The sequence below is a fragment of the Lontra canadensis genome, unplaced genomic scaffold, assembly GCF_010015895.1.
Source record: "Lontra canadensis isolate GAN:19392208 unplaced genomic scaffold, GSC_riverotter_1.0 scaffold82, whole genome shotgun sequence".
NCBI classification, from domain to species: Eukaryota; Metazoa; Chordata; class Mammalia; order Carnivora; family Mustelidae; genus Lontra; species Lontra canadensis.
The window spans coordinates 2,430,948-2,500,189 of record NW_022631076.1 but is presented as its reverse complement, the minus strand read 5'-3'; the positions used below and the strand labels follow the sequence as shown (position 1 = coordinate 2,500,189).

Sequence of the window (69,242 nt, the reverse complement as noted above, 5' to 3'; positions counted from 1 at the left end):
GTTAAGCTAAAGAAAGAGTTAAAGAAAGAGTTAGCACCCCGACCTGAGTTGGTAAAACGGCCTAAGAGAAGGTGAGTAGGTGAATGAACACTTGGGCTGAACAGCCTCGCTTTGCAAATCTTCCAGACGCAGGCCGTCCTGGAGAGGAGACTCATGAGCTCGGGGTACTTTATCAAGCACAGCTTTTCAGGGTGTTTGGAAATGAGGATTGTTCGCCAGCACTCTAATTGACCTCAGCTGTCACAATGGTAAACAAAGAGCTAGAGCTTGGTACCTGGGGATCAACCATCGGGGGTTTATAGATCAATATCCACACCTTGAACTGCTCTTGAAAGCAAATTAAAAGCCAGTGTGGACTGCACAGTGCACAGCTCAAGATGTAGGCAATGATTTGCAAAAATTCTTTAATTGGAGTCGATAGGAAATGTCTCTTGCTTTTTTTTTTTTTTTTTCCCCTTCCATTCCATCTAGCTTGCTAAGTGATTTTATTTTTCTTCCAGACATCACAGATGTTGGTTAGGGGGATGGTGCAACACGGATAATCTAAACTCCTGAACTTTTATTAATTTGTACAAATTGGAACCTATTACCGCAGAGAAAGTGTGTAAATCAACTTAACTATTTCAAGACCTAAGAAGAGAAAACAGTTACTAAAATCCAACTGGTCAAGGGGTGCCAGGATGGCTCAGTTGTTGGGCTTCTGCCTTTGGCTGGGGTCATGATCCCAGGGTCCTGGGATCAAGTCCCGCATCGGGCTCCCTGCTTGGCAGGAAGCCTGATTCTCCCTCTTCCACTCCCCCTGCTTGTGTTCCCTCTCTGCCAAATAAATAAAATATTTTTTAAAAAATCCAACTAGTCTTCAACATTAGTGTTGGTGATGTCACTCAATATCCATATTATAAGGAAGTTATAGTGAGAGAGAAAGTGAGTATTTACACACACACACACACACACACAGAGAGACTGCCTCCTTCCCTCTCCACCTGTAGAAAAAGAAAGAACAAGTTGTTTCCTCTGCATATAGTGAAAAAAAATTAAGAAGAAATGTGAGATTGATTTGCAATGTCTATGGTATGTACTTTGGTATAAAATAAAATACATCTAAATTAAGTTTCTGTCTCCATGGAGTTGGAGATTGTTTTAGGTTTAGAAGAACATAACTTGTCCCTGCTCCTCTCCCTTCGAAAAAAACTTCCTTAGGACCTCTCGAAAGTCAGGCTTGGCTTACTACTTCTGTTTAAATACATATGCAGACTTTTGAATGAATATAAACATCTTCATTACATCTGTTTTCCTCTTTTTTTCCCCTAGCCACGTCCACTGTGGTTTCAGGCTTCTCGGTGCCAAGTTGTGGGCAATCATTTTCTAGTCAGTTAAAAGGCCTTTAGGTTAAGCAGTAATTCAGACTATAATAGTCTGTGGTGGTTTCCCAATACAATCCTGCGGAAGGAAAGAAAACACATCAGTTCTCTGAAAGTTGGCTTCTCTTTTCCAGAGTTCAAGTGCATTTTGGGTGCCTTAAACCATGAAGAGCCCAGAATTATACAATTGGGCAGAAAATTAGATCAACTTTTTTTTTATATATATTGTTCATATTTTGCAAAACAAATATATGCCCCTTTCTAAGCTGAAAAGTACGAAAATGAATTGATACATCAGTGTGTTTGGGTTGAAAATGTCGAAGTTTCCTGAGTCTGTTTAAATGTACAAAGAAAAGTCAAGATCACCACCATCAACTCACTCCTATAAAAATCCTTAAATGGAAACTTCTCTTCCTCACCAACTTCTCTAATTGAATATTCATTTCATTTTGGGGTGGGGGGGTTCAGGGAAGAGGATTAAGACTTCCAGAAATGGTCATGTGGCTGTTTAATAGCATTCAGAAAACTGCATTCATTTAACCAAACAAGTAACCAAGCACGGTAGGTGCTATGGGAAATGTTAGGTACCGTGGAGTTAACTACTAGACTGTCTTAGTACTATGGGCAACTCAAAGCCATTTAAAGAGACAAGATTAACACAAATGCAAAGACTGGAACATGAAGAAAGATGATATTTCATTAGGTCCTACACTGTGACACGCTGATTATGAGGAAGAAAATAAGAGTTTAACCTTATAAAAATTCAAGATCTTGGATCTAGAATCCTAATTCATCGTTCTTGTCTCGTACCTGGCTGAGAATGAATGGAAAGCAAGGCTGCAAGGCAGAACGTAGACAGGCTTGACACCATGGGCCCTAGAGCATCTGCACTCTGTCAGATTTTTCCAGTTCTCTAAGCCTCAGTATTTTGACCCATAAAACCTAGATCATAATCCCTACCGCAGAGTGTAGTGAGGATTAAGTAACTCAGCTAAAACCCATAGAATGGAGCTCATCCCAGAAAGTGAAGGAAGTGGTAGCTATTATTATTAAAGTAAGTGGTCATTATTACAACCTGAATCAACCCTTCTCATCACTTGGCCTAAAGTGACTTGGGCGAGGAACACTTTGTCTGCCGAGGCACGGCTGTGGGTTTCTGGTGTGGGTGGCAAGACACAGACTTTCAGCCTCCTCTGCTCCCAAATTATTTCTGTTTGGGATGTTACACACTGAGCTTTCCAGGTAGAACTTCCCCGCTTTTCAGATTCCTCTCTCGACACCAGATCCAGCAGCTCTCTCCAATCCTTCTCTCTTGAACACGCCATCGATCTTTGAAAGAAGAATAATTTCCTACAGCTGAATGGGATGTCTGACTTCTCCAAGAGCTTGTATGCCTTGTCTCATTTTATTCCTATAAATCCTGGGGAGAGAGTTAAGACTAGTATTAGTCTTTTCAGGTGTAAAGTAGGAATAGTGAGGGATGGAGAGTTTATACAACTGGCCTAAAGTCGCATAGTGAGATGCTCACAGAACCCTGATGACAACCCGGGGTCTCCTATCCACAGTTCTGTGTGATTTCCACTAGAATGGTGCCCCCAGAGCTTACCGCAGCTTTTCATCATTTCCCCTTAAGATCCTAGCCTTTGGGGGTGCCTGGGTGACTCAGTGGGTTAAAGCCTCTGCCTTCGGCTTGGGTTGTGGTCTCAGGGTCCTGGGATCGAGCCCCACATGGGACTCTCTGCTCAGCGGTGAGCCTGCTTCCCCCACCCCTCTCTCTCTGCCTTCCTCTCCTCCTACTTGTGATCTCTGTCTGTCAAATAAATAAATAAAATCTTAAAAAAAAAAAAAGAAAGAAAGAATTGGAGCCATACTTTAAAAAAAAAAAAAAAAAAGATCCTAGCCTGTGTTGTACAGAACATGACGAAATGGTCTGCCTTCGTTCCTATATTCCCTCAATAAGGGTTTACTGAGTGCCAACTATGTGCCAAGCACACGTCCAGGTGCCAAGCACTGGAGGACACAAAACAGACAATGATTTCTGTCTCGTGAAGTCTACACTCTGCTGGGAGAGACTGACAGTCAATGAGGAAAATTCTTGGTTTCTTAGATTGATAAGGAGAGAAATCAAGCAGGGAAGAGGGGTGGAAAATGGAAGAAATTGATGTGGGGGGTTGTCGTGAGGAGAGGGGCATTGCAATTGCCGATGGGGCAGCCAGGAAGAGAGCAAAGGAGAAGACAGCATTTGAGTAAACACTGAAGCAGGTTAGGGGCTGGGCTTTGAGCTACTCGGGAGAAGAGGGTTCTGGAGAGTAGAAGACCAGCACAAAAGACTCAGATTTGGAGCTTTTCCTGGAATGACTGAGAAACAACAGTTTGGCCATGACTCAGCCCAGTTAGCTGAACAATGTGAAGAAAGGAGTGGGAGGTAGAGTCCTAGGAGGAAGGGGGCAGGCAGGGGCAGGAGCCGAACTGGGGAGGTGGGGGGATTGCCGCTTGTGAATCACAGCCAGAACTTCACTTTTGCTCAAGTAAATGTGGGCCCAGCACAGGGTTTGCAACAGTGAAGTGTTAAACCACGTTACCAGGTGCTCCATTGAGCGTAGACTCGAGGGGGATGGGCAGGGTGGGAGCAGGGAGACAGGGAGGGACCGTTTCTGTAATCCAGGTGCAAGATGCTGGTGCTCCAAGGCGTGCCCTCACCTCACACCTGTCCCACGGGGAACCATGGTTAGCTCCGACAGTGCTGGTAATGAAGTCAAGGCCAAGGAATCATGGGAGTGTCTTTCGGGCCAGTATTACCAACCTGAGCCTCCAGACCTCTAGAGGTCCTCAACTGGCTCCTACGTTTCAATACTCCTAAGGGAAATCATCTGGAAGGTCGCTTGGGCTGGCACACTGGGAGTTTCTTTGCAATGAGCTGGGCTGGCATCACCCTGGCTCTCCATGCTGATCAGAATAGCAATGCCTGTCTCTAACTCCTCTTTTTGGTAGGAAAATAAATGAGTATTTAACAAACGGGGTTTGTTTCGTAGACATAATTTTTCAAAGCATGGGGTCCACTATAGACGGTGGGTAATACGTTCATTTCTCGGTGATAAAACAGAAAGAACCACTAGGGAGCTGATGGCAAGAGATCCCCTTTCCACCTCACACAGGCCTCTCTGTTTCTCTGTTCTTTTTTTTTTTTTTTTTAAGATTTTTATTTATTTATTTGACAGAGAGATCACAAGTAGGCAGAGAGAGAGGGAAGCCGACTCTCCGCAGAGCAGAGAGCCTGCTCTCTGGGGCTCGATCCCAGGACCTTGGGATCATGACCTGAGCCGAAGGCAGAGGCTTTACCCCACTGAGCCACCCAGGTGCCCCTGTTTCTCTGTTCTTGATTCCCGGGACAGGTCGGGTGAGGGCGCATGCCTGGGTCCACCTGAATGTGGGGTCTGCCTTTCCAGCACACACCCTCTGGGAACGAGACAGCATGATTGAGGAACAGTGTGTTGCCCATCAGAGCAAGTGACTCTGGGCCTCAGTTTCCTCATCAGTGGAATTAAGAGATTGAGCTAAATGATGCCAGGGGTTCCCCTCTGCTCTCAGTGTATGTGATGCAGTGATGCGGTGATGCTGTGCTGCGGTGCTGCTGTGTGTGGCCTCTGTCCATGGGGAATGGAAGAGAAAGGATTTCATTGAACATCTGGTCCAGAATCTTCATGAACAGTCCTGCACTCAACTCTTTAGTGCACCTAGAAAATGTGAGCATGGGTAAATCTTCTTCAATCTTGGCATAAGAAGGATATTTTAAATCCATCTTCCAGGCTAACTGTGTGATGTGTGACCAAGCCCTCAGTTCAGAAATATGTTCATAAAACCTGCCTTTTACTGAATGACTTTCTGGGACAATCAAGTCATATTCCCAAACTATATCGGGATCAGACGCTACGCCTCAAGGTCTTGGGTGGGCAAGTCATAGATCAGCTGTGATTTGTTTTGCTTTGTTTTTAATAGCCAAGAATTTGTGGAAATACTCTGTTTTGTTTTCTGCCAATCCCTAGAGCTGAAGTGATAACACTTCAAGGGCCAGCCATACTCTGGGGTGTATGGTCTTGGCAGAAAAGACAACTGTTAGGAGGTCATACTAGGGCCCTTTCCCTCCCCTGCAGGCCCGCGGACACTTTCCAACCTCCCCTCCCCAGACTGACTTTTATTCCATTAGCACAGCCTTGAGGCCACTATTCCCTAAGAAGATGCAGTACATTCAGGAGATTGTCACTGAAGTTACTCCCAGGTTTGCTTTTTGAAGACGGAGTCGGGTCAGCTTTGGCTAGGAGGAGCAAGTGGAGCACGTTTTCTTGGGAGAGAAGAGATGGGGCCTTGGGACGGAGAGGAGTCAGGAGGCAGAGGTTGGAAATAATAGAGTCCAATGGCACCTTCTTGCCAGTTGTTCCCAGGCAGTCCCATTGTAATGTCCTGTGTGGCTTCAAGAACCCAATTTTTCCTGGTTAAGTAAACTCAAATACACATTTGTACTTACCTAAGGATACATTTTCAGCGCTTTCCTTGCTGCCTTCTTAGCTGTGAAATGATGGACATCTATACCCAGGATGGTCCCTGGGTATAGAACTGTGGCTCTTAGAGACTCTTACAAGTCTCCGAGTCCAAATCTCCACCTAAAACAGAAATTCTTTCTGGCCCAACTAGGGCCACTCTGTTGGTGCTTAAATCTTTCCAGTGACAAGGCACACCACTGTTTCATCGAGCACTGGGTTCAAATGATGGGCTATTTTTTATTTAGAAAGTTCTTCCTCAAACTTCCACCCATCCACTTGTCTCCCTCCAGAATGACTCTGATTAGTGGATCTCAAAGTCTACATTCAAACATCCTCAGCCTGATCATCAAGGTACCCCCTTTATCATTCCTTTCCCTGATCCAATTTTACCAAAATTCCTAGGAAGTCTTGGTGACTGCACATGTGACAAGCCCATGTCTATTTCAAAAGGAAAGGAAGACTGGGGATCCTAAGTAAACTGTCGCCCAGCATAGCTTGGATACTCCATGGGGCAGACAACATTCTCCCTAGAGATACTCCCAATGCGCTACTAGATGTGCTTCCCAGCATTTGATAACTGATCGCATTTTCTAAGTTTCCAACGTCTTACTTAACATTAATCCACAATGAGTATTTTGACACAAACCCCAAAGGAAATTACTTCCTATCCAAATTAAGTACAAAATTGGGTAAAACTTGTAAAGGTTCTGGAACAGACTGTACTCCGGAAGACTGTCTATTACATTTCACTGGGCTCTTCATGACATCTAGTGGTGAAGGCTGGAAGAGCTTACAGTACTCGAACAGCTACTGAGAACATGGGAGTGGAAATAGTAATCTTATTTAATATCTGCTCTTTGGATCCTTTGAGAAACTGTGAACTGAATTCGTTTTTCACTGTGATGATATCCTCTTCCTTACTTTAGGCAATCTTACGGCTTTATCCCTTTTACATCCGAGCTTACTTTGAAATCAATCAAGTCTCTTTTTTCAGAGAGATCAGAGAAACACACTATCAGCATAAATAACTATATTTTGATCTGAAAGCATACTACAAAAATGTTCTGTGTCAATGTATTCATCTTCAAATGTGGTTTTAAGACTTTGGATTCCTGTGAAATCGGAGTCATTTAGAGCTAACCTTGAATATATTGTTATTCACAATTAGAAGTAGATAAATTTCACAGGCAGAGAAGCTGACAAGTCTTTAAGACTTCACACTCGGTTTTGCAGGAAGAGCCGAAGTTAATTAGAAGTGATTATACATACATTGCATGTGTGTGTGTGTGTGTGTGTGTTGTTGTTGTTGCACACAGACACTACAAAGGCCTTGGGAAGGTTGCATTTTTTTACGTTTTAAAAATAAACATAATCTCCTTCCCATGTGTTGCCGTAAGCCCAGTAAATCTAGGCAGCTCAGCGGGCTTGTACAAGGTCATTTCCTGTCAGGACTCCAAGGGGGAGCAGGAAGCAACCTCGTGCATCAGATGCTGGCGCTCTAATCCCCGCTCAGCCCTGGCTTCCCGGGCGTGGGGGCCAGGTCATGCCAGAGACGACACACGGGCAGACTGAGGCTTTGACACGAGCACCATCAGCGTCGGAACTGTGGCGCTCTACCTACAGGGCCCCTCGCGAGACAGAAATATAGTCTCACCCTGGCAATAAAGACAAAATGTCAACGAACTCTACTCACTTCTTGGTTCTGGTAAACAGAAAAGTCATCGTGAAAAAGATCTATCTAATCACTCCCTCAAAATCAAAGAGGATTTACGTATTCTAGTTTCTATTGAATTTAAATATATATTAAATATAGTTTCAATTCAATGTAAGTATTTAATTTAGTGACAAAGCCTTTCACTGGTCAGCTCTTCCAGACATTTGGGGTGTCCTGTCTGTAGTTGTTCACCTAGGGGCTAGTTGCTGGATCCCTTGGGTAGATGGGACTGGTGCCTGGGTCAGCAGGTGGGAGGTCTGGTGCGTGGGACCACAGGACAGGACTAGAGCCTGGGTTCACTAGGTCGGGCCTGGTGCTTGAGCCTCCAATGGAGAGCCTGGGACCTGGGTATATGGGGGTAGACTTGAATCCTGGGTCCACAGGAATCAAGCAGGCACTGGGGGCCTTTGGGATAGGCCCCATCTGGGGGGGGGGGGTAGTCTGATACTGGAATGGACCTAGACCCTGGTTTCACTCAAGCAGGGCTGGAAGCTGGGGCCATAGGGTCACAGGCGCTAGCCTGGTGCTGGGATAACTCTGGAGCCTGGGGCTGTGGGCATTGGCCAAATAACTGGGGCCTCAGCAGCCAGTCTGGATTTGGGTCTGCATGGGCTGTTTTGGCACTGGGATGGCCCAGGAACCTGGGTCCATGGGTGCTGGCCTGGTGCTGGGGCAGCAGGTCTATAGTTTGGGTCCATGGGGCCAGACTGGTACTGGGTGGCCTGGGAATATGAGCAGGCCACTCTGGAGTTCACATGCTCACTGCGTTCTCCTTCTACTACAAGGAGGGCATCTGTCTCCATGCTGGGCTGCCCAGGCTTGAGGGAGGCAGGATGAGAGCAGCATCCATTCTCCCTTCGTTCCTCAGTGCGTCTTCTCTTATGTCTGTACTTCACACAGTGCTAGCATCCCTCACCTGGAACCCCTGGCTCTTGTGAAGGTGTTTTTGAATGTGGAAACTTGTTCAGATTGACATGGTCGGGGAATGATGAGCACTGGGAATTCCTATGCCATCATTTTGCTAATGTCACTCTAGCTCCTATAAGGAACACTTACAACTCAATAATAAAAATACAAATAACCTAATTTTTTAAACGGGCAGAGGATCTTGTACTAAAGTTATTATATCAGTGAACTGCCTAATAAGCACATTAAAAGATGCTGGACCTCATTAGTCATCAAAGAAATGCAAATCAAAACCATAATGAGACATCACTTCATAACCACTAGGATTATTCAAATCAAAAAGTCATCTAAAAACAAGTTCTGGTGAGGATATGAAGGAACAAGAACGCTCATACACTACTTGTGGGGGTGTAAAATGAGGTAGCCACTTGGGAAGAGTCTGGAGTCAAATGGTTAAACAGAAATATCGTTAGAATCAGTGATTCCAAACCTAGGAATGAAAACCAGGAGAATGAAAATACCTAACCAAGAGAATGAAAATATATGTGTATATAAAACTTATATATGAATTAAAACAAAAAAAAAAAACCCAAACTTATATATGAATATTTACAGCAGCATGTTTATAACAGCCAACAATGGAATAACCCAAATGTCCATCAGCTAATGAATACATAAATGAATGTGTTACATTCATACAATAGAGTATTATTCAGCCATATAACGAATAGGAGACTTTAACGCCCCACTTACACTGACGGGCAAATCATCCAAACAGAAAATCAACAAGGAAACAGTGGCTTTGAATGACACACTGGACCAGCTGAACTTAACAGACACATTCAGAACGTTTCATCCTAAAACGTCAGAATACATGTTCTTTTCATGGGCACAGCGAACTCTCCAGAATAGATCACTTATTAGGCCATAAAACAAGCCTCAACAAATTCAAAAATCAAAGTCATACCATGCATCTTTTTGAACCACAACTCTATGAAACTAGAAATAAACTATAAGAAAAATTCTGGAAAGAGCACAAATTCATGGAGGTTAAATAATATTCTACTAAACAATGAATGTGTCAACTAAGAAATCAAAGAAGAAATCAAAAATTACATGGAAACAAATGAAAATGAAAGCACAATGACCCAAAATCTTTGGGATGCAGCAAAAGTGGTTCTAAGAGGCAAGTTTATAGCAATATAGGCCTACTTCAAAAAGCAAGAAAAATCTCAGATAAACAACTTAAACTTATACCTAAAGGAGGTAGAAAAAGAATGAGCAAAACCCAAAACCATCAAAAGGAAGGAATAATAAATATTAGAGCAGAAATAAATAAAATAGAAACTTAAAAAAATAGAATAGATCAATGACACCAAGAGCTGCTTCTTTAAAGATTTTTTAAGTTTAATTTAAAGAGAGAGAGAGCGCGCGCTCACAAGTGAGGGGGAGGAGCAGAGGGAGAAAGAGAATCTCGCAAGTGCAGTGCTGAGCATAGAACCCAACTTGGGGCATGATCTCATGATCCTGAGATCATGACTTGAGTCAAAATTAAGAGTTGATGCTTAACCAACTGAGCCAACCAAGCACCCCAGGAGCTGGTGCTCTAAAAACATCAACAAAATGGATAAACCTCTAACCAGACTCATAAAAATAAATAAATAAGGGAGAGAGAGAGAAGGAGAGAGAAATGACCCAAATTAATAAAATCACTAATGAAAGAAGAAAAATAACAACTGACACCACAGAAATACAAACAATTCTGACAGAATAAGATGAAAACCTACATGCCCTAAATTGGACAACTTAGAAGAAATGGATGAGTTCCTAGAAACATACAACCTACCAAAGCTACAGCAGGAAGAAATAGAAAATTTGAATAGACCTGTTATCAGCAGCGAAATTGAATCAGTAGTCAAAGAACCAAGATGCCCTTCAAGGGACGAATGGATAAGGGAGATGTGGTCCATATACACTACGAAGTATTATGCCTCCATCAGAAAGGATGAATACCCAATTTTTGTAGCAACATGGACAGGACTGGAAGAGATTATGCTGAGTGAAATAAGTCAAGCAGAGAGAGTCAATTATCATATGGTTTCACTTATTTGTGGAGCATAACAAATAACATGGAGGACATGAGGAGATGGAGAGGAGAAGGGAGTTGAGGGAAATTGGAAGGGGAGGTGAACCATGAGAGACTATGGACTCTGAAAAACAATCTGAGGGTTTTGAAGGGGTGGGGAGTGGGAGGTTGGGGGAGCCAGGTGGTGGGTATTAAGGAGGGCACATATTGCATGGAGCACTGGGTGTGGTGCAAAAACAATGAACTCTGTTACGCTGAAAAGAAATAAAAAGATAAAAATAAAAATAAAAAAAATTTTTAAACTCCGCAAAAAGATAAATGTAGGACAAGATGGCTTCACAGGCAAATTCTACCAACCATTTATTTAAAGAAGTTAATACCTTCTTCTGAAACTATTTCAAAAAATAGGAAGAAATCTTCCAAATTCATTCTATGAGGCCAGTATCACCCTGATACCAAAACCAGATAAGACACCACACAAAAAAAGAGAACTACAAGCCAATATCTCTCATAAATATAGAAGTAAAAATCCTCAACAAAATATTAGCAAACCAGATTCAACAATACATTTTTTTTAAATCATACACCATAATCAATCAAGTGGGATTTATTCCTGGGGTGCAAGTGTGGTTCAGTATTCACAAAACAATCAATATGATACATCACATCAATAAGAGAAAGGATAAAAACCAAATGATCATTTCAGTTGATGCAGAAAAAGCATTTGAAAAAGTACAGCATCCGTTCATGATAAAAAACCTCTGTAAAGTAGGTCTAAAGAGAACATACCTCAACATAATAAAGGCCTTATGTGAAAACCCACAGTCAACATCATACTCAAAGATGAAAAACCAAGAGCTTTTCCCCTAAGGTCAGGAATAAGACAGGGGTGTCCACTCTTACGAATTTTATTCAACATAGGACTGAAAGTCCTAGCCTAAAGTTGCAGGATACAAAATCAATGTACAGAAATCTGTTGCATTCCTACACACTAATAATGAAGCAGCAGAAAGTGAAATTAAGAAAACAATCCCATTTGCAATTGCACCATGACCAATAAGATATCTAGGAAAAAACTTAACCAAAGAGGTGAAAGATCTATACTCTGAGAACTACGAAAGCTGATGAAAAAAATTGAAGACAACAAAAAGAAATGGAAAAATACTCCATGCTCATGAGTTGGAAGAACAAATATTGTTAAGATGTCTATACTACAAAGCAAGCTACATATTTAATGCAATCCCTATCAAACTTTCAACAACATTGGGGAGCCTGGGTGGCTCAGTGGGTTAAGCCTCTGCCTTCGGCTCAGGTCATGATCCCAGGGTCCTGGGATCGAGCCCCACATCGGGCTCTCTGCTCAGCAGGGAGCCTCTTCCCCCTCTCTCTCTGCCTGCCTCTCTGCCTACTTGTGATCTCTGTCTGTCAAATAAATAAATAAAATCTTTTTTAAAAAATCAACAACATTTTTCACAGAACTAGAACAAATAATCCTAAAATTTGTATGGAACTACAAAAGATCTCAAATAGCCAAAGCAATCTGAGGAAAAAAAAAAAAAAAAGCCAAAAGTGGAAGTATCACAATTTCAGACTTCAAGTTATATTACAAAGTGGTAGTAATTAAAACAGTATGGTATTGGCATAAAATAGATACATAGATCAATAAAACAGAATAGAGAATCCAGAAATAAAGTCACAATTATATGGTCAGTTAATCTTTGATGGAGGAATGAATATACAATGGTAAAAAGACAGTTTCTTCAACAAATGGTATTGGTAAAACTGAACAGCTACATGCAGATAAAACGGGACCACTTTCTTCCACCATGAACAAAAATAAACTCAAAATGGATTAAAGACCTAAATGTGAAAACTGAAACCATAAAAATCTTTGAAGAGAGCACAGGCAGTAACTTCTCTGACATTGGCCATAGCAATATTTTTCTAGGGGAATAAAAGCAAAATTAAACTATTGGGGTTATATCAAAATAAAAAGTATCTGCACAGCAAAGAAAACAACTGACAAAACTTAAAGGCAGTCTACTAAATGGGAGAAGAGATTTGCAAATGACTTATTGAGTAAAAGGTTAATATCCAAAATATATAAAGAATTACTATAATTCAATATCCAAAAAATAAACAACCCAATTAAAAAATGGGCAGAAGACATGAACAACCATCTCTCCAAAGAAGACATACAGATGGCCAACAGATACATGAAAAGATGCTCAACATCACTCATTAGCAGGGAAATCCAATTCAAAACTACATGGAGATATTACCCCCACCTGTTAGAATGGCTCAAATCAAAAACACAAGAAACAAGTGTTGGTGAGGTTGTAGAGGAAAAGTAAACCTCATGTACAGCTAGTAGGAGTGCAAGCTGGTGCAGCTGCTGTGGAAGACAGGATGGAGGTTCCTCTAAAGGTAAAAATAGAAATACCATATGATCCAGTAATCACACTACTGACTATGTACCCCAAAATTACAAAAACACTAATTCAAACGGATACTGCACCCCTATGTTTAATGCAGCATAACTTACTATAGGCAAACTGCATAGGCAGCCCAAGTGTCCATCAATAGATGAATGGATAAAGAAGACGTGGTGTGTGTGTGTGTGTGTGTGTGTGTGTGTGTGTGTGTGTGTGATGGAATATTATTCAGCCATTAAAAAGAATGAAATCATGCATTTTGCAACAACATAGGTAGAGCTAGAGAGTATAATGTTAAAATAAGTCAGTCAGAGAAAGAAAATACTATATTATCTCAGTCACATGTATGAACTTAAAAACAAATGAACAAGGGGGGGAAAAAGAGAGAGAGATGAAACAAGAAACAGACTCTTAACTCTAGGGAACCAGCTGATGGTCATCAGAGGGAAATGGGTGGGAGGATGGATGAAAGAGGTAATGGGGATTAAAGAGTATACTTATCATGATGAGGAAAATAAAATTTAAATTTAAATTTAAAAAGAATGTTAAAAAATACTGATACATATGGATGCACTTTGAAAATACATTAAGTGAAAGAAGTCACAAAGGCCACATATCATGTGATTCCATTTATATGAAATATCCAGAATAAGAAAACCTACAGAGACAGAAAGGAAATCAGTAGTTATGTAAGAGTAGGGGTAATGGAGGGATGGGAGGTTGACAGCTAAAGGGAATGGGGTGATCTCAAAAAGTGTCTCCTATGCTAATCCATTCTATCACTAAGTGGTATCTATCTTTCTTATTTGAATATTTACATTTTCTTGCAATGTTTTTTAAAGATTTATTTATTTATGTGGCGGGGAGGGCAGAGGAAGAGAGAGTCCTGAGGCAGATTCCCTGCTGAGCATGGAGCCGGCACGGGGCTTGATTCCAGAGACGCTGAGATCATGACTTGAGCTGAAATCAAGAGTCAGACACTTAGACACTCAGGTACCCCTGTAATATTTTAAAACTTTATTTTTTCACTTTTATCTTTTTATCTTTTATTTCTCACTTTTATCAACCTAAATAATGGTTAAAACATAGCTAGTATAGAGGGACCTGACTTTAAATTCAAAATTATTTTTTACTATGGATTACACGATCTCAGGCACAGTCTATAAATAAAATTGCATTCATTTGAAACTTCTCCTAGTTGTAATGACACCATAGGTGATTCAGATTAGCTGTCCACTGGTGATGACTAAATATGCTAAACAAAATGTTTAGAATCTTCTTGAAAACATCCAAGAGTTTAGCCAGAATCAACAAGGCAAAATCATTTTCCCTGACAGCATTTGCCAATCCTGGGGAAGAAGTTACGAAACTGAGTTGCATTTCTGCACCCTCTGTATGAAGCTTGGGGCGTATCAGGGATAATAACAATAAGAAAGCATCCAAAGACCTGAGCAGGAACCTGGGGGCATGAAATAGAAATAAACCTACCCTAGGTGTCAAAAAAACACATTTATCCCTAGGTATCCAAAAACTACATTTATAAAAAACACATTTACCAAAAATGTATTATCATTATTATATTACCTTAATTATATACATACTTTATATATACAATTATATATAAATTGTGTTAAATAATTAAACATTAAAATGTTTGTATTATAGTATGTCTTATAATACATATACAGGGCCACAGTCAAGTTTCAACAGATTTCAGTAGCTAAATCATATAAAATATGTTTTCTGACTTCAATGCAATTAAGCTAGAAATCAAAAACAAACATCTAGAAAAACCTCCCATGTATTTGGAAATTAACAGATATTCTAAGCAGTTTTATGGGTCAAAGAGAAAAACAGAAAACATTTTGGCCTAGACAACAGATCTTGTGGAATGCAGTTAAACCAGTTCTTAGAAATACATAGCTTTAAAGCATATATTTTTAAAATAAAGCTGAAGGGGCTCCTGGGTGGCTCAGTCAGTTAGGCATCTGACTCTTGGTTTCTGCACAGATCATAATCTGGGGGTCATGAGATCAAGCCCCACCTTGGGCTCCACACTGGGCGTGGAGTTGCTTAAGATTCTCTCTCTCCCCCTCTCACACTCACTCACTTGCTCTAAATAAATAAAAAATAAATAAAGCTGAAAGTTAAGGAGCTAAATCTCCACTACAAAAAGCAGGATAAAAAAGGTAAAATGAAGGTAAAGAAATCTACAAGAAAGGAAACAATAAAGATAAAAATATGAATTAATGAATCAGGAAAAAAACAGGTAAAATGCAGCAATTCAATAAAACTAGTTATTTCATTAACACATCTAATAAAACTGAGAAATCTTTAGGTAGACTATGAACAACCCAAATTTTGATCAACAAGTAAATGAATAAATAAATTTTGATATATACAGTGAAATACTATTCAGCATTAAAAATATACTGTAAGTATACATAACATGAATGAATCTAACAATAGGTTGAATGAAAGATGTCATGCCTTCTGCAAACAAGAAACAGACTCTTATCAGGCACTGAATTGGCAGACACCTTGATCTTGGGCTTCCAGAGCTCAATAACTGTAAAAAATACATTCCTGTTGCTGATAAAACTAACAAACAAACAAAAAAAGACAGAAAGTCAGGGAAAAAGGGAGGTCATACTGTATAATTTTATTGACGTGAAAGTCTAAAAAATACAGACTCGTGTATTGTGACAGAAAGTTGATTGGTGGATGGCTGAGGTGGAGGGTAACAGGGGTTACAAAGAGCACAAAGAAAATATTGGGTGTGATGAATATGTTCACTGTATTGTGGTTATGGTTTCACAGGTGTATACATGTGCTAAAACACATCAGACTGTACACTGTGTATAATTTACTGTGTCATTTATAACCGAAGTTATTTAAAAGATCATTAAAAGAATAAACACATGAGTAAAAATGAAAAGAAACATCACTCCACAGAAACAGACTCAGGACTGCAGATAAATGAATCACCAGACACAAAATTGTTTTTTTATTAACATAGATGTATTATTTGTCCCAGGGAACAGGTCTGTGAATCATCAAGTTTACACACTTCACAGCACTCACCATAGCGCATACCCTCCCCAGTGTCCATAACCCAACCATCCTATCCCTCCCTGCCCCCCACCCCAGCATCCCTCAGTTTGTTTCCTGAGATTAAGAGTCTCTTATGGTTTGTCTCCCTCCCGATCCCATCTTGTTTCATTTTTTCCCTCCCTACCCCCACAACCCCCCACTCTGCCTCTCAAATTCCTCATATCAGAGAGATCATATCATTGTCTTTCTCTGATTGACTTCTTTCACTCAACATAATACCCTCTGGTTCCATGCATGTCATTGCAAATGGCAAGATTTCATTTCTTTTGATGGCTGCATAGTATTCCATTGTATATATATACCACATCTTCTTTATCCACTCATCTGTTGACGGACATCTAGGCACTTTCCATAGTTTGGTTATTGCGAACATCGCTGCTATAAACATTCGGGTGCACGTGTCCCTTCGGATCACTACATTTGTATCTTTAGGGTAAATACCCAGTAGTGCAATTGCTGGGTCATGTGGTGAAATTTTAGAAAAGCCACCAAAAGCACTAATGAGATAACACAAAATAAAGGATACCCTGGCTGACAATACTAGATTATCACAGTCAAATACCTCCAAGAAGAACTGACTGAGGCTTCCACCTGGTAACCGAGTCTAAGTGACTGATTAAAACAACAAATGGGCAAATCAGCCAGGACCTAACCCTATAATTAGGCTGGACACAGGAATTGAAGTTTGAATTTCTTTAAACTGAGAAACAGATAAGCCAAGACACTCTAAATGGGCACTACACGGGAGTTAAGAGGAATTTAAAAACAGAGTACACAGATTCCAACCATCATCATGGAAGGGAGGAACAGAAAACAAATCTTTCTCTCTTTTTTTAAGATTTTATTTATCTGACAGAGCACAAGGAGGGGGCGTGGCAGGCAGAGGGAGAGGGGGAAGCAGGCTCCCTGTTGAGCAGAGAGCCCGATGCCAGGCTCAATCCCAGGAACCTGAGATCACAACCTGAGCTGAAGGCAGTGGCTTAAACCACTGAGCCACCCAGGCGCCCCCGAAAACAAATCTTGACATACAGCTGGTATTTCCCTCAAGACTTTAGCCAAATTATGAAGCCAAGTGGAACTAGAGATAAGAAGTTAGAGAATTTCTGAAAGCAGAGTGCTCTTTATTCTCACAGTGTTCCCAGCGTAAGAATTAAGTTTCAAATCTTTCAGGGGGCGAGGTCTCGGTGAATACATTGGGCTGCCTTCACTCAGCTTACTGGATAAATAAGCCCAAGGGTAGAGTAATCTGCCCACTGTGTCTTCCTAGTGGAGGAAACTGTAAACTCACGGTGGAGGATGACAGCATCATCCAGAGGCTTTACTAACTGTTCATACACAATGTCTAAGATGTAATAGGTGTTAAATAAATACTAATAAAATAGTGGATCAGGTCTGTCAAGAGATAGGACCAAAGGACTGAAATCCAAGAGAAAAAAGATAAACAATAGAAACATACTGACAAAAGGATCAGATTTTGGAGTTAGCAGAAAAGGACTTTAAAATCAATTTAATTTCTATAGGAGAGGGAAAAAATGAAAATGGTTTTAATGAGATGGGGAAAAAATAGAGAAAATCACCAGTGATTTGGCATCTTTTGAGAAAAATCTAATAGTTATTCTAGGGATAAAAAATATATATACTGAAGAACTTGATAGGTTTAATGTAAGATCAGGATACCAGCAGAAAGGATAAGACAATTAGAAGAGGTATCAGTAGAAATTATGTAGACTGCAGTGCAGAAAGTAAAAAGATGAATATAGAAGAAATGGCAAGAAACAGTGAAAAAGACTAGTATACATGAAAACTGGACTTCAAGCACATGAGAGAGAAAATGGAACAGAAGCAATATTTGAAGAGATAACGGCAATGTTTACAACTGTTAAAAAACATTAGGTGGGGGAGCCTGGGTCGCTCAGTCCTTAGGGTCTGCCTTTGGCTCAGGTCATGTTCCCAGGGTCCTGGGATAGGAGGGAAGCCGGCTTCTCCCTCTGCCACTCCCTCTGCTTGTGTTCCCTCTCTTACTGTCTCTCTCTCTGTCAAATAAAATAAAATCTTAAAAACAAAAAAAAAAATTAGGTAGAAGTTATAGTGTCATATTATGGGGTTTATAACTTGTAAATACAATGTGACAACATTACCCCCCAAATAATGGAAGTAAAGAGAACTAGAAGGCTTCAAACTTGCTGTATTTTGTGAAATAGTATATTAAATCTAAGTGAAATATTAAGGATACATAATGCGATCCCTAGAGTAGCCACTAAAGAGGAAATTTAAATTGAATTATGAGATTTTTGATTAACACATAAAAAAGCAAGTAAAAATTGCAAAAGAACTAAACACAGATGGGACAACTAGACAACAAATATTAAAATGGTAGACCCAAGTAAGTCATAGCAATCATTAATCCGAATGTAAATAGGGGGAGCCTGAGTGGCTCAGCTGATTAAGCAAATACCTTCAGCTCAGGTCATGATCCTGAAGTCCCGGTATCGAGTCCTGCATCAGGCTCTCTGCTCAGCAGGGAGTCGGCTTCTCCCTCTGACCCTCCCCCCTTCTCATGCTCTTTCTCTCTATTCTCTCTCTCTCTTTCTCTTTCAAATAATTAAGATCTAAATAAATAGATAGATAAGTAAATAGATAAATGTAAATCTAAATTCTAATTAAAAGGTAGGGATTATCAGCCTGGATTTTAAAAGACTCAACTAAATGCTTTCTACAAGAAACATATAAATATAGACACAGATCACTGAAAGTTAAGAAGTTAAAAGTTAGTCTATTCAAACAATCAGACGAAAACTGTAGTGACTATAACTTCAGACAAAATAAACCTCAAGACAAGGAGAATTACCAGAGATATAAAGAAACATTTATGATTAAAGGGTCAATTCATCAGAAAGATACAAGATATATGTGCTTAAGTCAAACATACATAGTTGGGGGCGCCTGGGTGGCTCAGTGGGTTAAGCCTCTGCCTTCAGCTCAGGTCATGATCCCAGAGTCCTGGGATCAAGCCCCACATCGGGCTCTCTGCTCAGTGGAGAGCCTGCTTCCTCCTCTCTCTCTGCCTGCCTCTCTGCCTACTTGTGATCTCTGTCTGTCAAATAAATAAATAAAATATTTAAAAAAAAAAAAAAAAAAACATACATAGTTGGAGTCTGTAATACTATTCCCTCAGTAATTAATAAAATAACAAACAATAAAATTAATAAGGATGTAGATGAGCAACATTACCAACCATCTTGACTTCACTGATATTTATAAAAAATACCAAACTCACAACTGCAGAATATACATTTTTAAGTGTACAAGGAATATTCATCAAAATAATTATGCTGAGAAAAAAAGATAATTATGCTGGGACAGAAAACAGGTCTCAAAAAATTCCAAATGATTGAAATCTTAGAGTATGTCCTCATAAAAGTAGAAGAGTATAGAATAAACTCCGTTGGGGCACCTGGGTGACTCAGTCAGTTAAGAGACTGCCTTTGGCTCAGGTCATGATCCTGGAGTTCCCAGATTGAGCTCCATGTCAGGCTCCCTGCTCACTGGGGAGCCGTCTTTTACTTCTCCCTCTGCCCCTCCCACCTTGCTTGTGCTATGTCTCCCAAATAAATAAATAAAATATTTTAAAAATGAAATAAAATCCTTGGTTAAGTATAGACACAAAAATCCTCGGCAAACTAATTTAGCTAATTTAATTCAGCAATATATGAAAATAATAATATAGCAAGACCAAGTACAGTTAATCCATAGGAAACAAGGTTGGTTTAACATTTGAAAATCCATTTAGATTATTCGCCATATTAACAGAATAAAGAAGAAAACACACATAATCATCTCAATAGATGCAGAAAAAGTATTTGGCAAGATTTATCACCCATTCATGGTTTTTCTTTTAATTCAAGCAAATTAGAAATAGAAAGCAACTCCATTAATTTAATAACGGACATTGTTCAAAAATCTACAACTAATACTAATAGTGAACACTAAATGCCATCCCCTTAGGACCAAGAACTAAGCAAGGATGTTTACACTCTCTACTTCTATTCAACATTGTACTAAAATCCTGAGACTGTGCAATAAGGCAAAAAAAGAAATAAAAGATATAAAGTCTGGAAAGGATAGTTGAAATGGACTCTATTTGCATACATTTATTTACATGGAAAGCCATAAGAAATCCATTAAAAATTACTAATACTGATAAATAGTTCATGAAAGTGCCAAGACTACAGGGTCAATATACAAAAATTAACTGTTTTACTATACAGTAGTAACAAACAACTGGAAAAAAAAATGTTTAGGAGGAGGAGTTAAGACAGCAGAGGAATAGGGGGACCCTAAGCTTGCCTTGTACCTCGAAACCAGCTAGATAAATGTCAAATCATTCTGAACACCAAGAAAATTAAATGCTTAAAATTTCATTTGCAATAATGTCAACAAACATCAAATAGCTGAGACTAAATCTAACAAAAGAAGGGCCCCTATATGGAAAACTATAAAGCATTGGCTTGAGAAATTAAAGATCGAAATAAATGGAGATTATGTGTGTATGTAATATATGTATATATATATATACACACACTATTCACGAATTGGGAGACTCAAAATTGTTAGGATGTTCTTTTCTAAGCAATCCAACCATAAAGCTATATATATTTTTTTTAAAGAAATTGATGAGTTGGGGCGCCTGGGTGGCTCAGTGGGTTAAAGCCTCTGCCTTCGGCTCAGGTCGTGATCTCAGAGTCCTGGGATTGAGCCCCACATCGGGCTCTCTGCTCAGCAGGGAGCCTGCTTCCTCCTCTCTCTCTGCCTGCCTCTCTGCCTACTTGTAATCTCTGCCTGTCAAATAAATAAATAAAATCTTAAAAAAAAATTAAAATAAAAAAAAAGAAATTGATGAGCTGATTCTAAAGTGAAAATGCGAAGGTTCCAGAATAACAACAACAAATCTTTATTAAGAAGAAAGTTGGAGAAATTATACTACCCGATTTCAAGGCATACTACAAAGCTCAAGTAATCAAGACAATGTTATTCACATAACAATAGACAAACAGATCTATGGAATGGAATGGAGAGTCTAGAAATAGGTTCATTATTTTCAACAAGAATGATAGAGTTTTATGTCCAAAAATACAGTTAATTCCTGAAATGGCATACATATATTAAAGTCCCAATAAAAATGGCATTAGGAGGGGCACCTGGGTGGCTCAGTGGGTTAAAGCCTCTGCCTTTGGCTCAGGTCATAATCCCAGGGTTCTGGGATAGAGCCTCACATTGGGCTCTCTACTTAGCAGGGGGCCTGCTTCCTCCTCTCTCACTCTCTCTGCCTACTTGTGATCTCTGTCAATTAACTAAATAAAAAATCTTAAAAAAATTTTTTAAATGGCATTAGGATACTCTTAAACCAAGTATGTTGGACCAAAGTTCTTAGCATTTCCCAGATTCAATGGATTCCATATTTTGATAAGTAAGCAACAAAGCATCAAAGCTTCCTCTTACATAAATTGTGGATTAAGAATTTCTAACATCCAGAAAAAAAAGAAAAAAAAAACTTTTTAAGTAAACTAAAATGTGAACACCCAAACATCTTCCCCTTGCAGTTGCAAGATTCAGTCAAAAAATCAGATGAAGTCACACCTATTTACTTCTACGCAAGCCTGTCCCAGTGGTTTGATTGGCCTATCCACTTATCCCCAGGTTCCCTGCCATTGTCCTTTCTGAAGTTGATACCCATCTTTAAAATGAAAATGTCCTCTGCAGTGAAAGCTGAACCCATGCAGAAGCATTCCTAATGCTGTCAGTGTGCTGATTCCTTTGAGAGAATTATATGGCCAGGGAAATGAAACCGCGACACTATTTTTACTACCTTTGGTCTCAGGAAGACTATAAGGATCTAACGAAGAAATTGTGTATCACTCAAAAACTCTGAACAGGGATATCAACAACTTGTGCATTCAATACTACCCTATAAAATTACAAAGCTTAATTACTAAGGAAACTAAATGACCCATTCAGGATTCTGATAGGAATTATCTTTGTGAAATAAGTAACTTTTAAGATAATAAAAGCAGTCATCAAAGAATGTTCTAGAATGACAGATGGGACAAAATTTATAATTACAAACAAAACACAGGAAAAAAGGCACCTGATTATAAGGAAGTACTAAAGCCTTTAATGACAACTTCAAAACAGTGTTTCATATTCTTTTATGGAATGTTGCCATCAATCTCCACGCCTTGCTAATTGTCATGTAAAACTGTGTTCAACGGTAGACTATGAAAGCTTCTAAATTTCTTTGCCAGGAGCGTTTCAGAATCATTCTATCTGCTGATGCCCCCTTCAACCATTGGATTACTCATAAAATCAATGATTCTAATAATTAAGCACTACAAAATTTTTCCACAACTTGATGGACTGACAATTGGTTAGGTCTACTAATTTCAATATTTCTACACATGGTAATAATGACTATTCTCTCTTGAATTCATTTAACATTCACTACACCAAGTCCTCCTGTTTCTTCTTCTACATTCCTGATGAATATTCTGCTTTTCAGGCTCCTCTTTTGTTAATTCCTTAGCATTAATTCATATTCCCTAGCATTGTTCCTTAGTTTCCTTCTTCCCCTTTATATTCTCTAGATACTCCCATTCATATACCTATTTTCATTTTCATCACCTAAGTGACCCCTAGTTCCCTATTTCTAGCCCTGGGTTCTAAAAACCACATTCCTGCCTGAGTACTTATGACACATCTCCACCAGACAGCCAAAAAAGCATTTCAGATACACTGCTCAAGGGAAAACCAATTCATCATCCCCTCCCGACTTGCTGCCTTTCCTTGGAACCGAGATTTTTACAGCCAGTTGCAAAAATGACACGCCCGTGAGTCAGTGTGGGCTCCTCTCTACTACCTTCCTCCTCCCATAAACTGAGAATAGTCCATCTCTTTCACACAGCGGAAAGAGCTCCCAGTCATGGTCTCTACTTGCTCTTCCGTCTTCATCTTCTCCTTCACCTCCCTAAGAAATATTTTATTTAAATGTCATTCTAATATGTTAATAAAAAATAAAAAATTTTTAAAAAGTCATTCTATGCACACACCACGTACTTTTCTTTTACTACTGTTAAATTCTCTTCCTTACTAAACTGCAAATTCTATAGTCTCTCAGACCTCAAGCATCTATCTTCTTGGAATCTGAGTATTTGTTTAATATTGTGTTTATTGATGATAGAGATCTAATAACAGTTTGGTACTAAGGAAAAATCCTTGCATTACTGCTCATAAGCTAGTACAGCAAATAAGACTACAAATAATTACAATGTTGTTTGCCAAGTACCAGGATGAAATAACCACAGGGCCCTATGGGAGCAGAGGAGGCATACAATCATGTGCTACCACTATCAGTTTTGCTTGGACTGGGTCTCGTAGCTAAGTAGGAATTTGTCAGGTGAACCAGTTAGGTCAGAGGAAGGCATTAGATATCAAGGTACATTCTGGGAACTGCCAGTGCTGGAAATGAAGGGGTAAGGTATAAGGCTGGAGGGAATCACATTATGAAGACCTCAAAAAAGGCGAGATAACTGGCAGCCATAAGGAGGGCACATTACAGAGGCCGGGTCAGAGGCAAGGAGACAATTTGGAGACTACTGCATTATGCCTTGCAAGAAATGATAGCCTTTAAAAAGCAGTGGCAGTGAGATGGGATAGCAGGGTACAGAAGAAATACTTATCCTTGCTGCAGTAACAAAGTAACACATTTAATCTGCATCATAAGCCTAAGAGGTGATGTTCCTATTTTTATACAAGAGGACTCAAACTCCTCATATGTTACTTGCTCAAAATGACACAGCTTACAAGCAGAAGAGCAGAGATTCAAACTTCAAAGATCATGCTCCAAAGTGGCATAATGTGCCAATATCTCAAATGCACGTCCAAGTATACATCAACAAATGTTTTTACAACTAATTCTGGCCTGTTCGACTTACCAGAATTAATTCCTAAATAAACTTCCTCTTCCCATAGAGAAGCATAGCAAGTGTAGAGGAAGGAGACAGACTCTAGCAGGTTTAAGGTTACATATGGTAAGATTATTATTCCAGGCTGTCTACAACTTTAGTAATATATCAAATTCTAAAGTTATTTTATGGACAAATTTATTTACACATTCTCCCAATTAGTAATTCTGCATGGGCCACAAGGTCTAAACATAATCTTATTAGCCTGTAAAACGTCCATTCTGCCACTTATAGTGCTGGGCATGTTAAAAAACAAAGTATTGATCTAAAAATAAAGTGAAAATGTTTAAAATGACATCACAATTCTTAAGCAATATAGGCTTCACTGGGTGGTGAAAGATTTTAAAACTCATTTGCCTAACAATCATGTTATATGTTATAGAGCACACGTGTTTGGAAAACTTTAAAAAATGCAGAATAAACCTTTAATAATTGTAAGTAAATGCATGGTTCCTTCAAGGTTTCCCTTCAGTGATCAGTGAATGGATTTCTTATTCTAAGTTACTTTTCTTTAAAAAAAAAAAAAATTATCGGGCGCCTGGGTGTCTCTGTGGGTTAAGCCTCTGCCTTCAGCTCAGGTCGTAATCTCGGGGTCCTGGGATCGGGCCCCGCATTGGGCTGCTTGGTGAGCTTCCCCCTCTCTCTCTCTGCCTACTTGTGATCTCTCTCTGTTAAATAAAAATAAAATTTTAAAAAATTATCTAAGGTAAGACCAATTCCATATATATCCTACACACAAAACCAGTCTGCCACTTTGAAGTATGCATATTAATACAAGCAACATGGAAGCCCTGAAGTTCTTTCATTCTCTAACGTTTAAAAGGAGAGGGTTTAGTTGCCTAACTCACTCAATTCCAATGCTTTCTTTTTATTTCATAATTGAAGATTTACTTTAGACATTAAGGGGAACATGGGATGATCTTAACAATTTTAGGTAAAAAGCCCTCCACCCTCCATATCCAGTGAATTTTTTTTTTTTTTCAGTTTTTTCAGGTGAATTAATAGCAGCCATGAATTAAATACTGAGGCCCAATGTGCAATACCCACCCTGCCTAGGGAACGCTGCAGAAAACAGAGTATCCATCTTCAAGTGGCAGACTGTTTTCAATTCACGTGGCAACTCCAATGGATGACATAGCTCCCTCCAATACGAGATTGGGGGATAATTTGGCCAAAACAGATCATAAAGGTCTGCCAGCAGCATGAAAGAGCATGTGTTACTCTTGTTCTCAGCCTTATGTTGCAAGACTCAAATACTTTTGTTTCTACTATGGGTTATTTCATTACTGTTTCAAATCAGATAATGCATTCTGATGAGAAATATAACAAAAAATGTAAATCAAGGGAAAAGTTTTGTGGGGTGTTTTTTTTCCCATGTCTGACAAAACAAATAATAAACCTAATATTAGTTTTCTAGAAAACACTATCTCAGGGATAGTTTTGGTTAAAATATCTAGGGTTACATTTTCCAGATGCTTTTTTTAAAAAAATCTGGAAAATTCAGTGCATATATGTGTGTGTGTGTGTGTGTGTGTGTACACACACATACATATACTGTTTTAGGAGAAAACAGCATTTCAGCTTGGTTTAAGTAATATCAACTACATATGTTTATTTGTAAAATTTCCCATAGCGAAACATGTTATAGTTACCTATAAACATTCATTTTTCACTACTTACAATTTGAATAATCATGGAATGTTTGGATAATGCAACCAGCTGTTATAGAAAAGTCACATAAACAATATAAATCTGATACCCAATCCTTTACACATATGAAATTACTTTCACTGGGTTTTCAAACTGTCGAGTAGAAATAGGATGAGGTTAGCAATACTTAAGATGAGGCACTTTAACAATTACCCAAAAAGGTTAACTGTACAAAAGTGTAAAACAAAACTCTTGATATTAATTGTATGCCTAATTTCAGACATAATTAATCTGAGATGGTCTATATTAAGGAATGTTATGAACTTTTATTTCTTGCCCTTCCCCCTCCATTTCACCCAAGGCAAGTAACTATGAAATACATAAGTATATAGACATCATCACAGACCAGTTAATGTGCTTACATAGAGAAGAACTAAACACCATGTAATGACACAGGGCATTTTAGAAAGTGACTATTTCAACACAAAAACTTCTGCATAATTTTTTCCATAAATGCATATAAATACGTTGGTCTCCCAAAGGTAAAAATGCTATCTCAACCACATTCCTATACAAAAATGCCCTCAAAGGTATTAACTGAATCAAAATTAATAGTCTATGTACTCTTTTCAAACACTGAATTTTTAATATTCAGAGAAATTTAAATTAAATTTTAATTTTAAAGAGAAATTAAAAAATTAAATTTACCAATACTTTCTAGATTAGTTTTAAGATTAAGAAGAGTAGTAAGGAACACATGTTTTGTTTTGCTAGCCTTTTGTGAAACACCTTTCAAACACACAATTTGGCAAATTTGTTTTTAACTTTAAATCACGTTCTCTATATATTACACTGCATCTTTTGGTAGCTAAGGTAATAAATACTTGATTAAAAATATTAAGTCCTGTTGCTGCATGAATTCACAGTAATGTCTTTTCCCCCATGGTCAGATTTCAACAGTAAGGATAATGGCTAACTCAAATTTTTAAAGGTCATCCAGAGAGGATTAAAATCTGTGGTCCCATTAACAGTTTTAAGTGAGAACAGTTAAATCTCATTAAACTTGTTTATTTCTGGTAGGTTATAATTTGAGTAATTTCTATAGCCCGCATACCCAAATGTTTAATAAACATGAATTAGTACTCATTTTAACATACTTAGCTGTTCCAAGTCCGTTTATCAAAATCACTTGCTCTATGTATGTGTATGAGCACAGCACACACACTCCTTAATTCCTTAAGACAGTCTTGCTCCCCTAAAGAGAAAAACTGGCTTTCAATCAACATGCTACCAGATTAGATTAAGTCTCTTCGAAAGTCAAAAGTGGGCCAATTTTCAGATAAATGAAAAGAGAAAATACTTATTTAGAATGACAAAAATTAAGCTTGGCAAAAGTAGTGACTTTTATTTACAATTGCATGTATCAAGATTACAATAAAAACACTAGTGATACCATCCGAACAAAAGCAATGATTTATTGGTAATGGCAATGAATGGAATATTGACAGTCTCTGACGAGAATCAAGCAATTATCCAGGAGCTGTAGATCTGATTGCAATATGGTCTTCCAGTGTCTTTTGTACCTTAGTGGCTTTCTCCTTTTTTGCCAACTACCTAGAAAACAAAAATAATTTTACATGTACATCTTATTGATTTAGAAATATGCATTATTTTCCAAAATAATATTACTAATTGGTAATCACCTTTAAAACCTGGTATTAATTTTCATCCCCCTTTTTTTTTTTTTTTTTTGGCATGCAGTATATTTTCACTGTTGAAGCAAACTGTGACCTTCCCTTTCCTCCCAGCCTCAAGGAATTAAAAATAAAACACATGCAGGCTATTTTTGGTTTCCCACACTATTTAAAGGAAAAGCAATGCAATTTTTCAAAACAAGGTTGACAGTTTAGAGAAGTTAATAAAAGGATGATGCTATATGAGTGAAATATATTTGGAAAACTATTTTTAGGCAATTAGAAATCAAATGTCGATCACAAAATACTCTAGAATCAAGAGTATGCTAAACTTATGTCTAAATGCCCAAGATGACAGGTTTCTAGACTTTTCTCTCAATATGCAGATATGCAATGAAAAGAGATTAAAAATGACTAATTTTGCCTAGCTACTATTTTTAAAAAACCCTGGCTGCTACAAATGTACTATAAAAAACATAAAGAATAAATCTTGTTTCTGTCAATGATTAGAAAAATTCTCCATCAGCGGATTTTAAAACTGTCCTAGTTGGTATAAATGTGACAACATAAAAATATAAGAATAAACCTGGTTTCTACCAACAGTGCTAGAAAACAAATTCTCTATGGGAAGATTCTAGAATTATGTTTTAAGCAAATAATTTACTTAAAACCTGAAGCTTATCATTAGATAATATAGTCTCACAGCAGAAATGCCTCTAAAGAAATCTACTTGCAAGCTACTGAAGATGTATTTGTATACAAAAAGATTTCTATGGGGTGCTTGGATGGCTGTCAGGTAAGCATCTGCCTTCAGCTCAAGTCATGATCCCAGGGTCCTGGGATCAAGCCTCACATCAGGCTCCCTGCTCAGTGGGAAGCCTGCTTCTCCCTCTCCCTGCTCTCCCCATGCTTGTGTATGCACGTTGCGTACTCTCTCTGTCAAATTAAAAAAAAAACAAAAACAAAAAATCTTAAAAAAGATTTCTATGTTTATAAATGTAATTTTCATATTTTAGCTGATTCTGCTCCAAACGGTAGTGTGAATCAAGCAAAACTCATGAAGGTCTTCAGTACATGTCTGGTCAAAAACAGAACGTGGCTGGGTCAATGCCATTCATGAGAGAAGATTATAAAAACCCTTCCACTTAATTCCCAATCATATGATGTCAGACATGCCATTTTCCTGACCTTGAGGAAAACCAGTTCCATTACTTTAAAAGAGCTCCTCTCCAATCTACGAAAACCGTATGTTAGAAAGCCCAAAAAGCCAGAAAGATACTAAAGAGATAGTCTCATAAAATAAGTGGATAAGAGTAAAAAAAAATCAGGGTTTAAGAGCCAAGGGGGGGCCTTCTTAAGAAAGGAAGGAAGGTGGCAATATTTGTATCACAAATGAATTTAAGCAGATAAACACTGAAAGCATTATTGATCATTATTATCACTTGGGAACACACAAAACACAGAGCTATTAGATTAAGCAAAAGAAAACAAAAACAACTGATATTAAAAATTAAAATTTTAGCAGATGTGATACAGAAGACACAAATCTGCATACTGTTTCACAGGTTGATAACTCTCAACTTGCCAATGTGTATTCTCTGTAAAAAAGAAGAAATTCAGCATTCCGATATGGATTTTTCTCATCCCAAACATGAAGTATTTTATTCATTTTTAAGTGTATATTACACCTCAAACAATCATCTAGGTACATCAAAATTAGGTGTCAAAAAATATTTATTCAGTGAAGAGTCCATTGATCTTCTATGTTAAGAATTTAGACCAGCCTAACACATTCAGTCCTTCTTTCAATGCCTTGAGCTCACTTGAGTAGACAAAGCAGTGGACGTGCCCATTAATTAATCAGCAAAGACTTTGGAGCTGTAGTTCCATTGAGAAAAGAAAATCCATGTCTTCTAACTAAAGCTTATTCAATATATTACACTAGTTCTAGTATAAAAGAAGTTGTTCGTATCTAAAATGATTCTATAGTTCCCAAAAAATAAAATTTAAACTTTAGATTGGATTAAAACATCCAACAACTAGTTAAGTCTGAAAGCATTTACAACATTTTATTGCAATATGATTCCTCAAAATGGTAGTACAATAATGAAATATGAGAAAGTAAAAAAAAATAAAATAAAAGTCAGGGGAGCAACATGGTATGATAATAAAATTAAAGCACTTAGTTGCAAGCCCAAAATAAAAAGCAATCAATACATAAGGCCAAATGAGACACATGGCTAGAGTAAGATCTGAAGAGATGGCTGAGGAAATCTAGGTTACAAGGCTGATCCAGATGACAGAAGCTGAAGAAATCTTGCACCAACAATGGCGAGAACATGGGAAGGGTGAGAGCAGACAGGTGCTAGATGAGCAGAGAAGCAAGGAGGGGAGTAGAGTGAGATAAGGTCAATCTTTATATTACTTCATTTTTAAAAAATCTTCTGTTTTTAGTTCATTTGAGTTGCATTAAAAAAGCTGAAAAATAAACAGACAGAAATGTTACAAAAATAGCTGATACGGTGAATGGCCAGTTTAGAAAAGTCTCTTTTTATTACAGTGATAGAAAATCTGCTCTGCTTTTCACATGCACCTCATTCCCTAAGAAGCAGAAGCCCCTTCGATTTTGCTCATTTCTGTGACCTTACATGTTATTATTTTTGTATTAAAATAAAGTAATACGTGTATAGAGCATATTTTAGCAAAGAAAATATCTACTTCCAATTAAGATGGCAAGCTTTTCATGCTGCAACACAAAGAATCCAGTTACAACAACAAATAGCTGAAGTGTATATTATAATCTGTGCACAATGCCTATAAAACCAAAAACAGACAAGTGGGAAGTATGTTCTAGTCTACCAAATCTTAAAAGTACAACCTTTAAAGTTGTAATAGCATGCAAGGAGGTCTAAGATTTCTATCCACATCCAAGATTCATTAGCATTACCTTAGCTTCTGTCACCTTAGTGACATAAGGAGAAGATCAATGACACTCTGAAAACTAAAATTATCTAGAAACAACTCAAACAATATAAAATGTGAACTGAAAGTGCAACACAATTCTATCATTCTCTAAACCATTTTTTATAGCTTTCTTCATTACAGAAAGAGGTATCAAAATGTTCCTCTTTCTGCTGATAAAATACATGCTAAATCTATTCTGAAATTTTAAATTCTAATGACTGTGTAATTCCTTTGAAATTCAGACTAACTAAATAAAGTCCTACACCTTCCCATTTTCATGCCCAAGTTCCTATTTTCTACCTGGAGTGCCCCCCTACTATCTTTTCCTCCACTGCTATCCATTTCTACTCTCAAAGTTTATTTAGTTCAAGACCCTCCCTCCTCCACAAAACATTCTTGTCCTCTCCCAACCATTCTTGGGAAGGAGATATCACTGACCTAGGAAAGTATGAGAATGCCCTGTAAAGGAAGAGACTTGACCTAAGGTTTGATTCATTTTGATCAACTTTCCAAAGTTTTTATGTTACCCTATAAGATAAACTTGCTATACACAGAGATTATGATCACACCTAGCACAGTACTACAGCGACAAGTACCATACCATGTATTTATTATTTCCTTTTCTAGAAACCAAACTCATTTATAATTTTTAGTAAGCAACTATCTATACAAAATCTAAAGTGGCCAATTTCAGTTAAACAATAAATATTTTTTTATTGCAGGTTTCCTACACCAATGTTGTTAACTTAGCAAAATGCAAAAAGGACTGAAATATTAGCTTGCTTTTGAGGAACAATTCAATGAATGACAAGTCTCATTCAGAAACTAGTATAAGGAAATGCAATGTAGTATTAACATACATGAGATCAGTCAACCAATTAAAATTTATCAGACATTAAAAGCAAGGGACTAACACCAAGAAAGGAGTCCATGATAGTATGAAATTATTCTCAAAGTAGTTCTCAGTGTGGTCTAGCTAGGGGGTCCCTGACACCCATTCAGGGAGCATTCAAAACTATTTTCATAATAATGCTAAATTGTTATTTGCCTTCTTAATCTCATTGTCTCACAGGTGTACAATGGAGTTTTCCAGAGGCTACATAACCTATGATATCAAACCAGATTGAATGTAGAAGCAGGCATGAGAATGAGAGGGTTCTATTAAGCTAGACAGTAGAATAATTTGTAGGGCATAAAACAATGCTCTTCTTGTTAAATTGGTTTTTATTTTGGAAAATATGTATTTTAATTTAAAAATATTATCTGTGTTAATATATAAGGAGTTTATAAGTAATTTTTATATTTTTCAGTTTCATTTCTTAAAAAGTAAATATTAGATAAATATAGCCTACATTAACAAAAGCTCTTTTTGGTCCTCAATAATATTTAATAATATAAAAGGGTCCTGAGACCAAAATGTTTGAGAACTATTGCTCTACAATAATGTTAAGATTAAAAAAAAGTATTTAGTTAAATGAATGCACAGCCAAATTACAAAAACACAAATACTCCCGAGCAAGAAAAGTCTAATATCTTTGCTATCCTAAAGACAGTCCAGAAAAAGTAGTTTGGTAAGTCAAAAGAGCAAGAGAGGAGCTAGGAGAGAACACATGTGAGAGAGGGAGGATGTTAAAACCGAAGAGCTGGAGAGAGATTCTTAGATGGATGATAACTGACATACATTAGAAAAACTGACTGAATGGCAGGCTGGTAAGAAGACAGTCAAAATGGAGCAGTGGTTACTTAAAGAGAAAAATGGAAATCAAACAGCAGGAGCAAAGGTGAGAAGCAGGGAACTTGAGCTGAATTAATGGTATACAGTTTATAGGAGATCATATGAAGGAATGAAGCTAAAAACAAACTATGCAAGGCAGTTAAAGCCAAATCCAATGACATTTAATTCCAACAAGCGATATAACAAAGCAGGCAGCCAAAATGTCTTTGGTGCTCACAATTTTCCCAGTACAGCATATCTCATATCATAAAAATGGAGATGTTTAATCTCTGCTTCTTCTGACCTTCTTATCTGTCTTACATATGGCAAACATTTGACATGACAGATCTAAGCACGTTATTGTCCTACAGTTCCCAAAAGTTAATTATGAGACAGGAAGAAACAGTTGTTGAAAACCGACCAGTTAAATAAAATATCTATGGTCAAGGTTATCAATTTTGTAAAAACCAGTATACAATTTTATAAGCTCATCCACTGATATGCAATTTTACAAATTTTTCTGTAATTGAATTAAAATAAGATCTGTAGAAACCACCAAAAAGAATAAGAGTTTTCAGGATGCTCCATGGCTTCATCTCCCCACCAAACAGAGGTCTAAATTGTTCAGCTGGGTGCCTCTTCCTCCAGGCACTGGCAGGCCTAGGGAAACTTTCTCCCATATAATCACCTCTTTATCATCACCTCCCGTTCTAGACTGTCAAAGGCAGCCACAGAAACATGGCCACAGTTACCTTTCCCCTGCTGCTGCACACTCAATCTGTGCCCCGTAACTAGGTTCTGTACTGAGAAAGCTCCTGGACGCACTTCGTGATCTGTGGTTGTTAATACGTTATGTCTCCCTAAGGAAGTGTGACCAAGTAGCAGTTGTTCCATGAATGGACAAAATGTTCTCAGTCCTAAGAGTCTCATATATCTTAATCTCCCGCAATCCTTAGGACTGTGTCCACAAAACAAAACAAAAATGTACATATACAGGTGCGCCTGGGTGGCTCAGTGGGTTAAGCCTCTGCCTTCGGCTCAGGTCATGGTCTCAGGGTCCTGGGATCGAGCCCCGCATCGGGCTCTCTGCTTAGCGGGGTTCCTGCGTCCCCCTCTCTTTGCTTGCCTCTCTGCCTACTCTGTCAAATAAATAAATAAAATCTTTTTAAAAATGTACATATACATACATATGAAATCTGCCTGTTCACTGATAATTTATTTACTTGTGCCAAGTGGTCTTTCAGGACACAGACATGGTTTAAAGGCATCTCAGTGTAGTAAAACTGAACCCATTCTTTTTGATTAAAACTATTCAAGTGTTTTAAATGTTTTCATCGGAAACAATAATAATCAGAATCTTGGTATCAGCAAAATTCTTAAACATTCACTAATGATTTTAACTTACTCCTATTTTGACATTCCTAACTACTTTCTATAACCAAACAATTATTTAGTTAGTTTAAAATACTTTCCTTTTATTATAGGTATACTATACTTTCATTATAGATAAGGATTTTTTTTTAACTGAGGTATGGTTGACATACAATGTTATATTGGTTTCAGGTGTACAACACAGTGATTCAATACTTCTGTACATTTTATACTATGCTCACTTATTTGGATACCATTTGGATACCATTATTAATGGATATCATTTATTTACAGACACCATTATTTGGCTACCATTATCTGGTATCTTATTTGGATACCATTTATTAATAGACTCTGTATCAGGATTTATTTTTACTAGAAATTATCTTTTAGTTGGATATCTAAAAATGTGATTAGGAGAACCCACTGTTAATTTTAGGTTAACCTAAAATTTCGTGACATGGTTACGATTTTGATCTTTATGAAATTACTTCTTTAAAATTATATTTTTACTTCCCCTAGAAATTACTTCTTTAAAATTTTATTTTTACTTCCCCTAAATACCATTTAAAACAAACTTACTCGTTTGAAGTCATTCATATTTGTTGCCTGGACTGGAGTACCAATAAAAGTAAAATATGAAATTCTTGTTGTTTCTTCTTCACCTTGATTGGACTGAACAAATATCTACACCCCCCCCACCAAAAAGAAAAAAAGAATTACATTAATAATTGTATCCTTTTTTCACAAACATGTTTAACTGATATTGTTAGATTATTAATGAAAATACCTTTCATTTTTTGTAAGGATTAACCCAAACCACATTTTGACTAGTGCTCCTATAGGGCTATTAATTCCACTGTTTGCCCTGCTACCCTCATCCTCTCCAGGATATCATGGCAAGACACCCAAATACACAAGTTCCAGATAATTCAGTGTGAGGGTGTGGAGAAGTCACGATTAAATTCTTTACATAGAGTGTTCAAAGAGTATGAAATTATTATAGTGGGCAAACCACTGCTGAAACTTTATTAAAATTGGTTTTTGACTGAAGAAAGTTTCTACAGTTGCTTCTTTCTGATACTAATTCAAATTCCTAAAATATTAAAAGAAAAAAATAGTATTAGAAATCAGCTCCTAACGGGGCGCCTGGGTGGCTCAGTGGGTTGGGCCTCTGCCTTCGGCTCAGGTCATGATCCCAGGGTCCTGGGATCGAGCCCCGCATCGGGCTCTCTGCTCAGCAGCGAGCCTGCTTCCCTTCCTCTCTCTCTCTCTGCCTGCCTCTCTGCCTACTTCTGATCTCTGTCTATCAAATAAATAAATAGAATCTTTAAAAAAAAAAAAAAAAAAAAAAAAAAGAAATAAACCCCTAGGGGCGCCTGGGTGGCTCTGTGGGTTAAGCCTCTGCCTTCGGCTCAGGTCATGATCTCAGGGTCCTGGGATCGAGCCCCGCATCGGGCTCTCTGCTCAACACAGAGCCTGCTTCTCTCTCTCTCTCTCTCTCTGCCTGCCTCTCTGCCTACTTGTGATCTCCCTGTCAAATAAATAAATAAAATCTTTAAGAAAAAAAAAAAAGAAAGAAATCAGCTCCTGAAACTATACTATAGCCTACATTCTTTTTAGGCTTGACTCTCTATACTTTCTATGTAAAAACTCCCCTCAGCATGTAAGTAGACAGCAGCTTTACTCACAGATTCTTTTTCAATATACTAGATTACTACATGCTTTAAAAAAATAAATAAGAATAAAACACAATACTCTAGATACTGTCTACTTAAGAACACCGCCTCTCTTGATTTAGACAACATACTTTCATTCTCTGATGGCATTAATCGGTTTTTGTTGTTTTTATAGGTAAGCACAGATTCATCTCAAACTGAATTTATCGATTAAAACTTCCAAGTCTGGAGACACCTGGGTGGCTCAGTGGGTCAAGCGTCTGCTTTCGGCTCAGGTCATAATCCCAAGGTCCAGGGATGGAGCCCCGCACTGGGCTCCTTGCTCAGCGGGGAGCCTGCTTTTCCCTCTGCCTGTTGCTCCCCCTGCTTGTACTTTCTCTCCCCATCCCTCTCTCTGACAAATAAATAAATAACATCTTTTAAAAAAAAAAAAAAAAAAAGAACAAAAAAACTTCCAAGTCTACAACAGGTAGACTATGAAACCAATTCTCCATTTATCTATAATGCCCTCTGAAAATTAGCACATCAGTTTATATTTATGGCTTTTAAAATTCACCTACTTTCTTTGATTACACTTTCTGATCAAAACTGTCATGGCACGCTTTCTATGACTTAAGTCACTGACTAAAAGTTTGACTGAGATAAGACACAGCACATACAGACTAGAGCCTATCACAAGAGAACTATGGACAGTGATTCTCAATGACAGAGGAGATTATATCAAGATGTTTGGATTGAAAGGGTTTTTCCAATAAATACCTTGCTTCCATTACTAAGTAAAGCAACTGGCATTAATTGAGAATATGCTACAAATGTAAGTCAGGAAAATATCTGATAACTAGTATTCTAGTTTAATACAACCATTTTCGTCCATTTCATTTGGGTAGAGTATTTCAAATACTGAAGTCTCAATTATAATCCTTCATCTTATTACTAAGTATATCCTGTGAAAAATCCATTGAAAACCTCTGAAAATACACTAGCATTCTTTACAAAAACCAGAATCATTTCATTAAAACAAGGAAATCACAGGGCGCCTGAGTGGCTCAGTCGGTTGAGCAGCTGTGTTTAGCTCAGGTCATGATCCTAAGGTCCTGGGATCCAGCCCTCAATGCAACTCTCTGCTCAGTGGGGAGCCTTCTTATCCCTTTCCCTCCGCCACTCCCCCTGCTTGTGCTCTCTTGCTCATGCTTGCTCCATCCAATTGCTCTCTCTCTCAAGCAAAATAAAATCTTTAATAAATAAATATATAAGTAACAAGGAAATCACATTAGTTTAGCATGACTTGTTTGTTCACAGTGATTCTGTGCTTATTCCCATTTTTTCTTCTAGCTATTCCACTATTCTATTCTAACTCTCCTACTCCCTCTCTGAAAGACTGGGTTGGGAGGGGTGAACAGGAGGAGGGGGTGTTTGGAATACACATGCTGGGTTTCATTATTAAAACTAACAAAAGCAATTTAAGCTGCTAAGCAGCAGCTAACTTCTTTATGTAAATTAAGATAATGTAAAAGTAGTTTTTTAAAAAGTCATTTTTACTGAGATCATGACCACAACACTATTAAAAACCATACACTTTAGAAGAGTAAACTGGATTTCACAATTGTAACATTACTCATCACCTGGGATGAGGATAATGTACAAATATCTTCAGTTTAACTATAAATATTCTAGAATAAACTTTTAACAGAAGATGCCAAATATGTATAAAGTATGTAAACTGACAAATTCACAATTTTTTAAAAAACCAACTTGTCCTTTCTCTTTAGTGCACATAAATTAAAGAAGAAAATTTAATTAATTCATTATACATTTTTACTCAAAGTCAGGTGGACAAAAACCTACTTTCTTAAAAAATTTTATTTATTTACTTGACAAACAGAGATCATAAGTAGGCAGAGAGGCAGGCAGACAGAAGAGGAAGCAGGCTCCCCGCTGAGCAGAGAGCCCGATGTGGGGCTCCATCCCAGGGTGCTGGGAGCCTGCTTCCTCCTCTCTGTCTGCCTGCCTCTCTGCCTACTTGTGATTTCTCTCTCTGTTAAATAACTAAATAAAATACTTTTTAAAATAAATAAATAAATAAAATAAAATCACCTAGGATACTAAAGGTATCCTAGCATGAACTGCTACCCACAAACTCATTAAATACAGTTGAAATACTACTTACAGTTACACTGTTAACATTCTGAAACTTAACATAACGAAGTGGGACAATGCCATCTTCTTTAATATCATCCTCTGTTAGTTCCAGAGCTTGAGTTGGTTCACTTCTTTCTGCTTCTTCAAAATCCATAGACCGGGGTAGATTGATAAAAATTTTTACATATTTAGGACCCTGACCTATAAAATGGTAGAATAAAATTAAGTGTTAAATCAGACTTGCAATACTTTCCTCCCTTCACCATTACATTCACACTATACAACCAGTCACACTCCCAAATATATGCACAGACCTACCTAAATCTTTAGGAACTTTTGGAAATTCGGAGTATTTTCATAGCCATTCTTTTTTTATAGACATTTTTTTAATGCCTGCCAGCAGTATGCTAAGTTCTATGAATACTAGATTGAAACACATATGTACATTTGCAAACACGCATACACACACAGACTTCTTGCCCTCAACTGTAAAAGCCACATTATGATAAATGTAATACTACTAGTGAGGAGGTACAGGGAAGGCGGCAATGCAGTCTGATAAGGTACAGGTTACCATCTGAGCTGGGTCTTGCACTGTCAACAACTGGTCCATTTGTTATTAAGGAGAAACGCATTACCGGAGACAACATTTAGCTAAAAGAAAATTAATTATACAAATTGCCAGGGCACCTGGGTAGCTCAGTTGGTTAAGCATCTGCCTTCAACTCAAGTTATGATCCCAGGGTCCTGGGATCAAGCCTCACAAGGGGCTCTCTGCTCAGCGGGGAGCCTGCTTCTCCCTCTCCCTCTGCCCCTCACCCCCAGCTTACACTCCCTCTCTGGTTCACTGTCTCTTAAATAAATAAATAAAATATTTTAAAAAAAATTACACAAATTGCCACATTTCACCTTAGGAATTAAGATGTGCTAAGCTGTTACATCACATTTAGAGAATGCCTTAGTCCCTTTAAACTTCAGGGTACAATCCAAAACCTATATTTGGTGGCTAAGTAAGGAATCTTTAAGATATTCATATTGCTTATTCATCTCTGTAGCAACTGCTTTTACAGAATTCTTGTATTTTCACAATAAAGATGCAATTTTATTAATGAAAAATATTAATACATACAAATTTAAAACAGCAAAATGAGAAGGGAATGCTACCTAATAAATAGCGTGCTTGCAGTTTCTTCCAATCAATTAAAAAGAAAAATCCTACTCCTCACTACCTGCCAACACACAACCAAAAAAAAAAATCAATAAAGACAGGAAAAAAAGGAGGGAGATGAATAAGGAAAAGTCCCTTATTTATTTATTTATTTATTTATTTAAGATTTTATTTATTTATTTGACAGACAGAGATCACAAGCAGGCAGAGAGGCAGGCAGAGAGAGAGGGAGAAGCAGGCTCCCTGCTGAGCAGAGAGCCCGATTCGGAGCTTGATCCCAGGACCCTAGGATCATGACCCAAGCGGAAGGCAGTGGCTTTAACCCACTGAGCCACCCAGGCGCCCAGAAAATCCCTTATTTAATAGAAAGAGAAATACCAAGTCTGGAAAATCCTGTTTACAGCATCATAATATTTATAAAGAAGTTGTAAAACTAGTAATAGTGAACATATAGGAAAATTCAGAACCTTTTTTATCATCTATTAACAACGGAGTGTGAAATAAATCCCTCCCAGTTCTGATCCTGAAACATGGCTACTTCAAACCTGGAGTCTTATAATTAGAATTGGAAGAAAGAGTTTCTTTGTTTTTAGATTACGAGATTAAACTTTTAGAAATAAGATAAAATTTTCTTTTTCTGTTCCTTTTGGTTCCTAGTAATATCACATTATTTGCACATTCATTTATCTCCTTGCTTTGTTCCAGAAACAATTTCACTCTTTCCAAAACAAGGAATATCTACCTCTATTATTTAATAAAAAGTTTTACAAATGAGCTTAACAGATCCACAGAGCAGGAAGTTAAAGAAAAGCTGTTCATTACTCACCATTATCTGGCCCTTGAAATTTCATTGAATAAAGCTTAACAGGTTGATTAAACGCCACAGTAATAAGCAGCTGTGAAGAAAATAAAAAATCTCATTTTAAAAGGTCTCTTGAACACCTTGAATACACACAACAGCTATTTAGACTTAAAACTGTTATTCAGGGGCGCCTGGGTGGCTCAGTGGGTTAAGCCTTTACCTTTGGCTCAGGTCATGACCTCAGAGTCATGGGATCAAGCCCCGCATCAGGCTCCCTGCTCAGCAGGGAGCCTGCTTCCCCCCACCCCCACCCGCCTCTCTCTCTGCCTGCCTCTCTGCCTACCTGTGATCTCTGTCAAGTAAATAAATAAAATCTTAGGAAAAAAAAAAAAAAACTGTTATTCAAATATTTAAAATAATTCAAAGACAGAAAATATTCAATTCATAAAACCAATGTAATATAAAAAATCAGTAAGTTGACAATAACTTGACTAGACTGACATTTGAGAAATACAATCATCTATTATTCATATAAGGAATGACAACAAAATTTAATGGAATAAATTAAATTAAATTAAATTAAAAATTGGCATGGGGGGGCACCTGGCTGGCTTAGTCAGTAGAGCATGCAACACTTTATCTAGAAGCTGTGAGGTAGAACCCATCACTGGCTATAGAGCCTACTAAAATAAGGTGTGTGGGGGCAGGGGGAAATGCATATGAACCTAATGTCTTGTGACCTGTGAACTGACAAGCAATTTGTCTTCCAAAAAATCAAACAAAATCCAAATTAAAATTCAAACTATATATTTTAGCATATAAGCTTAACATTTTATAGAATGGTTTGTCAAGCATCTACCCACATCATTTGACAATCTGAAGACAATGCACAGAGTATGTGAAGAAACTAGCCCTCAAATGCACTCTATTTGGTCCAAAACTCAAGAGAATAAGAATTGTAATAGCTCTATAGTAACCTCCAAACCTCAATCCTAAACTTATTGGACTTAACTGAATTTAGAAGGCCACATAAGGGAACTAGGATATGAAATGCTGTCAGGTTGCCCTCTCTCTCTCTCTCTCTCTCTCTGAAACCTTGAATCATTTGCTCTATCTTCTTTCTAGGGGAAATCATGTCTGATGTACCTATCTATGTTTCTACCTTAGAAGGAAGATTTCCCCATCAGGAAAACTTCCGGGAGGCTATGGTCAGTTCTGCTGATATGCATCATCACATTCCATTCAGGGCACCATTTACAAGGAACACAACTGTGAACAATATTCTTAAAACTATTCAGTAAAGTAGTCATGATTAGAGTAAAAATGGAATTTGGATTTATGATTTCAGGATCACTGTGATCTGTTTGCCTGAGAAAATACCCAGACTATTTCCTTTGGTTATATAATTACTTTTTATACTTCACTTGCAATAGTGTGTCAAAAAATAATAAGCATGACATGTTTACAGAAACTTGAACCACAGGAGAAAAGAATGGAAAGCTAGAAACAAATCAAGTCAGTAAGAATATGATACCTTCTTCCTAAAGTCTGCGAAGAAGAATCATTTACCTCCTTTAAGAAAAAGAAGCATGATCAGATTATATTTTTTTTAAAGATTTTATTTATTTGAGAGAGAGAGCAAGCATACACATTTTTAGATACGAACTAAAAGACAATTTCTAATAAAAATAAATCCTGATACAGAGTCTATTAATAAATGGTATCCAAATAAGAAGGGGCAGAGGGAAAGGAGAAGCAGACTCCCTATTGAGCAGGGAGCCTGATGCTGGGATGGATCCCAGGACCCTGGGATCATGACCTGACCTGAAGGCAGACGCTTAATGGAGTGAGACACCCAAGTGCCCCAGACTTAAGCTTTAGAAGAGTAACTTTTGTGAACATGTGGAAGATGAACTGGAATGGGGACAAAGCAAAGACAGTGGATTAGAAAGTAAGTTAAAGAAAGTCAGAGTCAAGATGAAGATAATGATGGCTTCATTAAGGCAGGACTATACTTCCCTGTGACAACAATGCGGGGAAGTACAATACAGGTTTACCTCTGGGAGTGAGGAACACACACATGGGAGGACTCATCTAGTTAGTCTCTATTTCTCAGGTACAAATTCAGTTGGGTGAGTAAAAAACATGGAAGACAGGTCAAAAATGAACATAAGGACTTAAGCATAGTGAAGGCTCAACTCAGTAGTGGAACCAATCCAAAACTCTGAGGTTCTGTGTAATACACCTGGCAGCTTGCAGAGAACAGAGAAAGAAGGTGGGTCTGCACCATCAAAGAAACTGAAACTTACAAAAAGGAAAGGAAGTGGTCATGTGGGAAGGAGGAACATAAAACCATGGATGGAAACATGATAAAGAACCCAGAGCGGGCATAAATATTGATGACCCCAAGAAGCTTTAATTTAAATATCAATTACCTGTTCATCACAATCAGATTCCAAGAAGGTCATATCTTTTCGTAAACAGTTGTCAAATCCATGCTCATCACTTTCATTAAGACATTCACAGCCAGCTTTGTTAATAAAAGGCATTAAATCCATCTGAAAAAAATTAAATCAAGACTTCAGGCAAAGTATTTGAATTTGGTATAACAATCTAACAAATGTAAATATTGTAAATATGTGATTCTCTCTAGGCAATTTTAATGAAAACTTCTCTTATAAAACAGTTACTAAAATTTTTATGATAATCCTTTCATTTGAATTTCTGACTGAGATCTACTACTATTAAAGCTAAATCTAGGCTTAGCCCACTTGATAAGGTATCAAAAGTCTTTAACGAAAAGATTATAAAACGTTGACTTGTACTTTTTTAGTACCAGTGTTTCACAGAGCTAAATATGCAAATTAAAATATCCATAAGATCCAAGAAAAGCCTGCCTCCCTCTTCTAGTGGTCATGTACTCTTAAACCTATATTCATAAAGAGTTTACATATAAGATGAATAACAAATAAGGATTAAAACATTTGTTATTATGGAAAATTTCAAGCATATATAAATAAATAATACAGTGAACCTCACGTCCTCAACGCCCAGCTACAATAATCAACTCATGGCCACTCTTGTTTCTTCTTTACCCTGCAAGCAGTCCCCACCCTCCTGTTTTCAAATAAATCTTAGGCGTTTCTTCATTTCTTTCATGAACATTTCATTGTGTTCATGAACATTTCTAAGAGATAAGGACTCTTAAAAAGTCCTCTGGGATGCCTGGGTGGCTCAGTTGGTTAAACATCTGCCTTCAGCTCAGGTATGATCCCAGGGCCCTAGGACCAAGCCCCACATCAGGATCCTTGCTCAGTGGGAAGCCTGCTTCTCCATTGCTTGTGATGCATATGCACGCTCTCTCTCTCTAGCTGACAAATAAATAAATAAAATCTTTTAAAAAATCCTAAATATTGGGGCACCTGGGTGGCTCAGTGGGTTAAAGCCTCTGCCTTTGGCTCAGGTCATGATCCCAGGGTCCTGGGATCGAGCCCCCCATTGGGCTCTCTGCTCAGCAGGGAGCCTGCTTCCCTTCTTCTCTCTCTGCCTGCCTCTGCCTACTTGTGTTCTCTGTCAAATAAATGAAATCTTTAAAAAATAAATAAATAAATAAATAAAATCTTAAATATTATCACAACTAAAACAATGAGTAATACTTTATTATTAGCAAATATCCATGTCTGAATTTCTTCAGTTGTCTAGTAAATGTTTTACAGTTGAACTATTAGAATAAGGATCCAAAATCCATACACTGTAGTTGGTTAATGTAGCTCAAATCTCCTTTAATCTATGGTCATGTAGCACCCACAGATTTCTAATATTCTAGATTTTGCTGGCTGATTGCTTTCATGTGGTTGTCATTTAACATTTCCTTTTTTCCTATGCGTTATATGCGTTGGACTATGCGTTAATAGTCCAACACAACGCCAGAGATGTGACAGTGGTCATCCCTATGTTGTTTCTGACTTTAGTAAGAGTGCCTCTAGTGCTCCCCCGTTAAGATATTACTGATTGCTTTAGGAATAAATGTACATTGAATTCTGTTAAATGCCTTTTCTGCATATTAGGAGATCATAATCTTTCTCTTCTAGGTCACTGGATTTTGTTTACTAACATTGTAAGAGCTTTACAACAATTGTTCCTAATTGGAACTGGTCGGTAGCTTTTGTTATACAACACTGTCTGGGGACTAATGGCATTATATCTGACCTAACTACACACTGACATATTCTAGAAATATGCAATTGGAAATAAATATCACTACCTATGTAATCAACTTGCCAATAATGAGGAAAGAATAACAGAAAAACAATCAGATAAATCCAGATTGTGGGACAGTCTATAAGACAGATGGTCCAACCTGCGCTGTACAATAAGATAGATAGCCATTAGTCACATGTGGAGATTTAAAACTGATTAAAAGTAAATAAAATTTAAAATTCAGTTCCTCAGTTGCACTAGTCATGTAACAAATGCACAATAGCCACATGTACCTACTAGCTACTGGCTACCATATTTGACTGGTATCAGTTTAAACTTCCAAAAAAAGGCTGTCATGAATGGAAAAAAAAAAAAAAAAAAAAAAAAAAAAAAAGACACGTCTCCAGAACACTAAAGAAAAACAACTTAAATGTAATGCATGATCTTTGACTTAATCCTAGACAGGGCAAAAATAGCTATAAAGACTATTCTGGAGGGGTGCCTGGGTGGCTCAGTTGGGTAAGCATCTGTCTCTGGCTCAGGTCAGGATCCTGGGGTTCTGGGATTAAGCCCTACATCAGGCTCTCTGCTCAGGCAGGAGTCTGCTTCTCCCTCTCCCTCTGCCCCTCCATCCGCTTGTGCTCTCTTTCAAATAAATAATAAAATCTTAAAAAAAAAATATTCTGGAGATAATTAAGAAAATGTGAATGTAGGCTTTAAGTATAAGAGATATTATACCATTTGTTAAACTTCTTAGGCGTGATAATGGTATCATGGTTATGTAAATGAATGTTCTTGCTCCTAGAAGCTATAGGCTAATAAAATATTTAGAGATGAACCATCACGATGTCTAAAGTTTACTTTTAAATGATTCTGTAGAAGGTAAAAGTGGATAAATACATATCAAGAAAGCAAAAACAGCAAAATATTTACAACTGATGAACACAGGTAAATGGTTATGTGTGTTTGCTGTACTACTGCTCTGTCAATTGTTTTGTTTAATAAATTTCACCTTTCTTTTTTAGAGGGGGAAAATCTAACATAAGACACACGGGAAGTTAGGAAAACCTTTCTATGCCTCTAGTTTGGGTTAACGAAAGATCTTACTACACAAGTTGGGGTCACTTAAGGTTTCATTTCATTTGATGAATGATGACAAAATCTGTAGACCAAAATCTACAGTTCAGAGGTCTGAATACTAAAATACACATATAAACCTCAAGATTCAGAACATATGCAAATCCAACTTCAATTCCAGAGTGCCCAGAACTCAAACTTCTGGGGGAGAGGAAGACTTGATATTGATGGCGCTCTCATTGCCACTCAGAGCCACACTAGGTACTCTTAGCAAATATGGGAGAGAAAAGAGAACATTTTAAACTTTCCCCATGCTTCAATCAATGCTTTAAAAACTAAAAGTCATTACATTCACAAAAATACTGTCTTACTTCTGAATAAGAACTATTATGATTCTTAATGTTTTGAGTATCACATCTACATTTATTGCAATATTTCAAATCCCTCTAAGAGATAGGAGTACCTCTCTTACTCTGGCTTCAATCAAATTAGGAGTTCCAAAACTAGCATGTATAAACTCAGTAACTTGTACAACTTCTTAGTGTTAAGACATAACTAAAGTCTTTAAAACCAAAATTTTATTTTAAAATTGTCAATACATTTTTGTAATACTAATACTTAGATCTACTTAAGGCTTTCATTCATTGACTTACTCCCATTTAGTTTCTATTTGTCTTGTGAGAATAATGACATTCTTAGAAACACATTACCAAAATCTTAAATATTTAATAATCTTGTAGACATATAGTTCAAAACTTTTAATGTCTTGACTGACACCTGATGGAAAAAATGAAAATGTTTTTAGTAGCCTTTCACACTGTATGCATAACATCTGCATGAAAACTAAATTTTTTTAATTTCTTAAAACTTCATTTTTTCCTGCTTATCTCCTACCTGAGGTCATAACACTGATAATCACACTTAGCTGATGTGTAAAGAAGTATCCCTCTAGCTAAGCAGCAGGACTGTTGCACTCCTAAGACCTTTTCATGCAAAAACCCTTAGTAAATACAGGAAAAAAAAATACAAAGATGTAAACACAACAGTTTACAAGTCAAATAATTTCCAAAGTTTTCCAAAAGGTGTCACAACCCTGACTTATACAACTTGCTCATACTTTCTAACTGCATATTACAATTTCAAATTATTACATAACAGTTGTTTTAAATAGACATTAATTGTCTCCCTCACTTAATTAATGCCAGTATGACATGTTAAACACACTTTTTGAAGACACAACCCTCAATGCCCCACACACAAAAAGACTTTCTCATATGTATCTGACTGGAGTAGGAGAGTCTCCTTATTCAGCAGGAATTTAAGGGACTTTACGTAAAGAACGTGTAGTCCATGACATCGATCTGCTTTTCTGTACTTGATACACATTCTTTCATACATCAGCTTTAACTAGAGGTAATCATTATTTTTTAAAAAGTTCATTTTTTATCTGCAACTACAATTAACTTTATAACAAGAAAAATTAGGAAAGATATATACAAATATATATTTTAGTATGCAGGATTAACCAATTTGTATAATGAGTCAGTTACCATGAATTATTCTGAATTTTGGTCTTCCTGAATAGCTCTTATGATATAGATGCTGAATTATAGCCATTTGTATTATGCAATTTTCAAACACTTTTAAGTTCCTAAGTCTTCAAGTTTTTAGTTGAATAATAATTTACTCTTAAAACTCAGAAAAACATATGTTTTCACATATGACCCGAAAACAAAATAAGTAGGCTTTTTTTTTTTTTTTTTTTAGCAGAAAGAAAGAGGTGCCAGAAAAGAAGGGATACATTAAAAAGGAGAGAGAAAACTATAAGAAGCGGCAGGAAAAGGAGTCCAGCATATAAAGATCACACATTAAAATTGACATGTCATTTTACTCAATTGTCAAAACCTGAAAAATTTTTCCAACGCACATTTCTTCACATTTTTGGGGGAAAAAAATATATATGTATAATTTTAAAATTACATATAAATAAATCATACATTATATGTAATAAAATGAAAATTAAATGTATATATAAAAAATATATACATTAAAAATGATTAAATGTTTAAAACCGGCTATTAAGACAATTCAGAAAGTAGGTTTAAAAAAGAAAACAAGTAGTGAAAAGAATTATTTAAGAAAAATTGTTTCTCATGAGGACTTAAGATTATAATGCATACAAGAGAAGCAATACCCAATAGTCAGCTAATGAAATTACTTCTAAAGATCTTATTTGAAAGTATTCTTAACTAGCAAAAGATAACAGTCAATATCATTTTAACCAAATAATGAGAAGAGATGTATCATGATTTCACTTTTAAGTCTACCTACATAGCCTTTTGGAATATCTGTGTCCTCATTGCTTCCAGGGTCATTTTCTAAGTGCTGCTTGATTTTTTCTTCTAATCCAACAGCATCTGCTCCTTGATACTGATCAATTCTCACTTTGTTTCGAAAAAACAGAAATGTAGGTGTTGCTGATATATTGTTGGTGGCAGCTGTTCCCTAGAATTGGCAAGTTAGATACTGTTAATGATTAAAATTTACCTTAAACCACTTTGAATATTCATTCTACATCTCTATAGAAGTTAAATATCCAAGCATGAACAAAACCACATAAAATAATTTATTCCCAATTGTTATTTAAGAAAAAACAGACCTACTACTGAGGGCACAACTACATTACCTTCAAATTCCCAATGAAGAACAACATGCATTTTGATCAATTTTAGTGTTAAACACTTAACCCCCTCTAGTAGAACAATTAGCTTCCAATACAGAAATTATGCTTTATACCACCAGGCAGAGTTTTCATAAGTACATGCTGTTTCTTAAATGGAGAAGCCCAAAAGGGTATTGATATGTCAATGCTACTAGGAAAAAAATACAGATCTGAACAACAGTAGCCCATCTCTCCATGCAAATGAAGTAACTGTACTTAACTCTACTCATAGAAATGGCTTCTGACCTCCCATCAAATAAACTGCAACAACTACCTTTTAAAAATCTGTTCCTACTGCACTATATTATAAAACTAAGTACTGAGTGGAAATGAGCTAATTAACCACTGACGCATGACTTAAACTTTTCATAAGTGTAAAGGAAATAGTAAAGCAAATATATTGTCACCTTGCATATTCAAATACTATGAAGAGATATCACTATATTGTTTAAAGAAAAAAAAAGCATAAAGTTTACATAGAGATGCCTTCTCTAAACCTCAAAAAAATTTTTAAAAAAGACAAAAAACATGATTGACATTTTAGAACAGTATTGTCCAAAAAAAATATAAGACATAAATGTGGGCTATACATGTGATTTTAAGTTGCCAGTATCCCAGCATTTTAAGTAGCCAATATAAAAAAGTACAGAGAAACAACTGAAATCAATTTTAATAATGTTTTAGTAAATCCAATAATCGCATTTTCAACACACTGTAAAAAAGCTAGTGACATATTTTACATTTTTTTATACTAAGCCTTCAAAATCCTATGTGTATTTTACACTTACAGCACTTCTCAATTTCGATTTGCCACATTTCAAGTGTGTAGTAACCACATGCTGCTAGTGGCTATCATACTGGAAATAAAGCTCCAGAACAGAGCTCCAGAGAGACAGTGAATACTGAAATAAGGGCCAGTAATGGGAGTACAGCAGTATGCAACAGAAGTACTAAGCAATATTACAGGGTTTAAACCAAACCCAAACTACTTACTACAAACTATTTTAACATTTACAAATTCTTTTCACACTCAGAAATGTATCAAAGACAAAACCTCACCAAAAAGAGGATCCACACAGCTATTCCTTAGTAAGAACCAAAAACGACATTTTCAGTGTTGAAAGGAACCTTGAAAAATTTTTCCCATTAATTCCTCTCTACTTCACATATGCAAACACAGAACTGTCACAGAGCCATTCCAACTAAGTAATCAGGGCGATCTCCCAACAACACTGAGGCTCAGTGGACGGTAATTAACACTTTCAGGTTTCTGCTGAGTATGCAGCTTTGAAGCTATGATTACAAACTAACCCAATCAATCCAACTCTAACTACAATCAAGAATTCTCTGCCATGGCTTTCAAATCGAACAATGCCTCAGCGATAAAAGATACTATCCTCAATTTGCAAAAGATAAACAAAAAAGGTAAAAAAAGGACTTCCAGAGGACTGATTTAGTTCAATAGCTTATTAGTTTTGAGTCAGAAAGATATTAACAAACCCAGAAGCAATTAATATTGAATTACCCTTTTAAACTAATGCAGCCACAATAACATTTATAGTAATTCATGTCCATATAACATTTCCCCATCTTCAAAGAAGTACTATGTGCATAAAGAGAGAAACAAAGGACATTAACAATGTTGAATTTCAAACCAATGAAAATTTTTTTTAAAGGACTCCTTTCCCTTACCTGACACTGATGTACATCAACTTCCAAGAAAACTGCCTGTGGATACTTATTACTCATAGAACTGAATGCCGGGGCAATCCTTAAACATGGTCCACACCTGTGAGAAAGGTAAAAAACATGCTTCGTAAAAAACAAAAAGAAAAACAAAACAAAAAACCCACAAAAAACTGTATTAATTTATACTCTGAAGAATTTGTTAAAATATGAAATTAAACAAAATCTCATCATCTTAGCTTTGTTCTAGTCTCTTCCACGAGATTATTTAGATATACTTGCATCAATACCACACTGTCTTAATGACTACAGATTTATACTAAGTTTTAAAGTCTAATAATGTTAAGTCTTCTGTTTTCTCACTGAGAAAAATTAAAGATGGAAATAAATAAAAGGAGGAATATACTATGCTTATAAACTGGAAAACTCAACAGTGTCAACCTGTCAATTCTCCTAAATTTGACCCTTAGAATCAATGGAAAATCCCAGTAAGTTTTATTGCCCAAGTTAACAAGTTTAAATTCTAAAATTTATAGGGAAATACCAAAGATAACCCAAGCCATTCTGAGGTTCAAAGCTGAGAAAATTACACTACTGAGTATTAAGAACAACCACAAAGCTTTGTAAATTAAGAGTGTACAGTATCAGTTCCTACAGAGTACCTGATTTATCAAACATTTGACAGAGCACTGCAGCGGGGAAAGGATGGTCTTTTCAATAAATAGGGCTGTGTCAAGAGGATACTCACATGGGAAGATAAATGAATCTTGGCCCCCATACCTCATACCATATACAAAACCAATTCTAGATGGAATTGTTTTTGTCATAGTAATGGATGACAGATCTAGATATGAAAGGTAAAACAATAACAGTTTTAAGAAAAAAATAAAAAGGATATTTTCAAAACTCTGGAGTAAGCAAAGATTTCTTAAAACACAAAAAATGGGGGCACCTGGATGGCCCAGTGGGTTAAAGCCTCTGACTTCAGCTCAGGTCATGATCTCAGGGTCCTGGGATCAAGCCCTGCGTCAGGCTCCCTGCTTAGCAGGGAGCCTGTTTCCCCCTCTCTCTCTGCCTGCCTCTCTGCCTACTTGTGATCTCTGTCAAATAAATAAATAAAATCTTTTAAAAAAAAAAGGGGGAATAATTGATATATTGGAATATACTTAATAAATTGGAAGATATCAAGACCTTGTGTTCATCGAGACACCATTTAGAGAGTGAAAAGACCCCACAGAGTGGTAAAAAAAAAAAAAAAATCTGTGAAACATCGAAAGGCTTATACTGCTAATATGTAAAGAATTCATACAAATCAGTAAGAACAAGACTGACACCCAAAAGGAAACTGGGTAAACTCTTAAACCAGTACATGACAAATGAGGTTATCCTAACAGTCAATAAATATGAAAAGATATCTGACTTCATCTGTCACTAGGGAAGCTTGGGAAATGCAAATTAAAAAAACCTCCACCGAAATAGCTAAAACAAAAAAAGGTATAATAGAGCATTACCAAGAATATGGAGCAATTGAACTGTTTAGTGACTATGCAAACTTTAGGGGTATAACCACTTTAGGGGTAAAGAAAAGAAACTGTCAGTATCTGCTAAACAAAGACCTATGCCTACCTCATATGCATGTCTAAAGTATAGAAACAACAGAAACATCTACATATGTTTGCTTTAGGGCATTTGAAAAAAATATTGATAGTAGTAATATTTCTAATAACCAAAAGTGGAGACTACTTAAATTTCTATCAACACAGAATGAGTAAATTAATTGCAGCTACTCATACTGTGGAATACTATAATGTCATGCAAAAACACAGATTAATTCACAAATAATACTGAGAAAAGTAGTACATCATATGATTCCATTTATACACAGTTCAAATACAGACAAAACAAATCAATGGTACTATAAATAAGGACAAAGGTTACCTTTCTGAGAGTTAAAGACGGGAGAGGGTCATGGGAGATATCAAAAGGCTAGTTATGCTCTGTCTGTCCAGAAGCTCATTACATGGGCATGTGTGTTCAGTTTGCAAAAATTAATTAAGCCATACATTTATAATTGTGTATTATGTTGTATCTCAATAAAAATTTAGACAAAAACCTTAGCAACAGCAGACAGGAGCACAAGGAAAAGCAAATTCTGAATCACAAAATGTTCAAACTCACAAATGTTCATCCCCAAGCTGTGATTATCTCTCCAGTCTTCAAAATTTTTTTTTTAAGATTTTATTTATTTGACAGACAGAGATCAGAAATAGGCAGAGAAGCAGGCAGAGCTAGAGAGGAGGAAACAGGCTCCCTGCTGAGCGGAGAGCCCGATGTGGGGCTCGATCCCAGGACCCTGGGATCATGACCCGAGCTGAAGGCAGAGGCTTCAACCCACTGAGCCACCCAGGCGCCCTCCAGTCTTCAAATTTTAATCAGTATATTCATCCCATGCCATCTTTAAACCTAACACCAAAAAAGCTAACAAAATAAGCAATTAAGTTCTTTAATATTAAGCTTGGTGCTTCTGAAAGTAGATTTTTGGATCTTCTCCTCAAAGAAGTTCGGAGACCAAATTATAAAGAAAAAACATTTACAGTCACTAAACCTATGTTTGTTAAATAAAATACTTTTCCTTCTCAGTAAGTCTTAAACATTACGGATGGGAATACCAACTGTTAGATCCTTTTTTAAGGGCCATTAATCATGATTTGTCAATTTTAAATGAACACAACCCAAGATTCAATAATCTCATTTCTATACATCCATATTACCTTAAGATTAACTCATTTTCGCAGTATAAATAACAAAGTTCAATGCAATGTTTATAATGATAAAAAAATGAGAAACAATCTAAATGGCAATCAACAGAAAAATAGTTTAATATAGTATGACACATACATACCAGGGAATAAGGTTAATCTGTAAATCTGTACTGTTTACAAAGATGTGTATATATATATATACACATTAGGTGTGTCACACAATAATCAGTTAATTACTTCTGCAAAGTAGGACTGGAAAAGGAAGAGAGTTTAGGGGAGACTTTTTAAATTACTCATAATTCTGTATCTTTTTTTTTTTTTTAGGATGAACAGGTACCTTTATTTTAAAATATTAAATAACTTGAGACTACAGAATTAAACACTAACAGCATTTAAATGGGTGTCCCAAAAGAAACACAGCTATCTATGCTACACCACAACACACTCATTCCTGGAAAAAAATCTCCCTTACGCAAAAGCATGCATTCAAAATAACACTTATGGGAAAATTGGACTGAGGCAAACCATTTAAATCGATATAACTTTGTAAAAATATCCCTAAGAAAAAGGAGTAAAGTACTCAGGAAATACTTAGACAGTTGGGCAGGTGGCTCAGACCTAGAGGCTACCTCAGGGAATATTTTAAATGAGTAACAACGGATGTGTGCATTTCAGGTGCTATGACAATGCAGGTGGAAGCAGAGCTCCAGGCCATGGGGCTGTGGGAGGAAGCGCAACACTGACAATGAAGTCCTCTTGGGAACAAGTGTTGGGTACAAGTGCTTCTGTTAAACTGTAGTAACTCTCTTAAAATAAACATGGAAGAGGGGTGCCTGGGTGGCTCAGCGGGTTAAAGCCTCTGCCTTTGGCTCAGGTCATGATCCCAGGGTCCTGGGGTGAAGCCCTGCATCACGCTCCCTGCTCAGCAAGGAGCCTGCTTCCTCCTCTCTCTCTCTCTGCCTGCCTCTCTGCCTACTTGTGAACTGTTTGTCAAATAAATAAATAAAATCTTTTGAAAAAATAAATAAATAAATAAACGTGGAAGAGAGCTTGCCTGTATGGCTGAGGGTTCTTCTTCTTCCTGCTAAAGGTTCTATTTCCATTTCTGTTCCTCACTACCTAGGAAAAATAGAATACGAACCAACACAACTTCCACACTATACTGACATCATGCTCACCAGGCATGTATGAGCTAACAAGTGTTAAGAAAAAAGAAATTCTTGTAGCTAAAATAACTGTCCTAAGATAACTGTTCCCTTTCAAACTTTAACCTTATCTAGATCCTCTGTTTAATTTCAGTTAGCCATCACAGGTTTTAACTGTAGTCAAAAATCAAAATAAGCCCTGGAATACAGAAGCAGAAATAAATACAGCGGCATACTTTCACACTATAATCACTCAAATGAAACTGATTAGTTATTTTAAGATGTTTGCCTGCTTAACATTAGCATTTAAGAATAAACTTAAATTTCCATTATTAGCTAAGCTCCTGAACAAGTCACTAGATTGCTCCATATAAAATGAGAAAGAACTGGATTCTCTAGCACCTTTCTCATAGCTAAAATATTATGCCCCAGGGACACCTGGGTGGTGCAGTCAGTTGAGTGTCTGACTCTTGTTTTTGGCTGATGTCGTAATCTCAGGGTTATCAGATTGAGCCCTAGGTCAGTCTCCATGCTCAGTGCAAAGTCTGCTTGAGACTCTCTCCCCCCGGCCCTCTGCCCCTCCCCCACTCCTCAAATAAATAAATATTTAAAATATTATGCCCCAAATACGACTGAATTTCATGATCATACTTTCTTCTCTTGTGCAATCCTTGACTCACAGCCCTCAAATAATATATCATCACAGAGCCTCTGAACTTGTAAATGTAACCAGAGATTACAAAGTTCTTTTTCTATCTCTGAACCTCTCTTTGACAGAAAGGTTAGCTTTAAATCTAGTATGTAAAATGCATATATAAGAAGGACTCTGACTTATGCTTTCTGAGAAAAACACAGCACACAACTCTCTAGCTTTCTGTAATACATAAAGAACCAAACCCACAAAACTAAAACTTTAAAACTAATCTAACCTAACACAATTATTGGATAGGTTAAGAACGGAGGACCAGGAAAGTTAAAGGACATGCTCAAGATCAGACGCTCTAGTCAATGGCAGGGCCACAACAGAACATTTAATTCCTAATCCAATTCAAGATCAGCTTTCTTTGAAAGCACCAAATTAGTTTCATAAGTAAGATTTTTGTTTACCATCATAATATAAACACATTCTACTTCATGAACTTGCCACTCTTCACTATCTGCTAAAGCAGTCAGTGCCCTGCCTTGAGCAGTAACATGTGTAAACACATTGCTGATAAATGGTAAGGAAAATGTATGTGCTTTCTGAAGAGATATTTTAAAAATCTATTTTTCTGTAGGCTATAACTTTAAGGTAGGTAATGTCTACATTATTATATTTCAATTAGGGCAGGCATAATCATAACTGGTCCAATTAATAACACAAAATGGCTAGCATTCACTGAGCATTTACCATATGTTATACAATTTACAAAACCCTTAAATTCATTTAAGCCCTACAACTCATTTCCAAAGTCAAGAACAATGAGGTACAGTGCTAGAATTTGATCACAAAACCCAACTCCTGACAGCTATTCCCAAAACCTCGTAACAGTGGCCTACATACTGCCTTTTGTTATTTCTAAATTAACTGTCAAGATTAAACCTATATGCTCTATTAAATAATTCAGACAGATTATATTTTGTAAAGTTCAAATCCAGGCAAAACTAATCTGTGGTATTAGAATTCTAGTATGAGAAGAAAGCATAGCAGGGGAAGAGGGAGGCAAATTCTTGATCTACATGTTGGTTAAAACTTCTCAAAGTATTCACAAACGATTTGTGTACATTTTTGCATGCATGTTATAGTTCAATAAAAAAGTATACTTTTAAGAAAAATCCTCTATGTTCTCTGAGGCCTTGCCATACACTAGCTATCTTAAAAGCTATCCACCTCTCTCATTATTTGCCTGGTGCCTAGACTACTGAACTTGCTATCTCTGTAATTCAGTCTGCAGCAATAATGCAGCACATACTATTTTCACACACATATATGACATATTATTTAAATCAGCTACCATAACCATTAGAACTCAACATCCTAACATACACTAACATTCTTCCCAGATGGTAACAGTAACACCTAACCAAATACAACCTAGGACCTGTTTTAACAAAACTGAATATGGTAAAAAAGATACATTCATAAATTCAATATAAAAATCATTCATACTCAATATAATTTCACCTACATGTGGGATATAAACAAACACACAAATGAAAAAACCAGAAACAGACTCATAATCTCAGAAAACAAACTAGTGGTGGTGAGGAGGGGATTGGTGAAGGGATCAAGAGAGACGAACTTCCAGTTTTAAAAAAGTCATGGAGCTGAAAAGTACAGCATATGGAATATGGTCAGTAACACTTAATAACTGTATATGGTAAAAGGTGATAACTGTACTTCGTATACCCTGAAACTAATAAACTATTGTATGCCAAGTATATTTCAATTTAAAAAAATCATACTAAGTTTTATGAGGAAGAAAATGTATATATATTCTTTTAGCATTGGGGCTTACCCAACAGTGATAACAAAACTGGCAAAGCTTATAATCACTGAATGTATCTGAGTATATTTAAAACAAGTAACAGGGGGCACCTGGGTGGCTCAGTGGGTTAAGCCTCTGCCTTCGGCTCGGGTCATGATCTCAGGGTCCTGGGATCGAGCCCCGCATCGCGCTCTCTGCTCAGTGGGGAGCCTGCTTCTCCCTCTCCCTCTGCCTGCCTCTCTGCCTGCTTGTGATCTCTCTCTCCGTCAAATAAATAAATAAAATCTTTAAAAAAAAATAAACTAAAACAAGTAACAGTTTGGAAATAACAGTTAAAAAAACATGTTACCACAGTATATAATTCACATATATGATTTCATTCTCTAAACAATACTGTTACATTACATATCACTATTCCTATTTTACAGTTAGGAAAAAGAATAGAGTGAAAGGAACTGTCCTAAGTCATAGGATTAGTTTGCAGGCAGCTGTAACTAAATAATTCAAGGCAATATATATTTAAAAATATCAGGCTCGGGGCGCCTGGGTGGCTCAGTGGGTTAAAGCCACTGCCTTCAGCTCCGGTCATGATCCCAGGGTCCTGGGATCGAGTCCCGCATCGGGCTCTCCGCTCAGCAGGGAGCCTGCTTCCTTCTCTTTCTCTCTGCCTGCTGCTCTGCCTGCTTGTGATCTCTGTCAAGTAAATAAATAAAATAAAATCTTAAAAAAATAATAATAAAAAAAAATAAAAATATCAGGCTCTGTGCAATATAGAGATGAACCTGCATTTCCTTTCTACTTAGGCTGGGAAGAACAAGAACAGCACTTTACAATCCAAACTGCATTCAGCAATGGGACCTTAAGTTATTTAATCTGTGACTTAACATCATCATTTGTAAAATGGGGATAATTTCAAAGATTACTTTGAGGATTGAATGAGTCAATATAAATGTTTAAATAAGTCTCTTGCAAGAGTAGATAAAACACAAATGTTGACTGTTTTAATTGTTAAGAAAAAAAAAAATATATTGGAGAAGGATGCCAAGACCATTCACCGGGGGAAAAGACCGTTTCTTCAACAAATAGTGCTGGGAAAACTGGATATCAATGTACAGAAGAATGAAGGTGGGACTTTACACCATATACAAAAATTAACTCAAAATGAGTAAAAGTCCTAAACTTGAAAACTAAAATTACAAAATGATTTAATGAAAACACAGGGGTTAAATCTTCATGACACTGGATTTGACAACGATTTCTGGGATATGACACTAAAAGCACAAGCAACAAAAAATCAACTGGACGTCACCAAATTTTAAAAACTTGTACCTCAAAGGACACTATCAAGAAAGTGAAAGGCAACCAATAGGAGAAAATATTTGTAAATCATATATCAGGTAAGGAATACCCAAAATATATAAAGAACTCCTACAATTCAGTAATAAAAAACCAAAGTCATTCAAAATGAGTAAAGGACTTGAACAGATATTTCTCCACGGAAGATATTAAGCACAAGAAAATATGCCCAACTCATTAGTCATTAAGGAAATGAAAACCAAAACCACCAGACCACTTCATACCCGTTTAGGATGGCCATTAAAATATAAAAAGTTGTGGCAGGTATGTGGAAAATTAGAACTCTCCTGCACTGCTGGTGGGAATGCAAAATGGTGCAACCACATTCCACTCCCAGGTATATACTGAAAATATACTGAAAAGAACTGGAAACAGTCACTCAAAGAAATCCTTGCACACCAATGCTGATGGCAGTATTACAAAAGCAAAAGGTGGAAACAACCCAACATCATCAACAGATGAATAAGCAATATATGGTGTACACATACAGTGAATTATTATTTAAATTGAAAGAGTAAATTCTGAAACATGCTGCAACGTGGATGAACCTTGAAAACATTATGCTAAGTGAAATAAATCAGAAACCAAATGACAAATATATTTAATTCCACTTACATGAGGTATCAATAGGCAAATTCACAATGACAAAAAGAAGTTACCAGGGGTGGGAGTTTTCGCTTAATGGATACTTACTGGTTAATGCTTTTATCTGAGATAATGAAAAAACTCTAGGAAATAGTGGTGATGGTGGTACAACATGTGAATGTACTTAATGTCACTGAATTATACATTTAGAAATGGCTAACATAGTGAATTTCATGTTACATATATTTCACTACAATTAAAAACCCGAGTGCTCACTCCGGTAACAGTTTTATTTTATTTATTTATTTATTACTGAAATATTTTATTACTAAAATAGGATAAAATAGGATAACATGCAAATTCGTGAAACATTCCATCTTAAAAACAAAACAAACCCCTGAAAATACTGGAGAGCCACAAAGATTTTTAAACTGAACGGTGACAATCTGCATAACATTATATTAAAATTAAAATTAAAATTAATAATTAATAATAAAATTAATATTAATGTAATAATTAATATAACATTGAAGTGGAGAAAAAGGAAAAAGGCTTAAAGTCAGGATGGAAAAGAAATAGCTGTTGGAGAAAACTATCTTCTTGGCCTAAAATGGGACATTAACTTTGATCTAAGAGGTTTCCTACATGATCTACTGGATACAATTGTTTGAGGGTCTAATACTGATACCCAGTTACCTCAATGGCCAAAATGTTAAAGAACTTTAAGGCAAATATAATCTTATCAGATTTATAAATGTTGGCTATAAATATACTTTTGAACTTGAAAGTTCTCTAAATTCATTTGCCAAAAAAAATAAATTTTCATGGGGTGCCTGGGTGGCTCAGTGGGTTAAGCCGCTGCCTTCGGCTCAGGTCATGGTCTCAGGGTCCTGGGATCGAGCCCCGCATCGGGCTCTCTGCTCAGCAGGGAGCCTGCTTCCTCCGCTCTCTCTGCCTGCCTCTCTGCCTGCTTGTGATCTCTCTCTGTCAAATAAATGAATAAAATCTTTAAAAAAATAAAAAAATTAAAAAAATAAATTTTCATTGCATCAAAATACCTTTTTAAAAGTAAATAACACAGTGCTTCACCAATCAATGCCTGTAATTGTTTATATTAAATGTTGCCTCACTGTTAATGGAAATGTTGCCTTAATAGCAAAGTTTCCCTACTTTTCTCATTTCAATTAATAAATTTTTGATCACTGTTTGTCATCTGTTCTGCTATGGTTAAGGGAAAAAGAGTGTTTTATTGGGGGATGAAAGTCTATACACTCCTATACGCTAGAACTAGAAAAGCGAATTAAAAATGAGATTCACTGTTAAAATCATCTCTTCCCTTTTCCAATTTTGGCCTACGTACCTAATAAATGTACGGGTATCCCTTCATATTAAAAATATAGACATTACAGGGGCGCCTGGGTGGCTCAGTGGGTTAAAGCCTCTGCCTTCGGCTCAGGTCATGGTCCCAGAGTCCTGGGATCGAGCCCCGCATCGGGCTCTCTGCTCAGCAGGGAGCCTGCTTCCTCCTCTGTCTCTCTGCCTGCCTCTCTGCCTACTAATGATCTCTGTCTGTCAAATAAATAAATAAAATCTTAAAAAAAAATACCAGTGACTTGGTTTAAAAAAATATATATATATAGACATTACAAAATTGCTAAAGCTGGGAAAACATATTTATAGAATTTGACATTACTTTCAGACATGTCCTCATGATGAAATTTTTATCTTCTTGAACTTAGTAAATGTGAAAGTCCACATGTCAAATTGGTACTCTATGCCACCCTAGAAAATCCAATATACTGCCCGTTTTCAATTCTGTATAAGAGAGATTGGTGTAGGAATAAGTCCTTAATTGTTTTCATCTCTATCTGCATCCCTCCCCACAATGACTAAAACTATCTAATCCTAATGCCACTACTTATACATTCAACATTTACTGAATCATATTCAATAGCCATGAATCACTTTTCACCCTGATTCAAAATACAGCCTAATGTTTATAAAGTTACCTGGACAACTAAATGTGTTACTTAAATAGTGATACCTGTAGTAGATTTCTCCAGGTTTAATTGTAAATAACTCGGGGAAGGGGGTGAAGATAAATCAAACGTAGTGATCCAAAGGGGCACGTGCACCCGAATGTTTATAGCAGCAATGTCTACAACAGCAAAACTGTGGAAAGAACCTAGATGTCCATCAACAGATGAATGGATAAAGAAGATGTGGTGTGTGTGTGAATATATATACATATATATGTATATATGTATATATACATACAATGGACTACTATGCAGCCATCAAAAGAAATGAAATCTTGCCATTTGTGATGATGTGGATAGAACTGGAGGATATCATGCTTAGCGAAATAAGTCAATCAGAGAAAGACAACTATCATATGATCACCCTGATATGAGGAAGCTGAGAGGCAATGTTGGGCGGGTTTGAGGGGTAGGAAAAGAATAAATGAAACAAGATGGGATCCGTATGGAGACAAACCATGAGAGACTCTTAATCTCACAAAACAGAGGGGGTGGGTGGGTTATGGACACTGGGGAAGGTATGTGCTATGGTGAGTGCTGTGAAGTGTGTAAAGTGTGTAAAGACCACAGACCCCTGGGGCTGCTAATACACTATATGTTAATTAAAAAGATAAAAAATAAAAAAATTTTTTTAAATGGAGACCTTTAATCCTTCTAAGTTAGAAGGCACTGACACACGCAAGCGGAGGTCAATAAATACAGTCGCTGAAATCTTGGTTCTGAAGGGCTAGTTCCAACACGTCACTCTGACACAGGTACACTGCATGCTCAAAATAGAAAATCCACGAGCTCTGCGACCAATAAATTATGTTGAGATTTACCCAACCCAGTTAAGCATCTTTCAAGATCCCTGTCCTCTTAAACCATCAAGTCAAAAATGAAATCTATTTGGCCAAACCCAGATGTCTGGGTATCTATATTTAATATATACTCATTCTAATTTCCGTGATCAGATGTAGCCGCACATAAAGGAGCCTAAGTTACCAAGTTACGAACCAAACGAGTAACAAAACCATTAAGAAAATTAAAAAGCACCCGGACTCAACATTAATTTAAAATGCATTAAATGAGCTTCGGGCCTAAGCACTACGTGGATTAGTTGGATAGACCCAACTGAATTTTCTAAAGGTTTTACAGAAATGCAGGTGGTGAAGCAAGCCTAAGTGTTGGGTAAATTAAGATTTCAGGATTTCTAAAATGCAAGTGAGAGCTGGCTCCCCGAAACGAAACGGGGCAGGCGAAAGCAAGGGCCGCTGTAAGAAGACTACCACAGACTAGAAGGGGGCCACCCCCAAGTCCAGAGCTCATCCGAGGATGCAGAAGGGATGGGAGGCGATCTCCCGGACTATGGAACGCGGAGGGCCAGGCCTCCGTGCCCTCCAGAGACTCCCCTGTACACAAACGGGGGCTCACACCCAAGAGCTGCGGCCTAACCGGGCAGCGCCTGGGGCTGCGGCCAGCGCCGGACATTCCCGAGCAGGAGACCGCAACGGAGTGGGGACCCGGAACAAGTGAAGGGAAAGCAGGGACGGACACACAGGGCCCACAGGGCTCGCGCCCGACCTCACCCTCGCATGGTGAACTTGACCACGGCCAGTCTGGAGCCCGCGCCGCTCAGCTCCGGCTGGAAATCTGGGTCGCTCCCGACCGGCTTCACTCCCACCATTCTTAGCCCGGCAGGGCGGCCGCGACGCCACCGGCTTCAAAACTGAAGGAGAAGACCCGGGAGAGGAAGGGAAGAGGCTCAGAGAGGCCGAGGCCTGAACACAGGAGGTGACGACCGCTGCGTCTTCTCCGGGACTCTCAGTGCCGAGTCACGCCAGGGAGCGGAGCAGCCGAGGGGGTGGGGACGGGAGGGGGGAGGGGAGGGGAGAGGCGAGGAAAGGAAAGGCGTGCGGCACCCAGGAGCCACCGCGCGACCAGGACGCCGGCGCTTGCGCACGATGGCGTCATTTCCGCGTCGTCCGTTTTGGCTCCCATCGCCCAATCCTAAAACGCGACCCCTGGCTCCACCCTCCGCTGCGGAACCCCACGCCGGCGGGAGCGGCGCAGGCGCAGGGGCGCAGCGGGTCGCAAACTCAGACTTGGAGTGAGATTCAGAAGTTCCTGTGTTCCTCCGCGGTTCCAAGACCTGCGTCTTCTACCGAGTTTTCTGGGGTGGAAAAAAGAAAAAAGGGAACCCCCTTTTCCCCCGAGGTTCGTGGCTAAGGTTCTAACCCCTCTCCCTGGAAGGGCTAGAAGAAGTACTTTGTCTCATATTTGGGGCAAGTCGCCGCACTAGATAAAAAGAGACTTTAGGTCTATTGATTTACGGATCTCGTGATACAAGGGTGCTCTCTGTGCACTCGTCCTCAAGATATCAGCACCTGTCTTTAAGTTGTGCCTAAAAAAATTGAAAGCACCATCCTTCCCCTGGAAATACAGTCTAGTGAATGAAACCAGCAATAGGATAACATGTTTGCAAAGGAAACGGTGGGGACAGATGAGACAGGAAGATGGGGCAGGGTAAACTTGCTAGAAATTGTGGCCCGTGAGCTGATTCTTGATAGAAGAGAGCCAGATGGTGAGAGGTGACAGGAGTATTAGAGGCAGAAGAACCAGCAGTACCGATTTGTGGTTTGAAATGGCTGCTGCTGCTAATGATGATAAGAATAGCTAACAAACCATGCGCTAGACAAGATATGGGCTCTTTGTGTATATTAGTTCATTTAAACCTCACAACAACCCTGTTAAGTAGGTTCTACTATTTCATGGATAGCTTAATTTTGACGTAGTAACAAGTCAAATCATTCAAGTTGAGGTAGTCTTGTAAGGATCTATTTAACAAGAGGCTTACATCAAGGTTAAAACAATAACGTTGTTTAACCCTTAAACTATCCCTGTTCCCCTTCCCCCAGGGGACTTACTTAAAAACAAGTCCCGGAAAGGAGCTCCAGGTAACAAAGCCCAGATACAAGGGTGGGTCAGGCCAGGTGGAGCCATCCGATCAGTGGGGGGGTTGCATACTGTCTCCCTCGCTACCAAGGAGTATGGGCCCCCGCCCTTTGGGAGCCTTTTGGGCGCCAATTCTAACCAAGGTGTGATAGGCTAGTTGAAATGCCTACTAGGGTAAATTGTAACTCAATTGGCCGCCTACCGTCACTGTGCAGCTTTCTCTGTGTGTTACAATTTCATTGGCCACCTGTGTGTGGCCAGGCCCCATCGCATGGCCTTTGCCCTTAAAAGCTAGCCTGTGAAACCGAGAAAGGTCGCCCCTCTCTGTAAGAGGCGCGGCCCTGGTCGGTCAGTTTGATTCTTGATGCTTGACGCGAAATAAAGCTTTGCTTGACCTTTGCTTTATATCAGTCTCGCTCTTTTAATCACGAGCAGTTATTGGGGCATACCGGTCTAACACTAGTGTGTTCTTTTAAATGTCAGACTATGACAAATGATTTGCTTTTGGATTTAGCTGGGGTGATGAAGCTGAAGAGGAAGGTAGACGTCTGATCAGGACTAGCTAAGAAATTTGTATTTTAACGTGAATGCAATGGAGTAATCACTGCAGGGCATTTTTTTTTTTTTTTTAATTACCAAAAAGTGTCTACTGAGGTAGCAGTGAGGAGGATGGAAGGCAGTGAGAGAAGTTTAGGTTACTATAGTAATCCAGGAAATGAGTTATGGGAACAGCTGAAATGGAAATGAAGAGGACATGATATACTTGAGAAACAATTAGCAGCTAAAAATCACAGCATTTGGTGACCAGTTGGACCAATGTAGAGCAATGACAGGAAGGAGTCTAGGATCGTGGGGATATATCAATCCTGGGGCTCTCTGTACTGAATTAAGATGCCAGTAGAACATCTAGGTAAGGAGGATAGCAGACAGTAGGAAGGTTGAGTCTGGAACAAAAGAAAAAGGAGTAGGCTAAAGTTGCAGAAAGTATGTAACTTACTCAGTTATGCAATTGTACAGCTGCTTAGCCCTCACCATTGCACCCAACATTATACTGAAACAGACTTTATATATTGCATAGACACTTTTAGCAAATGTTATTGAGGTGATGATTTGCTGAGTGTTTTTTCCTCTATATTTTACAAATCTTTTCTATAATTATAAATAGTAGATATAATAATAAGAAGAAAGAAGGTACAGCTGGGGGGAAAAGTGCTACACAAAAATTCTACAAAGAAGGCCCAAGTTTCTGCCTTACCCTATTAGTAGTAACTAAAACAAAATGATATTCACAGTTACTTGGTCTCCTGTGAAATTTAGGTAATGTTTAATATCATTAAGGAAAATGAGCCTTTGGTGGATGAAATTTTCCCCAAAATGTTATTTTTTCTTAATGTGTATTAAAACTCCATTTACTGGAATTTCCATGAAATTTTTAGAAAACACTTACCATTAAACTTCTACAAGGATGACTCATGATTATTTTTAAAAGGATGATACCCTTTCTCAGTTCCTGAGACGACCATATTCAGAAATGCAGAATTCACAGCACATAAACTCCCTCCACCCCATCCCTCTCTTGGCAGGCATCACCCTTAGAGGACATAGTTTCCCAGGGTTTATTTAGCTTCAGCCTCAGAATTCCATTCAGCCCCACCCGCTACCAGAGTCAGCAATCAGGATAAAACCTATTTGTCATGCCCCATCTTACATCTTGAAATCCATAGATCTGGAACCTCAGTGAGCTCATTAAAATGGGGGTTTCCAGTGTCACACCCAGAAATTCTGATTCAGGAGTGCTGGTGCATGGCCCAGGAAAGTGAATTTTAACAGGCATCCAGAGTAGCTGATGCAAGGAGTCCGTATTTTGAGATCCGTTATTTGATGTTACTTGTCTATGATCACATAGAATTTAAATATGTACAAGATATTGTGATAATGCTTTGAAACACCTTTCTTCCAAGGACATCAAAAGGCAGATAAGACACTACTACAAAACCCAATAATACAAGGCAAAATGTGGTAAGTGCCATGGTAGAACTACAGATAATGTACCATAGTGGTTGAGAAAAAGAAGAGAACATTGGGGCACCTGGGTGGCTCAGTCGGTTAAATGGCTGCCTTCAGCTCAGGTCATGATCCCGGGGTCCTGGGATCGAGCCCCATGTCGGGTTCCCTGCTCAGCGGAGAGCCTGTTTGTCCCTCTCCCTCTGCCTGCCTCTCTGCCTACTTGTATTCTGTCTGTCAAGTAAATAAATAAATAAATCTTAAAAAAAAGAAAGAAAGAAAAGAGAACGTTGCCAGCTGGAATGAGCAGAGAAAGCTATATGAAGGAACGTATTCTAATATTCAGGCCTGGATAAAAAGAAGAAAGAAATGCATAAGTTTCTTCATTCATGGAAATGAGTCCTGACTTTCCTCAACTTGCCAAGAATATAGTGCGCTTTAGACTTGCCCACTTTTATCAGGCTCAGCCAGTCACTAGAGGCAGGCTTTCTATCATGACTTGTAGCTGCCATGGGTTCACTTGGCTGACTTTACAAATAGAAATGCTAGAGATGCACCATCCTTGGATTTATCTCTCTCATAGCCCTTTGCCCATGGTAGGTACAAAATAAATACTGGTTTAATAAATGAATGGCTAGGAAGCATAATAAGTATGACTCTCTGTCCACAACATGCAGGGGTACAAGAAATACTACTTTGTTGTATAACTCAGTTTCATGTTGACTCTGAATCCTCACCCTCCTGCTGTATCCAACTAGAACAAAAACAACTTTATCTCCTCCTCTGCCTGCTTCAGAAATGGTACCAAATTTCTGGATTTAGAGTGGGAGTTGGGCTTTTGAGTGTAGATGTCTAGGAGCACTGTCTCTTTCTACATGTTATCTTGAAATCTAGCCCTTTCTGCTTTATGTGACGACCTTACGGATTGGGACCCTTTGTTCAAAGCTGCCTATGAGCCCATCTACCTAGATGTACCAGTCTGCCATTTCTCCCCAGGGGATTTACTTCTTCCTTTCTCCCTTCCATAAAGATTTTCCCTCATTTTCATTAAGAGCTTTCTAGTTTCAGCTTTTAGGTTTATTTGATCCACCATCTACCTTTTTTGAACCAGTTTGATTCTAATCACTTAGAAGTATTCTCATGATAGAAAAGAAAGGCACAGTTTTCCAGTTTTCTATATATTTGAGCTTTTGTTAGGGAAGCAGTACTTGATAACCATAAAATCTCTAATGTAAGTTTTTCTTTAAACATAGTCCTCTTGTAAAAATTGGAGGAAATGCCAGTTTTTGGTTTTTTTGAAGAACAATAGCAAGAATATAATGTAGATAGAACTTTTATTCTACAAAATAAGTCCTCATAAATTCCTCAGAGATATAATATACCTCTTTATATAACTGAATTTGTAGTTACAGAAGCCCAAGAATACAGATTTATTGATAAATTCCATAAACCGTATGAAATCCCTGCATTAGCTTATCAAAATTATAATTATCCCAAAATTCTACAGAAAAATAACTTCTGCTTGGGCCACTTGGGTGGCTCAGTCGGTTAAGCATCTGACTCTCAGTTTCCGTTCAGGTCATGATCTCAGAGTTGTGAGATGGAGCCCTGCGGAGGGCCCTGGGCTCTGGGCTCTGGGCTCTGGGCTCAGGGAGGAGTCCGCTTCTCTCCTTCTATCTCCTCCTCTGTCCCTCTCCCTCCTCATTCTCAATCTCTCTCTCTGTCTCAAACAAATAAATAAATCTTTAAAAAACAACTTTGGCTTAATAGCTTACTGTTACCTTATTCCTGAAGAAGTGGAAAACATTTTATATCAGTTTAATTCTTTAATCAACTGAGTAATTTATTTTAAAAATAATTTTAGATAAGCTTTGTTTTATTCTTAAAGTCGAGGGAAATACATAATTTATGTAATATAAATATTAAGTAGAAACGACATCCTGCTTCATAATTTCCAAACCTTTTCTAGGTGTGGGCTATTGAATTTGAAAATTGAATATCATTTCCCATGGCTGTCCCTAGGTGGCGCAGTGTCTTTCAATCAAAGGGGTATGATTTCCCCTTGGATATCAAATGCTTCTTTAAATAATGCTGTCAAGTCCCCAGACAGACCATTTGTCCCACTAACACTATATTCCTTAGTTTCCATTGCTAGGCAGTGTCTTGGAGGAGAGAGTTTTCTAGGCAATCGTGGAGTGACCCATCACCATCATAAATCTCATCTTCCTAGAACATACTGAAGAAAGTTGCTAGCAATTCTGAGTCGGTTTTGGGTGTTTCCCAGAAATGTAAAATAGTTTTTTTATTCTGAAATTTATATCTGAGGTTTAGAAGTCATTAAACTGCCTAGAGTTGCTGCTAAGAAGGCCAGATAGAAAGACTCTGAGATAAAAATCCATATTTTAATTTTTCAAAGTGTATGTTGGAGGTTAGAGTTAACTAAAGCTGAAAAACTACACATGCTTACACATAACTATATTTTCACTTAACCACTTGTAAAGAGAGTTCTTTTTTGGCTTATAGTGGTGTAGTAGATATTGTCTGACTAGAATGTACAGGTAGAGAAGAAATGCCTCCCAATAAAGACTTTTGCTGTGTCCAAAGCACCCTTTCAGGCATGCCCTTGAGCAAACACATACACCAAGCATACACAACATCATCAGTTAGCCCATTCCTGAGTGGCACTATTTGCATATTCTCGGTACCTCTGAGGGCCAGGCACAGCAGACATTCAATAAAAATAAAATGTATGTTAGCTTCTACCCAGTAAGGAAGTGATTATTTACACAAAGTTAAAAAAGAATATATCCCACCAAAATTCAGAATATTGGATCAGAAAAAAATCAGGAGGATCAGACATAACTAGTAGAAAGTACCAAAACACACCACTTCTCAACACAGCATTGCACTCATGGTAGATGTATCTGTCTCCCTGCCAGACTGTGAGAAATTTGACCATAGAACCAGGTTTTGGCACTATCTGAATGTCCAGTTCAGCATAGCACCCAATACCACTGGATGCTGAATAAATGATTTTTTCCACCTTGCCAAATTATATTTAGGACAAGTAAAAGTGCTATTTCATGAAAGTAGAAACACGTTAAATTACTCATAGCCACTGCCCCCCTCAACCCAGGTTATTGTGGAACTAATGCTAGGCATCATATAATTTCATCTGTAGTATTTTAGCCTGCATGTCTAGAACATAAGGATTCCTTTAAAAATCACCTTCATAACCAAAATACCATTATCACATCTAAAATGTTAACAACGCTTCCTTAATATCATCAAATAACCACATAATGCTAAAATTCTCCATTTTCTACTAATTTATTTTATGACTTATTTGAAGCAATATCAAAATAAGTATTTACATTGCATTGGTTGATATCTGTCTCACATCCGTTTTTTTGAAAATTTTATTTATTTATCTGAGAAAGAGAAAGAGCGAGGTGAGGGGCAGAGGAAGAAGCAGACTCCCTGCTGAGCGGGGAGCCTGAGGCGGGGCTTGATCCCAGGGACTCCAGGACAATGACCTGAGCCAAAGGCAGACCCTTACTGATTGAGCCATCCAGGAGCCCCTTTCTCCTCATTTTTATTAAAATTTTCTTTATTGGCGCACCTGGGTGGCTCAGTGGGTTAATGCCTCTGCCTTCGACTCTAGTCATGATCCCAACATCTTGGGATCGAGCCCCACATCGAGCTTTCTGCTAGGCAGGGAGCCTGCTTCCCGCCCCCCCACCGCCGCCTGCCTCTCTACCTAGTTGTGATCTCTGTCTGTCAAATAAATAAATAAAATCTTTAAAAAATTTTTCTTTATTTCTTTTTTCTAAATTTTTATTTGAAATGATTCAAATGGACAGAAAAGTTGCATCAGCAACAGAAATAGCAGTGGCAGAAGTAGAGGAAAGGGAGAAGAAGGTGGTACGGGGAGAAGAAGGGTGTACTTTCTTGCCAGCCATTCACTGAGGACTCCCCAAGAAGAGTGCGCTCATGACTAACTTTGCTGTGCTCAGATATTTGCCAGGGCTGTCCCAAGAATAGGTAATCCCAGCTGGAAAGCTAAGGAGACACGGAAGAAGCTTGTAACAGAGCAGTAAGCAAATCCTCTCCATGGAGATGGGAAGTGGATTTTCCTGGAAGAAAAATCTGGGCAGTGCATCTTTGTGTCTTCCATGGCCCACTTTGAGACACATGGGTCCTCTTCTCAGCACAGGATTGAAGAACAACTCTCCCTGGGCTCTGGTGGTTCTGTCATCCTGAGAGTAGAGAGAAGAGAGAGATTAGTAGGACAAAGTACAACCATTGTTGCTACAGCCTGCAACAAGGCTACTAGTTACTCATCACATCTTTCTTTTTCTTTTCTTTTTTTTTTTTTTTTAAGATTTTATTTATTTATTTATTTGAGAGATAGAGAGAAAGAACAGGGGGGAGGCACGGAATGAGAGGGAGCAAGAGTTAATAGAGACTCTGCTGAGCACAGAGCCCAATGCGGGACTCAGTCCCAGGACCCTGAGATCACAACCTGAGCTAAAACCAAGAGTCAGCTGTTCAACCGACTGACTACACTACCCAGGCACCCCTCACACTTCTTTACTATCCTAATTTCCCCCTTGTTGATCTTGGTAGCTTGATGAGGCGCCCCCAAACGTTTATTTGTGAAGAGTACAAGTATTCCCAACTTTAACGCCTTCACTCTTTCCTAGAAGGTTTACGTATGGAACAAATAGAGATATTTCTAGAAAAAGATATCCTGTTACTTAGAAGAAATCATTTGGTTTGGAAGAAGTCATGAGATAGGAAAAAAGGAGAAGTCTTACCAGTTGACTTTCATGTCATGTGACTTTCATGTCATATGAGAAAATACAAAGGGAAGCTCTTAAAGAGTTATAATTACACAAAACCATGCGA

At 37.7% G+C, this 69,242-nt stretch overlaps 1 protein-coding gene across 3 annotated transcripts; it reads right to left on the bottom strand.

The window, feature by feature from the left end:
- Positions 1-26,128: 26,128 nt before the first annotated feature.
- TXNL1 (thioredoxin like 1) lies at positions 26,129-61,282 on the bottom strand. Of its 3 annotated transcripts, XM_032882429.1 has the most exons (9): positions 60,962-61,282; positions 49,045-49,141; positions 46,962-47,135; positions 41,789-41,911; positions 39,378-39,447; positions 37,412-37,584; positions 34,148-34,252; positions 29,072-29,114; positions 26,129-27,436 (listed from the first exon to the last, which is right to left on the bottom strand). In XM_032882429.1, exons 1-8 carry the CDS (start codon positions 61,057-61,059, stop codon positions 29,076-29,078), a joined length of 879 nt encoding a protein of 292 aa, XP_032738320.1. In that variant the 5' UTR covers positions 61,060-61,282; the 3' UTR covers positions 26,129-27,436; positions 29,072-29,075. The 3 variants fall into 3 exon arrangements, with proteins under 3 accessions (XP_032738320.1, XP_032738321.1, XP_032738322.1); XM_032882430.1 differs by lacking the exon at positions 29,072-29,114 and having other exon boundaries at positions 60,962-61,279; XM_032882431.1 differs by lacking the exons at positions 26,129-27,436; positions 29,072-29,114 and adding an exon at positions 29,752-29,994 and having other exon boundaries at positions 60,962-61,281.
- Positions 61,283-69,242: the final 7,960 nt, after the last annotated feature.

Bases quoted from the DNA above. Each gene is read 5' to 3' on its own strand.
- TXNL1 (XM_032882429.1), bottom strand. From the start codon at position 61,059: ATGGTGGGAGTGAAGCCGGTCGGGAGCGACCCAGATTTCCAGCCGGAG. The intron at 49,142-60,961 runs GTGAGGTCGGGC...CCTTTCTCACAG, and splicing joins GTCAAGTTCACCATGCGAGG to GTGTGGACCATGTTTAAGGA. The intron at 39,448-41,788 runs GTAATTGATATT...TTTTCTTCACAG, and splicing joins AATCTGATTGTGATGAACAG to CTGCTTATTACTGTGGCGTT.